At 36.5% G+C, this 72089-nt stretch overlaps 1 protein-coding gene and 2 long non-coding RNA genes across 3 annotated transcripts; all 3 read left to right on the top strand.

Annotated features, from left to right (window-relative positions):
* Positions 1 to 15515: 15515 nt before the first annotated feature.
* HTR1F (5-hydroxytryptamine receptor 1F) lies at positions 15516 to 18480 on the top strand. The gene is made up of 2 exons (XM_077117616.1): positions 15516 to 15606; positions 16365 to 18480. Exon 2 carries the CDS (start codon positions 16407 to 16409, stop codon positions 17505 to 17507), a length of 1101 nt encoding a protein of 366 aa, XP_076973731.1. The 5' UTR covers positions 15516 to 15606; positions 16365 to 16406; the 3' UTR covers positions 17508 to 18480.
* Positions 18481 to 25162: 6682 nt separating this feature from the next.
* On the top strand, positions 25163 to 35436 carry LOC143647942 (uncharacterized). The gene is made up of 3 exons (XR_013158266.1): positions 25163 to 25388; positions 26066 to 26164; positions 35372 to 35436. It is a non-coding gene; the product is annotated as an uncharacterized LOC143647942 (long non-coding RNA).
* A 15576-nt stretch (positions 35437 to 51012) lies between these two features.
* On the top strand, positions 51013 to 69981 carry LOC143647941 (uncharacterized). The gene is made up of 3 exons (XR_013158265.1): positions 51013 to 51408; positions 53779 to 53818; positions 69811 to 69981. It is a non-coding gene; the product is annotated as an uncharacterized LOC143647941 (long non-coding RNA).
* The last annotated feature ends 2108 nt before the right edge of the window (positions 69982 to 72089 follow it).

Raw genomic sequence — 72089 nt, 5'->3', positions numbered from 1 at the left:
GAAAAGAACTAAATTTTGCAAGTAAAAAAAAAATTTAGAGAAAATATAAGCTAGGACTTGTTAGACTGGAAAACAAAACTATTTCACCTTACTGGTCTGTCCAGATGGCAGAAAATATTCTCAAAGTAAAAATGGGGGGAAAATCAAATCAAAGATATGGCTATAACACCCCTTATTAAAATTTCAGAAAGATTTAAGTAGATACTGTAAATCCTCTCAGCTAGACAAAGAGACTTTGAAGAATCTTAATGGTGTTGTTCTATAACCTTATTATTCTGTGCAAAGTAAGTTTGTCTTGACAACTACTATGCATGTGGCATTTGGAGCATGTTATGACTTCTAATCAAACTCATCAAGAAACACAAAGTGCATAAAAGAATTACACTAACATGAATAAAATGGGAAAGAGACAGCTCAAAATGAAAAGACTTTCTATAAGTAGAAAGCAGGCTGCAATGTCTACTAAGATATTCATCTAGCCTATTTAGAGAAAATAGACTATTTTTTCCAGCTTTATATATATATATATATATATATATAAATCTATATATATATATATAGAAAAGACAGGGCCTCTCCAAGGGCAGAGTCAGAAGCCTAGAGGGGGAATTCAAGAGTTACAGAGTACAGTGGATTAGGGAACCAAGTTTGGAAGAAGTGGACCCTAACCCTTGCAACATTAAGTTTGGAAGAAGAAGTTGGCTCTAACCCTTGCAACAGTTTTCAGACTAGTGGTCTCTATGTGCCTCCTGTTTCCTTCTTTTTGAATAGGAGTGTCTGCAGCAATTATCTTGTCCTTGGCTCACCATCACATATTGGAGATGGGGGAATAGATAATTTGTTTTTTTAGTTCCCAGATCATTGCACCAGATGATCTTCATCTGTTTCCCGAACTGATGCAAAACACGAGATTATGGCCTTGGAGACTGATGCCATGAGTGACTGAAATATGGGGAGACTGGAATGGGGTTGAGTCTATTTTGAATATAAGACACAGGTGAATCATTGAAGCCAGAGGACAGACTATGTCAAATTGTCATATCAATTGCTCTTAGTAGATCAAGGGTCTCAGTATCCACATCCAGCCCCCTCCTACAAGGACTCTGTCCTTTATCATGTGACTTGCTTCAGCCAAAATATGTGACCATTTAGAGCTGGGAACTCCAGAAAAACATCTTCTTAGACTTAATCCATGCCTATGGGTGTGAACTGTTACAAATAGGACCTTTCAATGAGGTAACTTCAGTTGATGTGTGGCCCAGTTAAATCAGATTGAGCCTTAATCTTATTGTGGAAAGCCTATAGGAAAGGTCACAGAGAAAAAAAAAAAAGAGGGAACAGCCAGAAGATGAAAGCTGATGGAACCCAAAAGAGAAAGAAAAGGCCAAGAGAGGCTAGATATGATAGACATATGACAGAAAATTCAGCAACCAAAGTTCTCCAGCAGCCAGTCCCAGAATGCCAATCTTTTGGGGAAAAGCATTGCAATGAGGATGTTCTAGGAGAAAGCATTCTTCTAGCTTCATAACCACTAGCCAATAAATTCCCATTGTTTAAGCCAATGTATTGTATGGTATTTGCTTTAATAGCCAGGAAGCTGAGACAGGATATCATCAAACATGACACAACAGAGGTCTGATAATGCTTGCTAATAGGAATGGGTGCCTCCTAAGAAGTCAGAAACTGCCTTTGTCTTATGAAATACAGTCTAAGCTCATTGATGATGAAAGTTCATGTGGAGAGAGGGGCCCAGCTGTGCCAGCCTTTTCAGCTAAAGCCAGTTTCCATGTAACACATATGAGACAGACCTGAGCTCATATTCCATTGTTCACCTGGCCTCCCTAAGCTCCCACTCTGACTTGTGGACCAGAGTGGTGTTTTGGGTCCCTTGGAATTAATGTCACTTCTGAACCAGTGTCTAATAATCCCCCACACATCTGATCATTTCCTTTTCCCCAGTGCACAGTTACTCTGGTAAAAGGCCGTCAGTCTCCTTGGTGAAGGCTTGGAGGAAGATTAATAGTATAAATTTGTGGCAGTTGTATCAGGTTCTTCCCTGAAGGGACCTGGCCTCCCCTTCATTCAAGGGGCTGTGGATCTGTAAACTGTCTCATGTCTGGAAATTTATTAAGGGGCCATGACTCTGTGCTTTGTAATTCAGGTTTGACTTCTGTTCTGACTCCATGTAATCCACTGGATGGATGTAGCTTCATTAGTGAGTCCAGGTGAAACCATCAGAAGAGACCACCCACCCAACTTGGAGAATCATAAGAAATATATCAATTTTATTTGAAGCTACTAAATTTTTATTTTTTTTAATGCAACAATAGATAATGGATGCACCTAGAAAGAAATACTTGGGATATCATAACTTGGGATATCATTAAAAACTGAAAAGAGAAAGTTTGTCATAACAGGAATGGGCTACCATGGCAACTAAAGAGCAGAGAAAGGTGTGAGTGTAACAGAAATGAGTGAAACTCAGAAATCAGTTAGGCTGCAGAAATCAATTCTAGCACAGGCAGCCAGTCTAAGCCAGTGTTTCTCAGAGTACAGTCTGTGGAATCCTGAGGGTCCCTAAAACCATTCCAGAAATTCCATGAGGTCAAAACCATGTTCATAATAGTTTCTTTTTCACTTTGTTGACGTGTATGATGGTGCAAAATAAATGGTGATTAAAACTGCTGGATTATTAAGACAAAGGAAGACAATAGTATAAATTTCTATTATTAATCATGGTACGTCACACACTTGTGGTACAAAACAAATGCCAGTTTCATGTTAAATTGTTCCTGATGAAGTAGCAAAAATTAGTCATTTGAAAAAGCTCAATCCTTGAGTACACATCTTTTTAATATTTATAACTAAATGGCAAGTATGCATAAGTCCCTGCTGTATACCAAAGTATGAAATTGTCTTGAGGGAAAATACACGTGCAATTGATGGGTAAACTAGCTTCTCCTTTCATCAAAGGCCATTTTTACTTAAAATCATGGCATACAATCAAAATCATGGTTAAGCAGATTTGGGTATTTGGCTGATATTTTCTTGAAATAAATGAGTGAGCCTATCACTTCAAGGAAAACAATTGATTTTTTGGGTTGTAAATGATAAAATTTGAGCTTTCAAGCTAAGGTTAGAATTTGGAAAAATTTGAATGCATTACTTGGTTCCTGATAGCTTCCCAATACTTAAAGACTTTTCTGATATGAGTAGCAGTGTATTAATGAATAATGAATTAATGAAAGTGAGTTTTTGATATTGTATATTGAAAGGAAGTAACATTTTGAAGATCTCCATAACTCAAGAGCTAATGTTTTCTAAATGGCCAATGTTAGAAAGCTACAAAACTATTCATGGGCAAAAGAACCATTCAAAGTGCAAGATAGAGCATTGGGTTTCATATAATATGGTGTGAAATTGATAAGGTTTTAGATTCCATACTATAACTGAATTTTAAGAAGAAAAGTCATCATTAACTGAAAAGGCTGTTATTTTTTCATTTACTTCAACCAAAACAGCATATTGCAACAGATTGACTGCAGAAGAAATAAGGGCAAATCACTGTCTTTTATTAAGACAATCATTGAAGAAATTTGCAAAAAATGTAAAACAATGTCACTTTTAGCCCTGTTTTATTTTAAAAAATAGTTTTTTCATAAAAATGCTATTTATGTTTATTTGTATTGGTTATATTGCTGTTTTTTTAAATGAATTAGTAATTACTTTATGAATTTCTCAATTTTAATTTTTAATACTTGAAAGATTATTAAGTATAGCTCATAAAAGCAAAAGTTATTTTGGATCTTCATTACATTTTATCCAAATAAAACGGGTGAAAACTATTGGTCTGAAAAGTGTGTTTAAAGGATCTCACATGCCAAACCCTGTGGTTCAGATAAGCTTTGTTATCCTCAAAGCTCAGATACTAAGGAAGTCATAGTGGGGAGAACTTCTAGGAGAGGAATTTTGGACAAGCAGTCAAATTTCAATTATGACAAGCCTACCATTAGCTAGAGATAAGGAAAACAGGAGTCAACCACCTGGGAAAGCAGACCAGCAATAACGAGAGGAAATATCAGAACCATGAGTAAACAGGTTGGTAGTCAGTGTAACCTAGAAAATGTGGGTTAGACAGAAGCCCAATTCTGTGGACTGGGTATAAATGGTGTAAGAGGAGGTTTATCAGTCCTCTGATTAATAAATCAGGTAGATATTGTCACTTATTTCACACCCACTAGAAGTGGGGCTGGAAATACTGCTGTGTGTCATTCTGTGGGTAAAAATGGCCAGATATTTGGGCAAGCCTGGGACTGGAGGACCTTTAGATTGGGCTTCCAGGAACTCCTCCTGTATTTATGGCTCCTCTTTTGCTTTCTCTTCTCTACACTGAAATTTACCAGTAACTTCAAAAGGGAAAAAAGTGCTTCATGTTTCTATTTTTCTGCTCACTCATCACATCTCTTCACCTTTGACTTTAAATCATGATGGGCTATATAATGAGATCTCTTCCAGAATTCATTACTAATTGTATTAGTTAGCGTTCTCTAGAGAAACAGAATCAACAGGGAACACTTGCAAATATAAAATTTATGAAAGTGTCTCACATGACCGTAGGAATGCAGAGTCCAAAATCCACAGGGCAGGCTGCGAAGCTGATGACTCCAATGGATGGCCTGGATGAACTCCACAGGAGAGGCTCACCAGCCAAAGCAGGAATGCAACCTGTCTCCTCTGAGTCCTCCTTAAAAGGCTTCCCATGATTGGATTTAGCATCACTAATTGCAGAAGACACTCCCCTTTGACTGATTACAAATGGAATCAGCTGTGGATGTAGCTGACGTGATCATGACCTAATCCTATGAAATGTCCTCATTGCAACAGACAGGCCAGTGCTTGCCCAATCAGATGAACAGGTACCACAACTTGGCCAAGTTGACACCTGTCCCTAACCATGACAGTCCACCCCTTGTCAACTTGACACATATATATATATATCACCTTAGACCATACTTAATTTCCAAATGAAAACAAATAAGCACACGTTTTTTCTTTTACCTGACAATACTCAACTGTCCTGCATATAACTGGAAACACATTAAATCTCTCCAGAGTAGGGTGCAAATACTTGGGCAACATTCATTCTTAAACTTGATATCTTACAACTTAAATAGTATAACACAAACAAAACAGCATTACAGTCCTCGTTTCTGTAACTGATCATGTGGTCGAAGTTCATATTTATCACTACCTTCTTCCACTACCCATTCCATGTTCCCTTTCCCCTCAGCAAGCACTTCAGCTGGCCGTGGTTCTTTGCCTGGTGGGGTGACCCAAACCTTCATTCCTGAAGTCTCAGAGCCATTAGTGGTCCTGCCTGGATTGTGTTATTGCAGTTTTCCATTGATTTTAATCACAGGGCATGGTAGTACTAATAGACGCCCCAGGGGATCTCCTATATTCCAAGAAGACTCTTCTTTACCTCCATTATGTAGTTGCAGTCCTACTTCCTTCTGATAGTCAGGGTCACTTACCCCAGACAATAATGTAATCCCCTTCTTGGTGTGTTGATCCAGAGGCATAAGTAGCCCAAAGTGGCCAGGTGGCAATCTTAACTTCCAGTTCAGTGGTATCACTGTTGTTTCTCCTGGAGAAAGCACACCCCGTTTTGGAACTAAAACCTGTAGACCAGCAGAACTCAGGGTAGCAGGGACAGGAAGCAAAAATTTTCCTAGTGGATCACTTGGAGTAATAGTGAGTGGCACCACACCCATTTCCACCCCTTGGTTCCTGGACCCATGGATCCTGGCTATGGGAGAAATAGCACCATACAGCGGACGCTGATTCAGAGCATACACAGCTTCCTGGAGAACATTACCCCAGCCTTTCAAGTTTTTGCCACCTAGTTGGCACCGTAATTGAGTTTTCAAAAGGCCATTTCACCGTTCTATCAATCCAGCTGCTTCTGGATGATGGGGAACATGGTAAGACCAGAGAATTCCATGAGCATGTGCCCATTCCTGCACGTCATTTGCTGTGAAGTGTGTTCCTTGATCCGAAGCAATGCTATGTGGAATACCATGACGATGGATAAGGCATTCTGTAAGCCCACGGATAGTAGTTTTCGCAGAAGCATTGCGTGCAGGGAAAGCAAACCCATATCCAGAGTATGTGTCTATTCCAGTTAGAACAAATCGCTGCCCCTTCTGTAAAGGGAGTGGTCCAATGTAATCAACCTGCCACCATGTAGCTGGCTGGTCACCTCAGGGAATGGTGCCATATCGGGGGCTGAGTGTGGGTCTCTGCTGCTGGCAGATTGGGCACTCAGCAGTGGCTGTAGCCAGGTCAGCCTTGGTGAGTGGAAGTCCATGTTGCTGAGCCCATGCATAACCTCCATCCCTACCACCATGACCACTTTGTTCATGAGCCCATTGGGCAATAACAGGAGTTGCTGAGGAAAGAGGCTGACTGGTATCCATAGAACGGGTCATCTTATCCACTTGATTATTAAAATCTTCCTCTGCTGAAGTCACCCTCTGGTGTGCATTCACATGGGACACAAATATCTTCATGTTTTTAGCCCACTCAGAAAGGTCTATCCACATACTTCTTCCCCAGAACTCTTTGTCACCAATTTTCCAATTATGGTCTTTCCAAGTCCCTGACCATCCAGCCAAACCATTAGCAACAGCCCATGAGTCAGTATACAAACGCACCTCTGGCCAGTTTTCCTTCCAAGCAAAATGAACAACCAGGTGCACTGCTCGAAGTTCTGCCCACTGGGAGGATTTCCCCTCACCACTGTCCTTCAAGGACACCCCAGAAAGGGGTTGTAATGCTGCAGCTGTCCACTTTCGGGTGGTACCTGCATATCGTGCTGAACCATCTGTAAACCAGGCCCGAGTTTTCTCTTCCTCAGTCAGTTCACTGTAAGGAACACCCCAAGAGGCCATAGCTCTGGTCTGGGAAAGAGAAGGTAATGTGGCAGCAGGAGTGGAAACCATGGGCATTTGTGCCACTTCTTCATGTAACTTACTTGTGCCTTCAGGACCTGCTCTGGCTCTATCTCGTATATACCTTTTCCACTTTACAATAGAGTGCTGCTGTGCACGCCCAACTTTATGGCTTGGTGGGTCAGACAACTCCCAACTCATGATAGGCAACTCAGGTCTCATGGTAACTTGGTGGCCCATGGTTAAGCGTTCAGTCTCTACTAAGGCCCAATAGCAGGCCAAAAGCTGTTTCTCAAAAGGAGAGTAGTTATCTGCAGCAGATGGTAAGGCTTTGCTCCAAAATCCTAAGGGTCTGCATTGTGATTCTCCTATAGGGGCCTGCCAAAGGCTCCAGACAGCATCTCTATTTGCCACTGACACTTCCAGCACCATTGGATCTGCTGGATCATATGGCCCAAGTGGCAGAGCAGCTTGCACAGCAGCCTGGACCTGTTGCAGAGCCTCCTCTTGTTCAGGTCCCCACTCAAAATTAACAGCTTTTCTGGTCACTCGATAAATGGGCTGGAGTAGCACACCCAAATGAGGAATATGTTGTCGCCAAAATCCAAAAAGACCAACTAGGCGTTGTGCCTCTTTTTTGGATGTGGGAGGGGCCAGATGCAGCAATTTATCCTTCACCTTAGAAGGGATATCTTGACATGCCCCACACCACTGGACACCTAAAAATTTTACTGAGGTGGAAGGCCCCTGTATTTTTGTTGGATTTATCTCCCATCATCTGACACGCAAATGCCTTACCAGTAAATCTAGAGTAGTTGCTACTTCTTGCTCACTAGGTCCAATCAACATGATATTATCAATATAATGGACCAGTGTGATGTCTTGTGGGAGGGAGAAACGATCAAGGTCTTTGCGAACAAGATTATGACATAGGGCTGGAGAGTTAATATACCCCTGAGGTAGGACAGTGAAAGTATATTGCTGACCTTGCCAGCTGAAAGCAAACTGTTTCTGGTGGTCCTTACTAATAGCTATTGAGAAAAAAGCATTTGCCAGATCAATAGTTGCATACCAGGTACCAGGGGATGTATTGAGTTGCTCAAGCAATACTACATCTGGAACAGCAGCTGCAATTGGAGTTACCACCTGGTTGAGTTTACGATAATCCACTGTCATTCTCCAAGACCCATCTGTTTTCTGCACAGGCCAAATAGGAGAGTTGAATGGGGATGTGGTGGGAATCACCACCCCTGCATCTTTCAAGTCCTTAAGAGTGGCAGTAATCTCTGCAATCCCTCCAGGAATACGGTATTGCTTTTGATTTACTATTTTGCTTGGTAGGGGCAGTTCTAGTGGCTTCCACTTGGCCTTTCCCACCATAATAGCCCTCACTGCACAAGTTGGAGAACCAACGTGGGGATTCTACCAGTTGCTCAGTGTGTCTATGCCAATTATACATTCCGGAACTGGGGAAATAACTACAGGATGGGTCCGGGGGCCCACTGGACCCACTGTGAGATGGACCTGAGCTAAAACTCCATTGATCACCTGGCCTCCATAAGCCCCCACTCTGACTGGTGGTCCAGAGTGACGTTTTGGGTCCCCTGGAATTAATGTCACTTCTGAACCAGTGTCTAATAATCCCCGAAATATCTGATCATTTCCTTTTTCCCAATGCACAGTTACCCTGGTAAAAGGCCGTCGGTCTCCTTGGGGAAGACTTAGAGGAAAATTAACAGTATAAATTTGTGGCAGTGTAACAGGTTTCTCCCCCATAGGGACCTGGCCTTCCCTTCATTCAAGGGGCTCAGGGTCTGTAAACTGTTTCAAGTCTGGAAATTGGTTAAGGGGCCGTGACTCTGTTTTTTTGTAATTCAGGTTAGACTTCTGTTCCCTTGACCTAGAAGTCTTTTGTTTATACAGCTCCAACAAGAATTTAGTAGACTGCCCTTCTATTGTATTTCTAGGCAACCCATGATTTACTAGTCAATGCCACAAATCTCTGCGTGTCATATAATTTTGATGCCTCCTTTGAGTTTGTTGTCTATTATAATACCCACGTCTACCCTGTCTTTGGTGATTAAGTGCTGCCACCTGGCTTCTGCCAACTCGGGATCCTGTCATCCCCATTGTGTTTAAGGATTCCAGCTCAGTGACAGCAGTTCCTACAGTAATATCTGACCTACAGAGAAGTGCAACCACAGAGCTCTTGAGGGATGATGGTGCTAGTCTCACAAATTTATTTCTCACTGTTCTGGTAAAAGGTGCATCCTCTGGACATTCCTGGGGTGTAAGAGCAGGCTTTGCATGATAAATCCACTCTAACATCCCAATCTCTCTAAGCCTCTGGATCCCCTCATCTACATTATACCAGGGCAGTTCTGGCATTTCAACCTCAGGTAATGTTGACCACCTTTTGATCCATGTTTCAACCAACCACCCAAACAAGCTGTTAACACCTTTTCTAACTGCTCTAGCTATAACATTGAATGCAGAATCTCTGCTTAGTGGGCCCATATCAATAAATTCAGCCTGATCCAGCCTTATATTACTCCCACCATTATCCCACACTCTTAAAATCCATTGCCACACATATTCCCCTGATTTCTGTCTATATAAATTGGAAAACTCACACAGTTCTTTTGGAGTATAACGTACCTCCTCATGTGTAATACTGTGTACCTCAGCTTTAGGGGCCTGTTGGGACTTTAGTCTAGTTATAGGTCTAGAAGAAATGAGGGGTGGTGGGGGTGGGTCATGAAAAGAATTAGAAATATCTTCCAAGCCATTTGCTTCAGGGTTTTCATTTGCAGTTTCATCTGGTGAAACAGGATTAATCACTCCAGGGCTAATCCCTTCAGGAGGAGGTTGGGTGGCCAATTCCTCAAGGCAGGCTGGAGGTGGGGCAGCTATGTCCTCAGGGCAGACTATTACAGGGTTATCTAAAGAAGGCTCAGCATGGTCTAGGGTTTCAACCTCACCCCCAACATCATTATCAATCCATATGTCACCATCCCATTTTTCAGGGTCCCACTCCTTTCCAATCAATGCCCTCACTTTAACGGCAGACACCATGCAAGACTGAGATTTCAGTTTACGTTGTAAAGTTGCTACTCTAACAATAAGATTCTGAGTCTGATTTTCAGAGATCTCAAGTCTACGGCTACAGGAAATAAAATTTTCCTTCAGGATACTCATAGAAACCTCTACATCTTTCAGACGGCACTTAAGCTTCTTGTTTGAAGCCTTAAGCCCATCCCTTTCACCCCTTAATGTAGCCAGTGTATCTAACAACAGCCAACCAACATCTCTATAACTCTTATTTCTACAAAACTCTGTAAAGGTGTCAAAAACATTATCCCCCAGAGTCTGGCTTCGTACAAGCGAAGCATTAGGAGAATCGAATGATGATATTTTGACTATCTCCTTTGCCAACTCAGTCCATGGATTGGGAGTGTCATTCTGATTACGGGAATCAGAGTCCTTAGTGTCTCTGAGCCCAGTCAGAGTAGAAAACCATTCATAAAAACCCATTTTTAAGATTCTGTTCCTTAAGAACCACTCCTGGTACCAAGATGTATTAGTTAGGATTCTCTAGAGAAACAGAATCAACAGGGAACACTTGCAAATATAAAATTTATGAAAGTGTCTCACATGACCGTAGGAATGCAGAGTCCAAAATCCACAGGGCAGGCTGCGAAGCTAATGACTCCAATGGATGGCCTGGATGAACTCCACAGGAGAGGCTCACCAGCCAAAGCAGGAATGCAACCTGTCTCCTCTGAGTCCTCCTTAAAAGGCTTCCCATGATTGGATTTAGCATCACTAATTGCAGAAGACACTCCCCTTTGATTGATTACAAATGGAATCAGCTGTGGATGTAGCTGACGTGATCATGACCTAATCCTATGAAATGTCCTCATTGCAACAGACAGGCCAGCGCTTGCCCAATCAGATGAACAGGTACCACAACTGTTCAACATATACCAAGTTGACACCTGTCCCTAACCATGACACTAATATAAGAAGATAATCCACAGATGGGCATGAGACTAGGTCAGACAGTTGGGAGGCACAGACAGATCACCTAAATTGGGCATGGTATGCTTAATAAAGCAAAATATGATGGGATAGGGGTGGATATCCAAATTCAAGAAGGTAATTGAGTTGACATATCTGAGCTGTCTAAAACAAAACCAAATTCAAAAGATCTAGAGCCTGATCCTTGCATTTTACCTGAGCCCATATTACACTTGTTCCTAAACTTCATTAAAAATTCAAAATATTCAACCCTGGCTTGTTTCCTTAGCCTGTTGCACCTCTCCATTCTGATACTGGCCCAGCATCACCACCAACATCTTCCCTTGGCCTTTGACCCCAGTCTGTATCCTGATTCCTGACCCAATCTTGAATCAACTCAATTATGCTTTTCTGTGGGAGCACTGATGGAAAATTAAAAAAAAAAACAAAACTATTTTTGTTACATTATATTCCAATTAATCTTTAAAGGCTCTAATTTCAACTACATCCTTCAGAGTGTTCTGTAATCTTTTTCCATATACCTACTCCCTAAACAACAGTATCACTACCTACAAACCCTACCACGCCACCTGCACATGACACTTGGCTCAAACGCAGATCTTATCCTCATGCTTACCTTCTTTAAAAAATGTGATGGCTTCTGACTGCCTACAAAATAAAAGCTAGTGTCCTTATCATAACAGGCATTGTTTTAGCATTGTCCTTATCATAACATAGCATAGCATCGTCTTCCTCAGTTTTCTTTCATGTCTCCTCTGGCCATGGCCCTAATGTGACTTTGCTATAGTCACATCAGACCATTTGGTTCACATGTCTGAATCTATCCTACATTTTTTACCTCATGCTTTTCCCTCTACATAGAAAAGCTTTCACTGTTTACCACAGTATAATGATTTCTCCCTCATACTGAAAGTATTTCCATTTTATATGCACCTCCATAATGCATTGTTCTATTGTATTCTAATTATGTCTTTAGTTATTTCACTACTATGGCTACCTTCTTAAAAACAAGAATAATATGTTGCATTGTTGTTTTGTTTTATTTATGCGGTATTTTTCTTTTGTATCTTTTATAACTAGCAGGCTAACCATCTGGTTAACAGCATTAAATAGTTCTTAAAGAAATAAGTGGCAGGAAAGGAATATAATAACAGCAAAAGGGAAATCTCAGCATTAGAATGGCAGTTAAATTTTTTGGAAAACACAATGAGCGCATTCCTACTATCACAATGTACACATGTAGAAGTGCTCAGTGTCTTAAATATTCCCCAAGAAGAAATATGCAGTTCATACTATTGGTTATTTTTTTCCATTTGAACATGGATTTTTACTTTATAAAGCAACCTTTATTTTACAGAAGCTTATAGCTTAACCTGAATGAGGACAATGTAATTGGACATTATGTCCTGAATATGAATATTCTTTAGAGTAAAAACACTGTACATTAGCAGAAAAGTAAATGCGTTATATGACTAGATCAGTAAATCGGCAAATATTCACACAGTAAATTCTGGAGAACCTTTTCATTCTCTGCTATTTTCAATAGGACTACATGAATTCATGGGTTTATAGGAACTATGTGAAGAGTGATCCTGATTATTTCTCAGTGAAGACAGTGGAATAGAGAATGCAGTCTATGTTCTAAGAGTAGGAGAAATGGGTGTGACAATAGTCTGTGTTTGGTAGCCTAGAAACAGTCCAAAGCATCATAAGCACATACTGTGGAATTTCAGATATGAAAAAATAGTATGAATCAAGTCAGAGGCCATGTCTGAGGCCATGTCTGAATTAATGAAAGTAGATGATTCTACTAAAATTCTAATTGAAAGTGGAAAGAAAAATAAGACAAAAAAAGGAAAACACCACCAGTGTGATTGACTGCATTTATTTGTTTTCCTTTATTTTCTGTATAAACACAACTATCAGAAGATTAACTCACTTTCTAAATTTAATAATCAGATAAGTTCTTGTAAATTGCAATAGAATTTAGATGGCAAATTTTAATTTTTTTCTTTCAATGTTAAGTACCATTTTGAGTCTATTTTCAATGCTATAATGTGGCACTTAAAGAAATCAGTTGAATTATCAAATAATTCAACTTTTATCAAAAATACAGAATGTATTTTTATTTTGGAAACTCACATAACTATTTCCAGACAGTTTCTCTTGTTTAATCTTCTACTTAAAATGCAATTTCAGGATTATCTTTTGAAAAAGCTGTGTATGAGGCACATTAAAGTGGAAAGTTATTTTTATTTTTAATATGGAAAATTTCAGCACTTCTGAATCAATTCCTATAAAAAACACTAAAGAAATGCCGTTACAAAGGAATTGTTCAATTTGAAAAATAGTATGTTTTTCATTGAATATGTAGTGAAAATTTTATAAGAGAATAGGAGGTAAATGGGAAGAAAGGTAGAAATTAATTATTCTACCATGTGTCTAATACATCTAATTGGTGTGGAAATAAGTCAGCTTGCCTTGGCATTTAGCAGAGACTCAAAAGCAGGCAGAAATGAGAAGGTTTTACAGTGGAAAAAGGAAAAGATTTCAGCCTTGCCTGGAGGCTGTTGGCCTGGGAAAGCTGGAAGTGGGCTAAGGATAAGTGAGGCATCTTATGTGATTGGTCAGGGAAGCATATTTGGCTTTTTTCTGGTTGTTCCTGAACTGGAAGGGGGAGTGGAGCAGAAGTTAGGGAAACTGTCAATTATCAATCAAGTAGTCAAGTCCTGGATATTAGGTGTCAATTGTTACAGGGATTATGATTTGACTTTCTGAGATTTTTGCTACAGATAACAGTGGGTTAGCTTCCTGGACTGCTTGATGATTGATGCAGGTGGTGGGCCACACTGTCCAGGCCTGGTTACTGCTGATAGCGGGTCAGAGTTTCCTGCTTATTGTTCCCTTGTGTATTCAGTCTTTCATTGGTTTTGGAGTAATCCTTTCACCTGTAACCATTGATCCCTAAAAATGTTTCTAGTGCAAATAGCTCAAGACTGTGAGATCCACTGATGTTGAAAGCATACGGTCCTGACTGTCATGAAATAGTGTGTCTATAAGCACACTATTTCCTCTTAGGCCGTGTTCCAATACTGCTTTTAGAAAATATGTCCATATGCAATAACTCTCATAACAGGATGGAAAGAATGGAAATTATATCGGGGGGGGAGAGGAGTATTGGCCTGGTTAGAGAGTTGCACAAAGACAAAAATAAAAAGGCAGAGAAACATCAGAAGAAAATTCCAAGAAATGAGTTAAGAATTGAGAAAGAGATGCCGAGAATGTTACGTGGCCCAGTATCAGAGCTGCTCTTAATAGAGAGAAATGCAGGTGCTATAGCAGTGAAAGAATTGGAGAAGTAGCTGAAGAACAACAGGTTGATTACTTCCAGAAACTTGACTCTCTGGACCAACAATGTCAGCACCACTTGGAGACATGTTAGAAATGAAATGGGTTGGGCCTCCCCAGCAATCTGTATTAACCTCTCACCAGGTGACTCTGAGGAAGCTTAAATTTAAAAACAACTGGATTAGAATTTCTCTGAAGATTTTAACTTCCATTTTGGTGTTGTCTTAGGTACCATCTTATTTTCCTAGAGCTGCTGTAACAAAGTACCACAAACTGTGTGGTTTAAAACAGCAGATCTGGAGAATAAAATCCAAAATCGAGGTGTGAGCAGGGCCACGCTTGCTCTGAGGTCTTGCAGGGTTCTGGCGGTGGCCTACCAGCAATCCATGGCATTCTTTGGCTTGTCGCATAATTAAATCTCTGTCACTGTCTGCCTGTGTCCCACTTTCCTTTCCTCATAAGAGCACAGACATATTAGATTAGGATCTACCACCAGAGGTGGTAGAAGGTTTGAACTATTGAGGGGACACAATACAATCCATTACAGTTGCCCTTTAAAGTAGATTAATGTTGACATAAATGATATGTATATACAACTTCTTCTTTGCAATTACATATAGAAAAACTAATTTTCCAGGAAGTAAGAAGGCGAATTTCTTCTCAAATTGCTAAAGAGCCACCAGCACCCTGACTTCTCTGAGTATCAGAAAATACAAATTAAATTTAGTACTGGCAAGGCAGACACATGTAGAATGGTTAATATGCTGCTGCACTTGGAGGTTTTATAATTTAAATCACATGACATTTTCACCATGTATTATATATATCAAGTATTTTTATATTATTATCAGTTGCAACAAATGAAACATAACCACTTCAAAATAAAGTTAATTCAAATTATATGGAAGTAATAGTGGTACTAATTATAAAGATTCAATGTTCTACCTTCCCTTTGTCTTTTCCTAAGATAGAGGTTGGAGCTGCTAAAAGTTTATAAAAGAGAAAGAGAGGAGGAACACTTACAAAAGCAATAATATATCTTACAAAAACTACTGATCATATTTCATTACAGTCCGCTTGTTTTTCTCTGACTTGTAATTAAGTAATGGCATGCGCTAAAACAAAAGCTCACAGGCCATGTATGTCCGGTCCTTTATCAGACGTGAGGTCACATAGTCCTTATGATAGTGATTTGTGAAGGAGAATAACGTCCATTTCAGGGTGAGGACCATTCTGAGCTCCCCTTATGGGCAAGTTCGTCATGGTAAGTGAGTTATTTGATCATTCATGTTACTGTTACCATGTATACTAATTTGACATCAACTAGTCTTTTTTTTCTTTTAAAGCAAATTCACTACTTACGTCCACAAAGACTACTAAACGCTACTCAGCATTTTCCTAATTTCATGAAATGACCATGGGATATAAGAGGTTTACTAAAAATATATCTTTTTTTTTACCTTAATTTCCTTTTATAACGTCTATATCCTGACACAAAATACATTTAAAGTTTCTTAAGTCTCCATGGGCCCAATGATAATGTTCTCAATGTAACTTTGAATTAAGCACAAAATTATTTATAATTTTTAATATTGCTTTTTATATACTATTTTCTTATGTTATATTATTGTACCATGCATCAATAAAAGCATATGCCATAAATATATATTCCTCAGTGGACAAAATGAAAAGCATAGCTAGGGATAATAAGGGTTTTTTTAAAAAAAGATTTCTATAATGGTGGAGATTTGATTGATTAATAGGCTAGTCTATTAATTAAAAACGTTTCATTTGATTCATATTTTATGAAATGTTTTCAGAATGACTGTTGCTTTTATACTCATTGGATTAAATGAAATTAAATGAAAAGATAAATAATACCTACAATGAGCACTCCATTTTTTTTTATCCATTAAATATTCTGGAAGACATCCACATACTTTTAAAAAAAATTTATTCAGAAAGGGAGAGAACAACCTTTGAAGCCTTGTCTGAACTCTTTTTTCCCCTCCTCTGTTACAGGTATCCACTTTTCAGACACATTAATCTTGTAAACAAAACAAAATGGATTTCTTAAATTCATCTGATCAAAACTTGACCTCAGAAGAACTGTTAAATAGAATGTCATCCAAAATTCTCGTGTCCTTCACCCTCTCTGGGCTGGCACTAATGACAACGACCATCAATTCCCTTGTGATTGCTGCAATTATTGTAACCAGGAAGTTGCACCATCCAGCCAACTATTTAATTTGCTCCCTTGCGGTCACCGATTTCCTGGTAGCTGTCCTAGTGATGCCCTTCAGCATTGTGTATATTGTGAGAGAGAGCTGGATTATGGGACAAGTGGTCTGTGACATCTGGCTGAGTGTTGACATCACCTGCTGCACATGCTCCATCTTGCATCTCTCTGCTATAGCTTTGGATCGGTATCGGGCAATCACAGATGCTGTCGAATACGCCAGGAAAAGGACTCCCAAACATGCTGGCATTATGATTACAATAGTTTGGATTATATCTATTTTTATCTCAATGCCTCCTCTATTCTGGAGGCACCAAGGAAGTAGCCGAGAGGATGAGTGTATCATCAAACATGACCACATTGTTTCCACCATTTACTCAACATTTGGGGCTTTCTACATCCCACTAGCACTGATTCTGATCCTCTATTACAAAATATATAGAGCAGCAAAGACATTATACCACAAGAGACAAGCAAGTAAAATTGCAAAAGAGGAACTGAATGGCCAAATTCTCTTGGACAGAGGTGAGAAAGGCACAAGACTGGTCTCCACATCCTACATACTAGAAAAATCTTTGTCTGATCCATCAACAGACTTTGATAAAATTCACAGCACAGTGAAAAGTCCCAGATCTGAATTCAAGCAGGAGAAATCTTGGAGAAGGCAAAAGATCTCAGGCACGAGGGAACGCAAAGCAGCCACGACTCTGGGATTAATCTTGGGTGCATTTGTAATATGTTGGCTCCCTTTTTTTGTAAAAGAATTGGTTGTTAATGTCTGTGAAAAATGTGAAGTTTCTGAAGAAATGTCGAATTTTTTGACATGGCTTGGTTATCTCAATTCTCTTATAAATCCACTGATCTATACAATCTTTAATGAAGACTTCAAAAAAGCATTCCAAAAACTTGTGCGATGTCGATGTTAGTTTTAAGAAAGTTTATTGTTAAAAAGTTATTTTGGGGGGAAGGTGGAGCAAGTAACGAAATGAATGCTAAGTGATAAAGCATTTAACTTTCTAGAAGGCAATATATCAAAATGATAAAATTATAAGAATATAATTTTTATTTTAAAAGTGACAAATACAAATTTATAGATTAAAGATTTATTTTACCATCATTCTAGAGTACTAGGAATAGCAAATAATTTTATGCAAGTTATAAACAGCATTTTCCCTATGCAATGTAGCAAAGGCCTAATTGGGAAAAATATATACATATAGTATTAATATCAGTGATTTTCCAGGTTTATGTCTTATAACAATTACAATGAGATTTCACATTTGCAACATACCTCCATCCACAATTTCTATATAATTCCAGAGTTTTATTATGTAATTCTGTTTTGTGGAAAAGATATGAATCACCAAAAGAAATCACATTTCTCCTACGTAATTGTTCTGTTCCCCTTAGAGGAGGACAAAAAAGAGACAACTCTTATTTAATTTGAAGTAAGTGCAAAAGTCTAGGATTGATATTGCCTTTGTATTTAGGTAGTAAAGAGTAATCATAAAGTGAATTAGGTATTGCAAAATCATTCTAGAAACTGAACTTGTGTATACTTAAAGATGTTCTGTTTTTTTAATACAAACTCCTAAAAAAATCTTCATAAACATAAAATTATGAATATGAGAAGCCAAAGCTTAGTAGCAATAACTCAAGGTGGGAGGAAGGTGTTATAATTGCCCTATGTTCATTTAGGAATAAAATTGAAGGCACTAAATATTCTAGGCTATATTCCATGATTATTATAGTTTCTAACATCCTTTCAAAAAGACCAAGTATTTTTCATTTATCTTAATGTTAATAAGCTTGTCCGCTAACTAAAACGTCCATGGTGCTTTGCACTTCAGCAACTCCATACCATTGATTTGAACTTTATTTATCTTTCAGTAGAAAGAATGTGATAGGAACTCTTTGAGCTTCCATTGATTTAAAAAAAAAACAACTCAATTTCCAATTGGTAGAAATGAACAGGTGAAGACAGATTACACTAATGAAAGTTTTATATATAACTCCCAATTAGTTCCTCTACTAGTTTAGTGAGCCAAAGTTATTCCACAAGTTTCTCTTTCATATTTGTATAGTAATTTGAAAATAATAGAACCATGCTTCTGAGGAGGTTTCATTCCATTTAAACCAAGGAGATGATAGACCACCTTTTTGGAAGGCCTGTAACCAACCAAGATCATTTGAAAAACAACACATGCCCTATTTTTAAAAGTTGCACACTTATATGTATTGTAAATAACAATAGTGTACTACATCAATTTTTTAGATATCTGTGACACATTACACTCAGTCTAACAAATATTTAGAGTTCTCATTTTATACAAAGCATTGAGCCATGAACTATGGTAGATGCGGGACATAATAAAATACAGTTTCTTCTCCTAAATAGTTTACAATCTAAAAGAAAATTATAATACGGAAGAAAAATAAAAGGTCTAGCATGGAAGTTGTTTATGCAATTATGACAGTTTAACGGAAAATTGATCACAGAATTGAGAAAAATCAGGATATTTTCATAAAGATTGTATCTGAACTGAGTGTCAAATGAGCATCATTTGGGCAACTGATATGGAAGAAACACAATCCATGGGGTAGCAAATCTAGACTATAGCACAAAAATTTTTGGCAGCCTGTTCATGAAATAGCAATGAGTTTGACAGCTGTTTAGAGCATAGAGGAAAAGGAGATGCAAAGAAAAAGTGGGCCTTCTTATGTCTGACTTTGAATGTCAGAAAAAGTAATCTACAGTCAATTTGTTGCTGTCAATAGGTACTCACCAATACTTTTGGCAAAAAAAATAACATGTTTATGGCAGTTCTAAAATAATCTATATCTAATGGATTTTTTTCTGTTAGAAGGCAAATCAAAATCTGGGTAAGAGGTGATGAAGTCTTGAACTTGATTCTGGCAATCAGAACAAAAAGAAAGAAATGGATGAGAGATGGTGAAAAGAATGAAATGGATGAGAGGTAGAGCCTACAAAACATAGCAAATACTTGAATAGCAGGGAGAGGAACAGACATGAATCACTGGATAATGTTCTTAACCAAAATGAAGAACTCAAGAAGAGACATATTGGTGAAATGATGACTTCTGTTTGTGATGTAATAACCACATAAAGACCCTTGAGAGCTCATAGGCACTGCTGACGGGTCTGCTCCAAGGAAAACTGACAGTTAAGTGAGGCTTATATATGGCTCCCAATGACCTCTTTTGTCATCCTCTCTTCTCTGTATTTTACCAATGCTTTTACGACCACCCATTGGCCACCCAAAGCCTACTACAATCTCTATTACTTTCTGGATATTTTTCTTTCTCCTTCTTACTTATCAAAATTTGAGTCCATGACTTATTCATTCAAAGTTTTCTAAAGTTAAAATAACCTGTTAATTTATTTACCCCCACCTCAGAAATGTATATATTATCTTGGGGTGGTGAGACACCTCCCATTCATTCAAAAACAAACACACAAACTTCAAGCAGGATGAAGCTCATCAAAATACATCTTCCTGTTCTGTGTTGGACTATGCTCAGATCTAGGAAAATAATACAATAAGTGATAAGGAAGTTAAATCTCCCCTCAGAGCTTAGAGGAGAATCAAGTTCATTATGTCTGTGTGTTCAAGGCCATTTTTTAATGGATAGTCCACAAAGGATTACATTAATTATCACCTCATCTGTGTGTTTCCCCCACATGCTGAGGGTAGAAATCATGCCATCCCTCAAAAACAAATATAAGTTATTTCTCTTTAATATCTTTATATAATAGTGGTAATGAAGGAGCCAATAATCTTCAATTTGTACTTTCTACTTTCTTTGAAATCTATGAACAAATTACACATAACATAAAATACTTCCTCTTAAGACATAGAATTTATTTTCTCAATGAAAAAATTTCTAAGTTACTAAAACTAAGATTTTTACTGAAAAATACATTTTTCATTTCTGTAATAAATGTCACAATATAATGATTTATATATTTAACTAAGTCAGAAGAAGAAAAATATAAATGTCATATTAAGTAGTTAAATTTCAGGTAATAAGTTATACCTCCTGCTACAATTTTAAATAGATCAGCTCCAGAAAAGTAAGTGGAGGTTTTAATCGTGCTCTGCTTCTTCTAAGTTGTTTCCAATGAAAGATGTGTAAAAGATAAGGACAGATACCAAGAGACAATAGGAAGTAAAACTACTGGATACTCTAAGTTCTGTCCAAAACTCTATTATCAGACAAGTTGTGTTTGAAAATCCACGACTGCTTGTGAAACATGGCCTTCATTATAAGACTGGTTTAAGAATATATATGGCCTAGGTTAACAGTTTTTGTTGTTGTTGTGTTTATTCATTTTGTATTTGCCCTACAAGATCTAATTACAGCATAAACAGCTTTATCCAAATACTGGCAGTTGATGGGTCAATCTTGATTAGGAGCAATTTCCGTTTTGAATCTCTAAAACCAATCTTCTTTTCCCTTTTCTGGTGAGCTTGATTTTCCTCTGTGTGCCCCCAGGGAATGCATTTTCCCTGCATGCAGAGTGGAGAATTGCTTCTTTGGGTCCCACTTCCAAATTCTTGCTTATGCCAGTTCCAAATTTAAAAATTCCTTCAGCAGAGCATAATCTCAAATTCACAGTCTCAGTCTTGTCCATGTCCTTCTGTATCTAAGATTTTTGTGTTAAAGAGAAATCGAGAATTAACTAGGGAATTTGTTGATTTGCTCCCTAAAATACCGTAAAAGTGGAGTTAATGATCAGCTTCTTGCTGAAATGTACTCCTCTCCCGCTAGGAAGAAACCATTTTCTCACGAATTTAAACAAGACTATTTTGGACTTATAGGTCAGAGAATCAGGTTTATTGTATTGCAGTAGGAGGAAAACTTGAAGAGCTTTGCTTTAATATATTCTGAAGTCCTTCAAAAATAATACTGCCCAATTTAAAATGTGTCCACACTGAAGTACTTCATTTCAGAAAGTATGTGTTTTTAATACTTTCCTATTAACTAAAATGATTATATTCAAACCTTTATTTTGCCAGGAACTGTTTCTAAAAGCAAATTAATATTTGACATGAATAAAGTAATTGTTTTCTTATGATATTTTGATAATTTCTCTTGGTCTTTTGAATTAATATGCCATTTCTCATTATTTAAAATGAGGAATTTATTGTTAGTAAAAATATTTTCCAACATTTTAATAAATATTTATTGATGATATAGAATTTCTTCTCTGCACAAAACATAGTAATACTTGAAATCCACCTGGAAGTAAAAAAGTATTTCCAAATTCTTTACATTCTCTGATTAGATGAGAAACCAAAACTTGTTTGAGTATAAAGCATTGTATAATATTACTTTTATATTGCACAATAGCAGTGATATATCTTGTCTAAGCATTCTTTTATTAAAACTTGTATTTTTGGTCTGCGATGCCAGAGGGCCCGGGTTCGATTCCCGGTGCCTGCCCATGTGAAAAAAAAAAAAAGTTTGTATTTTGTCACAGTTCTAGTTTTTACCATAAAAAATTCCCATCTCTGCAAACGAAATAAAATGACTTTACTGGTTTAAGTAGACCAGCAAAGCTTGCTATGTCATTTTTCTGTACTCCTCAACATCCTTTTCTTTATATGCTATTAATATTCCTAAACCTTATGTAATTAATATTATGCCTAAATATTATTACACTCATCACATAATTATATTATATATTATATTGTTAATACTTATCTTACAATATTATTTTATAGTATATGGCTTGATCTACTCTGTTGGGGTTTTCCCCTGCTCCAACCCAATAAATAAGGAAAAATTTACACATGTCCCTCCTCCAAATGTACACACATTGATCATTTTTCTTTATATTAGTTGGCTTTACTAGGATTCTAGGAGATCTGTGACCTATGTAGAGTATATATATATGTGTCTTCTCATTTTGCAAAGCAAGTTTGTGTTAATAAGGACTGAACTGGAAAATTTTTGCTCTCTTTAGTGCAGCACACTGTTGACCTTGAACTTGAGGAAGTTGGAGGAGACTCTTCACCTAGAAGGAGGAGAATTTCAAATTTCAGATTTTTAAAACTTATGTGCCTAAGAATCACCAGAGATATTTGTCACATAGGCAGATTCCAAAGATTCTGAGTCTCTGAGTCCAGAGTAGAGCTCAAGAATTTGAGTCTTCAGCAAGGATCTCAGGTTATTATAATGAAGACGGAGTTTAGATCTTCTCTGGAAAACACTGCTGAAAAGCGCCTAGCTAGTTAAATGTTTTGTGGAGCCATTGTTATAGCAAGTGAATAAAAAAATTCAACACCACTTCACTAATAGACATCCACAGTCAGAATCAAGGAAATTATTTTACTACTACATGAAAAGTGCCTAATGCAAAACTGAGCAGAAGGAGAAGTCACAATCACAATATTGTTGAGTGGATTGTAAAGCATTATTTTTAAAATGTTAAAATTTGTTCTCGGTCAGCATATTATTTAAATTTTCAAAGGAATAGAATAGCATTTTTTCATCCCCTATGAAGCAGCAATTTAGAGTAGAAAACTTTCTAGATTTTAAATCAGAAAAGACCAAATTTGAGTCCTGATTCTGCTAATCATTAACTTGATGCTGAGCAAATTTCTTCATTTATCTTGCTTTCCTCAGATTAGAGTTGAAAGAATAAGGAGATAGAATGAGGTAAAGGAAAAGCTCTTGAAAACTCTAAAAGACTATAAAATGTAAATTAGCATTATTATTGTTCTCGGTAGTTGGTTTGGTATGCGTCAAAGCACACTTGAGCAGGAAACCTGATGTTCTGAGTGTACTGCCTTCTACTGAGTCTGGCAAGAAGACAGTAGTTGATTACCTCTTGCTCCTTTTGGCTCTACCTGGGAAGCTCTATCCTCAGAAGATAAGTAACTAAGTTCCAACAACCCTATCCACAGCTACAGCAATGCCATCCTTGTGGGTACCCAGCTGTCTCTTCCCTTGTGCTATTCTGCCATCCTTATTATTAAAATTCTCAGCATCTCCATTACTAAAAGCTTGGAATCTTCGAAACTTGTTTAGCTTTGCAGAAGAATGCAATGCAATCCTTATATCCTATAAAAATTATAACTATAGTTTTTCCATCATTGATTTCTCTTTTCAATATATTCAGAAATGATCTCCAATATGTTCCAGGATTAGGGATTTATTTTGATCTTTTAAAAAATAAAAGGGAAGCTTTCATTTAAATCAGGAGTTCCAAATAGATTAAAGCAAGACTGGAGGCTTAGTTTTCCACTAAGGACAACACCGCTGATTTATATAAGAAATTAATAGTTGAAGAAAGTAGTCGATAATGGCTCCTTATTGCTTATTGCATTACATTCAGAATCTTTTGCTTGGTCTTTAGGGTCTTACTATTAGTAATAAAAGATACTCCACCTGGAAAGTTTTATGCCTCGCTATCGTCTCTCATCCTAACAAATGTTCTCTTCTCCAATCGGTTTCCTCTGTTTGCTGTCCTCACACTATACCTCACTCACCCTTGTCTCCATTAGTCTTTTGGTGCTTATTCCCTCCCAGCTGAAATGCCCTCCATCTTCTCAATGCCCAAGCAATTTATTCTTCAAAGCACAGATTATATTCCACTCCCTCCCAAGTAGTATTCTGCTTGAAAAATCAGTATCACCCAATACTGTCTTCAATAATTGCTTATTTGACTTAAGTATCCCTAATTTCTTCATGAGTGTTTATCAACTAAAAATAATAACATAGTTACTTAAGAGGATGTGCTTATATTCCTTCCATACAGAAGTCAAATATTTGTGAATACTAATTTACTTCTCTAAGTAACCCTGGTCCATTTTACTCTGTCTAGTGATTAAAATGTAGTTAAACATTTAACTTTACTAATTTATCTTTACATCTTTACTCCTTAATTTAATAAAAATAAATACAAGTGGTTTATTATCAAAAAGGAAACTAAGAAGTAATGTGTATTTTGCTTAAAATAGAAAAACAGTCATTTTTTTCAATGACTAGAGATTATCTTATTGCCAATTAAACACATGAAATACATACAACTTTAATTTTCTGGATAGGTTTATGCATAACAATAAGCTTCCATAAGCTGTTTGGTAATTATACATTATTAACCATATATGCAATATATAAAAATGCTTTAAATTGCCTATTTCTAAAAACAATATTTTGATCGCTATTTAAAAACAGATAAAAATAATAAATATACTTGGTCATATTAAAATTAAGTTATTGACTTCCAAAACATCTAATTGTAAAGTTACTTCCTCTTTAAACTTCTCCCTGGCTCAATCTCCTCCTGTTCCACAATTTGTATGTGGATAGAAAGAGGATAGCATTCTAGAGCAGGAAATACATCTAGTATAAAGTGGAAAAATGCAGTATGGTCTTCAGCTCAAAAGGAACAGCTCTTATTTCCTGGGGAATTATAGAAATCACTCCTTGTATTATCAAATGCTGGAGACCAGCATTTCTTATCACCTTCATTTAGCTCAAGGATCTTAACAGAAGTAGGTCATAATTGGACCCACACCCAACTCATCATTCTATATAATTATGACACAGGCATTATTAGGCTGACCAATTACAGAAATGTCAACTCTTTAAAACTTCCAAAATCTATAGCAAGAATCTGAGGACCACTCCAATCTTGGGAAACACAATATCTTAACTCTACCCAACTGGGCTACCCTTGTTTTCCAAAGGGCTTGCCCATCATAGTTATTACTTTGTCCACAGAATCAGGTTCTAATTGCCCACCCTTAGAAGAAGAGAATTAGGGGTGAACTGTGAGTTCATATTTTTATCTCATGTTTCTGCTTATGCTAGTATTTCAAAATGTGAAAACTGAACTTAGCCATGACTTTTTATATTAAACTTGATTTTCCTTTCTACTGTATCATGCTACTAATCTACAAGCTTGCTCTCTATTATTTTGTCCATACTCATACAAAAATAACTCCAATTATAAATGTGTGACAGGTACATTAGAACCTTCATTCCTTTTTCCTATTCTCATAGTATGTCATATCCAAAACATTTGGAGGCTCAGGTTGGGCAGTGTACTTATGTTGGTATTTTCCATTGAGTAATGTTTGAAATAGAGTTGTATTGTTTGCTACTAAATCTGATTCAAAAATTTAAATATATTTTATTTTTCTAAATCCTCCCATTGATGAAAAATAATATATAGTGGTTATTACCTTTAGTAAAAAGGACATGAAACACTAAGTTTATTTGAAATTAATGTCAATTGTCTGAACTATAGAAAGTGTTCAAACACGAATTTTAATAGTCTATGATATATGAAAATCTGCTCAGTTTTATGCTGTTTTTAAATGAGTAATAAATACATGCTGTAATTTGATATTGCTTAGTCCCCAAAACACAGTAAAATATATAATAAATTATATTCTTCAAATAATGAGTATTGGCTTTAACTTAATGGTTTCAAAATATCCTATAGCATTCTATTGAGAAAACTACAAAGGAAGAAGAAAAAATGCAACAGACATGATCTCAGATGTCCAAGTGTTTTTCAAAGATTTTGTGGAAGCCTGAGAAAGTGAGTACCTATCATTTGACTATAAAATCTACAATAACTTCATCTCTGGTCCTTCAGCTTACTTCACTCAAATTGAAAACTTAACATTCTCATTTTTAAAAATCCATTTAAAAAAAAAGGCAGTTCCTTTTATTTTCCTAAATTAAAAAAAATCAGTTAAAAAATAGTTATCAAATTACTGTCACTAAATAACATTCAAGTGCAAATGGGGAAAGACTATGGACTTTTCTTCATCCCTATTCTGTGTTTTATTCTGAGTTCCAATCTTTCAAGAATAGTTTTAAATGTAATAGCATTGAATTACTTATTAGGTTTTGAGAAACATTTTCTTTCAACTTTGTCCCAAATTAAATTTTGATAGAGAAGAAGTGGAAGGAATTGTTAGTACTTAAGAAGATGAGAAGAAAAGGTTATGATGTTGGCTAAATAAATAAAATATGTTTGCACATATCCCACAGAGAAAAATACATTTTCATTTATTAAGGAAACTATGTTAGAAGGGCATAATAAGAAAACAAACAAGCATTTACACCTATACCCAAATATTTGTGAATGAATAATTGTACTTCCTGGAGAGATCTGAATTTGTTTTTGTTGTTGCTTGTTTTCTCCTCTTTCTTCCCCTCACCCTCCCTCTTCTTCTTTCAATTTATTATTTAACTATGATTTAAATAGTGGATGGATGAGCATTTGACATTTGTGCTTGATTACTGAAGTGTTAAATGGGATAGGGAGCAAAATGTCTATTCCCCTTAAAATCTTTGCATTTGCTAGCAACCCTCCCAGGACTCAGACTGAGCCCACAACTGTAGCTTGCCCTTGGGCTTACTTTTGGGATCAACCCATCAGCTGGGACCATTGTTGCTTGGAGACAGGGAGCTTGCGCAAAGGACCTGGCTTCACATACATTGATCATAGGCTTTGGGCAAAACTAACTTGAGAGCTGGGGGGTTATTACCTACTACTTAGCTTGCTGAAAACTGTTTTGGCACAATGAATCTCTTTGTTGAGTCTTCAGAGCAAATTTCATCTTGTACTTTGTCAGGCTTAACTCAGCTGAATTTAACTTTCTAATACTAGCAAAATTGGACTACCACATTTGCCTGTTCAAAGATACAGATGTCCAGATCATGTATTGATGCTGCTCTTTTTTTTTTCCTAACAGCTTTATTCACATACCATACAACCCATCCTAAGTGTACAGTCATTGGCTCTTGATATAATCACATAGTTATGCATTCATCACTACAGTCAATATGAGATCATTCTCATTTCTCCTGAAGAAAAACATCTCATATCCCTTAAATTCCCCTTCTATTGACATTAAGCTTTGGAATAGTGCTTCTGTTATAATAAATGAAAGAATATTACAATGCTACTGTTGACTATAGACCTTAGTTTAAATTAATTGTATTTTTCCCAAATAACACCCTATTATTAGCACCTTGTAATAATGACTTACATTTGTTCTAGTTCTTGTAAGAACTTTCTTATATTTGTACAATTAACCACCATCATTGTTCACTTTAATTTTCAAAAGTAATACAGTCCCAGTTTTATCCTCTGGCTTTCCTTCTGGTGACCCACATGACTCTAGCCTTCCTCTTTCAACCATACTCACACTTAGCTTTGTTAATTACACTTACAGTATAGTGCTACTATTCCACAGTATTATGCTATTTCTGAACCTTTACAATCAGCCTTATTGAGCATTCTATACTCCTTAAGCATGAGTTGCTCAATCTCTGCCTTCTTTCTATCTCCTGATACCTATGCTCTAGAATTTAACTCTCAAAGGTTGCTCATCATAGTTAGTTTATACTAGTGAGACCATACAATACTTGTCTTTTTGTTTCTGGTTTATTTCACTTAACATAATATCCTCAAATTTCATTCACATTACTGCATGCCTCACAATTTCACTCATTTCTGCAGCCACACAAAATTCCATCATATATATACATTACAGTTTGCCCTTTCACTTATTAGTCAAAGGGCTCTTGGGCCACCTCCATTCACTGGCAGTTATAATAATATCACCATAAACATCAGTGTGCAAATATGAATTTGTGTCCCTGCTTTCAATTCTTCCAAGTACATACTTGTAACGAGATTGCTAGATCATATAGCAATTTTATACTTAGCTATCTGAGGAAATGCCACACTGCTCTCCAGAGGAGTTGCATCATTCTACATTCCATCCAATAGTGAATAGGTACAACTCTTTCTCCATATCATCTCCAGCACTTGTAGTTTTCTGTTTTTCTGTTTCTTTTTTTTAAAACACTTTATTTATACATGATGCATTTCCTCCAAAGTGTGCAATCAATGTCTCCTGGTATAGTCACATAGTCATGCATTTACCACCACAATCTATATGAGAACATTCCTATTTCTTCCAAAAAGAAAGAAGGAAAAATCCCATACCCTTTCCTTATATCCCCCTCTTAATAGAACTTTTTCAAATGTGGGGGGTGAGGGGGAGAAACCCCAGTTTCCTTTTATTGGGAATAGAATTTATAGTATGGATTTCTCTTATTCTTTTTCATGTATGTATTTGGCAAAACAGTAAATAATTAAGAGAAAGTATTTCTTGGAGACATATCAGGGAATGGAATTTGATAAATTTCTTTTCTGAAGAAATTGCCATGGAACTTTTAAGATACTTCAATTTTTAAATGATATGCAATTTAGCTATAGTTGAGTCTTAAATTTGAATTTTGTTTAAGTTGTCCTCCTTGGAAGATTCACTGGAGTTCCTGGATCTAAATCTGGGTGTTTTTTTTTTCTTTTGTCTCTTTCACCATTTCTGGAAAGTACTCAGTCATTTTTAAATGACTGAGTATTTGAAAGTACTCATTCAAATATAACCCCTAGCCCATTCCCTCTTCTCCTTCTAGAATTCCAATTAGAAATATATTAGATCATTTTATTCTGTCTTTCATGTATCTTAATCTCATATTTTCTTTCTGTATCTCTGGACTACTTAATAGTCAAATTTCTCTCTATCTGCATTTAATCACCTGTAAAATCATCCATTGAGTTTTATAATATGAAAAATATATGATGTTTTTCAGTTTTAGAAGTGTTGGATTGTTTATACATACAGTTCTTTATTAATGATTTTATTTCATTTTTTTAAAACATTTAAATATAGTTTATTTTTTTTTTTTCTGTTTTTCTGTTCCTATCACTGGAGACTTTAGAGCCTTGTTTGTTTATACTTATTTTATTCATGGTGCCTTGCTTTCATATATGTTTATTGATTTTTTTTTTTCCTACTTACTTTGAACTGTGAACATTCTCTGAAGCTTGGTAAGAAGGGCGGACGCCTTCCTGGGAGGATTATCCTTTGCTTCTTTCAGACATTTGTGGGTATTATCATTTCTGTTTCAATTTAAATCAAATTATTGACTTGAAGTTTTAGATTTATGTTTCATAACATCAGATAGTGTGAATTCAGGATAGACCCTTAAATAGAATCCAGATTGTAAGCATGAATCTCCAGAAGAAAATTTTTCTACCTCCAATCTGCATTGTTTCAAGTTTCAAAATAGGTATTTTTCTTTTTTCAGTGCCTGATTGCTACAAGGGTTTGTATCAGTCTACTAAAGCTGCTGAATACAATAAGCCAGAGATGGGTTGACTTTTACAATGGGTATTTATTAGCTTACACACCTACAGTTCCAAGGTCATAGAATGTCCAAATTAAGGCTTCAACAGGATGATACCTTCTCTGAAGAAAGGTTACTGGCAACCAGGATACCTCTGTCAGGTGGAAACATGCACATGGCCCCTGGTCTGCTCATCTTTCTCTCCTGGGTTTTGTTGTTTTCAGCTTCTGGCTTCAGTGGCTTTCTCTCAGCTCCTCCAGGGCCTTTTTCTCTGTGAGATTCTCTTAATTTCATCTCTCTTAAAGGACTCCAGTAAAATGATTAAGACCCACCTTGAATGGGCTTGGTCCCATCTCAAAACCTAATCAAAAGTTTCCACCCACTGCTGCAATAATGGGATACTCATATGGAAAAACAATGAAATGTGACCCCACCATACTTTTTTTGTATGCTTACAAAAAAAAAAAAATCCACCCACAATAGGTCTGCACCCCAGGAATGGATTCAAAGAAAATGGCCTTCTCTGGAGTAGTTAATAGCTTTAAACCACCAAAGGGTTTATTTTCTATTTCCTTCTTAAACTGGAAGTATAGCATTTGGAGTTCTCGTTTCATTTAGAATGGGTCTTCTAATATAATTCCTAACTTAAGTAGAGTATGGGCTTTATTTCCTATTCCTGAGCCCTTAAAAAATAATTCCTGAAAGCATCTGAGTCCAACAGATCCCTTAAGGCAAAAAGCCAACTTTGGTGCTTTGGCACTCTCTTGTTCCTGCCTTTAATTCATTTTTGGCCTAAGTAGTATTTACATTATTTTCCAGCACTGGCATGCATTTAAGTTTTTAAAAATACATTTACTCAGTGTGCTGGTTTGAAAGGATGTAGGTACCCTAGAAAAGCCATGTTTTAATCTTAATCCCATTTTGTAAAAGCAGCTGTTTCTTCTAATCCTTATTCAGTATGTATGTTGGAAACTTTAATTAGATTATCTCCATGGAGATAATCACTCAAGAATCTCCATACATCCCCATCCATTGTAGGTGGGTCTTGATTACTTTACTGGAATCCTATAAAAGAGGAAACAGTTTGGCAAAAACTGGAGATTATGAGAGACCAGAGAACACTGCAGCACCATGAAGCAAAGGGTCCACCAGCCTGCAACTTTTGCAGATTAACAAAGAAAATACCTCTGGGGAGCTGGACAGGAAGCTAAACAAATGATGCAGTGTTCCCCATGTACCCTTCCAGCCGAGAGAGAAACCCTGACCATGTTTGCCATGTGCCTTTCCACTTGAGAGAGAAACCCTGAACTTCATCAGCCTTCTTGAATCAAGGAATCTTTCCCTGGATGCCTTAGATTGGACATTTCTATAGACTTGCTTTAATTGGGACTTTTTGTCAGCCTTAGAACTGCAAACTAGCTACTTATTAAATTCCCCTTTTTAAAAGTCATTCCATTTCTGGTATATTGCATTCTGGCAGCTAGCAAACTAGAGCACTCAGCAATTTCAGTTGTTTTCAGCAAAAGAATCAGTTCAGGTACTTAGTTCACTATGTTACCAGTACGGAATTAAAACTGTTTTTTATCGTATTAATTGCATTCATTATAATCATCTTAAGCCTTTATTCAATGTTATTACAATTTAGGTTTTTTGAGAATTAAACTGTTTCATTTCTTTGTAAAAACTTATCAAGAGTAATTTGAACAGTTTGCCCTCTTCTCGTCAAATAAACCATGATATTGAGCAAACATATTTTTTATGCCTTGATGAATTTTCATATTTCTTTCTAAGCTTGGATCAGCTATCACATTTTTATCCTTTGTGCTCTCAATGTTGTGAAATATCTCCAAGATTTCCCTTAGCATGGTGTTTTGGTCAGAGTCACTTCTCCTGAGACATCATCATTCTTTTCATCTCAACTACCTTTCTCATTTATGTTGATAAGCTCACCTTCACTAAGTTCCTCTGGCTGTACATCTGGAGTCTTCAAAGGCAGAAGTGTCAACATTCCCATGGTCAGCCATTACTTCTCTAACACCATTACAATGTCCACCAGACAGAGAGAGAACCAAAAAGATCTCCACTCACTCCATTACAGGTGCCAGGGTTGCTAACAGAAGCACAACTCACACAGCACTGGATGGAACAACAATTTATTTACATAGAGAAGAGACAGAGCAAAGTCAGTTTCACCAGCGGACATCCATTCCCCATAGCCAGCGATGTTCTATGTGTAGCATCTCCGTCTTGTATTTGTGTGCCATAGTGGAATAGCCCTGCTTCTTGTCCACCAGGGATGACTCTACCACTGCGGTGCAAATCAGATGACATAAAACATGCCCACCGGAATAAGACTGTCTCCACTGAGTATTTACATTTGCTCTAAACAAGAGGGGAAGGAATGTACTGGCAGTTCCTACAATCCCTAGGAGATTGTGTTTTAATCTGTCAAGCTGACACATCTGGTCCTGAGCATAGGATGTACTTGTGGGTCCCAAAGAAAGGCAGCAGTTCATGCTGAGACTGTCCCCTACTACACATTCAGTTCACATTTCACATCCAATGTTACCACTTTTTATATCTTGGCTGCTCTTTGATATTTGTTGGCCAATTTCCTCTTTTGATTATTCTTTTTTAAAAAAAATTAAGCTTTTTATTTTGAAATACTTACAAATTTACAGAGCAGTTACAAAAATAATAAAAATCCCATACAGAGAACTTTTAAATACCTCCATCCCCCTAGATACCCAGGTCTACCAATTTTATCATTTTGCCACATTTGCCATATCTATCTATCTATCTATCTATCTATCTATCTATCTATCTATCTATCTATCTATCTACCTACCTACCTACCTATCTCCCCTTCTGTCTATTTATCAGTCCATTTTCTGAACTTGAGTGTAGTTGTACATATCATGCTCCATGAACACTTAAGACTGCCATGTATATTTCCTATGAAAAATGATATTCATTTATGTATCCACTTTAAGTACAGTTATCAAGTTCAAGAAATTTAATATTGATAGAAAATTCAAAATCTGTATTCTACTTTCTTCATATATCTCAAAAATGTCCTTTTAAGCCTTAGTTCCTCCCTTATTAGATATTGTCCAGGATCATCTACTGCCTTTAATTGTCATTGTCTCTTTAGTTGCTCTTTCCATTTTTTTTTATGGGAACATATATAAAACATTCACTTTCCCAGTTTAGCAAGTCCCAAGCAGTGGGATTAATCCTATTCACTGTGTTGCCGTGCCCTCACCACCTTCCATTACTAAAACTTTCCCATTTTTCTAAACAGAATCCATACACCCTTTGTTCATAAATCCTCCATTCCCCATGACCCCTGTCCCTGGAAATTTGTACTCTAAATTCTATTTCTATGTTCTTGCATTTTCTCTGATATTTTCTTCATCGTTACCATTGGGGCTTAAATGTAACATTCTAAGTCTTTAACAACTTTGAATGCTTTGATACCAACATAAACTTCAATAGTATACAAAAACTGTTGACTTATAGCCCTCTGTCTCCTTACCCTTATGTAGTTCTTGTCACAAATGCATGTTTATGTATTATGAGTCTCAAACCATTGAGTTCTCATTTTATTTTGTGCCTTTTCTTTTCTTGATCCTGTGGGAAATAAAAAGTGGAATTACATATCAAAAAGAAAATAATACTGACACATATGTATACCTGTCAAACTTTCATCAGAGATATTTATTTTTTCATGCAGCTTTGATTTATTGTCAATAGTCTTTTACTTTTAACCTATTGAATTCTCTTTAGGATCTTCTATAGGTCTTGTCTGGTGGCAATAAACTCCCTCAGCTTTCATTTATCTGGGAATGTCTTAATCTCTCCATTACTTTTGGAAGATAGTTTTGCTGGACATTGAACTTTTGGTTGGTAGTTTTTTGCTTTCAGTTTTTGAAATATGTCTTCCCACTCCTTCTTGTCTCCATGGTTTCCATAAGACATGGGCACATAATCTTACTGAGGCTTCCTTGTACCTGACATATTGTTTCTCCCTTGCAGCTTTCAGAATTTTCTATCTTTGGTATTGACAGTTTGAGTATAACATTGCTTGGTGTGAGTCTATTTGGGTTTAACCTGTTTAGATTTGGTTGGGTGTCTTTGGATATGTGCATTCCTGTCTCTCATTAAATCTGCTAAGTTTTCAGCCATTCTTTCCTTGAATATGTTCTCTGCCCCTTTCTCTTTTTCTTCTCTTTCTGGAACTCCCACAATGCATATATTGTGGGTATGCATGATGGTGTCCCACAGGTTCATCAGGCTCTGACTTTTCTTCATTCTTTCTTTTTTTCTGTTCCTCAGACTGAGTGACTTCAATTGTGATGCATGGACTATCACTTCCTGGTTCTTTGTATGTTTTGTAATCTTTTATTGAAACCTGGACATATTGATATTTTAATGTGTTATCACTGGGATTTAGACTCTGAGATATCTGTTCCATGAGCTAGTATTGTGACAGAGCTTTTCTTGCATGTCTAGAAAAAAATAGGGCAAGAAAATGCTTTTCCCAATCTGTCCAGATTGAATTGTGGGAGTGTTCTCTTTCAGATCTTATCCATACAATAAGTTTAGAGAATAGGCCAAGGCCAAAGCATTGGGGCTGCCCTAATTCTTTCTGTACATATGCTGATGTGGCCCTGGAAATGCCCTCATTTACATGGATACGAATATCCCTTCTTCTACAACAGTTTCCTTAAGGTGCTGGGCACTGCACTTTATTTCCTACAGTCAGCAGTCCCTTGCCCCAGGCAGTGACTTAACTTTTCTCAAACAGCATTTTGTAGGAGAGCTTGGTGGGCTGATTTCTACTTGCAGGGCAAGTTCTGAGATGATGAGACCCTGAAGCCACCACCAGACAGACTGGGAAAGACATACGTGATCCCAATATATGTACAAAGGTTACTATTTTCCCTCCAGAACCAGGACCAGAGTTCTGCACAGGGAGTGCAGACTGGCTCCACACTGAACCAGTGAGTGATAACAGAGGGGCCAGCCAGGGCCCCATATGATTCTACCATTTTTAAGTAGCCTTTTCCTTGATTCAGCACGCACATTGTTACTGCCATGCTTTAATGTTTTTTGGAGCTTTGAAAAAAAATGTTTATGCTAGTTCTTGCTATTTATTCCTAGCTTCTGTGGGACAACAGAGCCTTGAAGCATCTCATTCCACCATCATGATTGGGAGGGGCTTATAATTTAGGTTTTTCTCTTCATCTTTCTGACATTACAATATATTTATAAGATCTACAATGATGGATTGGTTCTCAGACTTTTTCCTTATTTCTGAAATCATTTTTTAACTTATTTATACTGCTCATGTTGTTTATAGCTCTCCCTTTATCGAAATACTTATTTATAACATAATACAGGGAATCTTCTCCATTTATGTTGTTTTCTTTCATATTCTTATATATTGTGAACTTTAAACCTTTGTCTTCCTCCTTTTTTTCCTTTCTTCCTTACTTCCAAGCTTTCTTCTTTCATTCCTTCCTTTCTTCTCATTTCTCCCATTTTACTCTGCTATACAATTATGAACATTTGTCTTTCCTTCACACAGGAATGGCAGAATTGGAGGCTGAGCAGGCAGTGCAGAGATGGGACAGCTGGACACTGAGCATGGAGGCAAGGAGGACTGAAGCACAACTGTGGAGGAATGTTACACTCTCTGAAGACCTGACATCTGACTTCTTTTCTGAGATCCGTTCATGATTGCTTCTTAGACAGTTTGTCATTCTAAAGTTGCACAGTTCCGTAAAAGATAGTAACCCTGTTGGCCCTTCATATCACTGATGAGCTCCCAAGAATGTAATGGGATTATATTTTGGGGAGTAGGGAGTCTCTCCATTTTTCTCAGGGCTACCTACTCAGTTCCTCAATCAACATATTTTCAAAATTAGATGACATTAGTGAGAATTTTCATTATCTCTCAAGTAATTGTTCCCAATAATCCTGGGAGGTGAAGACAAGGTTAGGATTTAAATAGAGTGTCACAATATTTCCTGTTTTTTTGCTTTGACCACATTTATGGCAATAGTTTGTATCCCCTTATTTGTTTTATTTCTGACAGTAAAATTTGTCCTCTTCCCTTTTTTATTTTTTCATAGTTATTTATTGGATTATTTATTTAGTGTTTTAGTTTCCTAATTGCTAAAACTAAAACCACACAATGGGTTGGCTTAAATAACAGGAATTTATTTACTCATAGATTCGAGTCTAAGAGAAGTCCAAAATCAAGGCATTAGCAGGGCAGTGCTTTCTCCCCCCAAACTGTGCCATTCTGGGCCTGGTTGTGTGTCGTTGGCTTTTCAATCACACATGGCAGTATCTTCTCTTTTCTCTTCTGATCCCGTTGACTTCCAGGTTCTGACTGCTCCCTGTGGCTTCTCTCTCCATCTTACTTTAGCTTTCCTTATAAAGGACTCCTTATTTCAGATTAAAGTCCAGTCTGATTCATTTGGGCTACACTGTAACTGAAGCAATATCTTCAAAAGATTTATAATGGGTCCACACCACCAGAATGTAGACCAAGACCAAAAACATGTCTAAACGGAGGTACTCAATTCAACCCACCACACTTAGGTTTTGGAGAATGATGCTTCACTCACTGTCTTTACTTGTCTTTAGACAAGTAAAACTTATTTACAAAAAGTACAACCCAGCAAACAATATTAACTTTTTATAGATAGCTTCATTTTAGGTAATTAAGTTTCACATTGTGTGTGTGTGTGTATATATATGCATATACATATACACATACACATACAAATACCCATATGTGAAGGATAATATGCATATGGCAAAAGTAATCGTTCTGCTTAAGTAGTCACCACCCATAGAAGAAAACATAATAAGAGTGGGATAGAAGGTAATTCTTTTTGTTGGAGGGTAGATAATTCTGGGTGCCCCAGGCTGATATGATTCCTCACTGAGAGAGCCAGGATCCAAGGTAGTAGTTATTCTGAGCCAGTGATCAGGTCATGTTTGTCAGAAAGAAAAATCTAGGAAGTAGCAGAGGAAATTTTTAAAAAAGTTTTGATGGCTCTCATTTTTCACCAATAGCCAATTCAGTACTCATTTTTATAACAAAATTAACCACCAAAATCTTCCTTATGTCAAGAAAAACTTTCAATGTTGATTTTAAGTTGTGTGAATAAACATTCATGCTTAATGTTGAAGCAGCTTAATGTTTAAGCAGCAGTTGATTATGAATAAAACATGAATGTTTATTTTGACTGCTGCAACCAAGCTTGAGGTTTAGAGCAGTTAAAGCACAGGGGTTTGCACTACTATTTGCTGCCGTCTGCAGGCTCATCTAAAACTCACGATAGATTTCTGGGGGAAAAATTATTAACAATGTTGAAACAAGGATTCTCATGAAATCTCAAATTATTTTTATTTCCGTTGACCAAATGACTAGGAACTACTAAGTGGATGGGTGATTAAGAAATGGAGGTTTCTCTTTTCAGGAAATTGGCAAGTAAAGGGAAAGAGAAACATGCTAGCTTGAGGTAGAAGCAAGAAGAAGTGAAGACAGCATAACATTTTATGTATCAGTTTTGTTTTCTTTTTTTTTTGCATGGGCAGGCACTAGAAGTCGAACCTGGGTCTCTGGCATGGCAGGCAAGAACTCTGCCTGCAGAGCCACCGTGGTCCACCGTTAGTTTTGTTTGGATTCTTAAATAATGGAGTGGTTGAAAATAAGAGTTGATCTATGAAGCCTTAATTGATGTGGGTTTTAGTTGAGTTTACTCTTTATGAGTTGATCCTCCTCCATTCAAGGAAATTGCCCTGGAATACATGCTAAATACTGGCTTCAATTTCAGAAGAATTGATTCAGGTATAACAAGAAAAATTAAAAAGGACCTTTGTCTCATTCAATCTTTCCAACAATTAAGCCACAAAGTATGGCAATAGATAATAGAAACTTCCAGAAGGTATTGTGGGATATCTGAAAGTGATTTTGCACCTACTTTTTTCTGGGACCCTGAGCAGCTAAGGGTTCCTAAGGAATTTTCTATTTTAGAAGAATGTGATGACCATTCACTAAAAATAGCTGCATGGGATACAGGGGCAGAAAGAGTTTCGATGCAGCCCCAGTGAACCTCCTGTATCCTGTAGTGGAATGGGAGTTCCCACCAAAGATCCCAGATAGGATGCAGAGGTCCAGGGGTGGTGGGAACCAGCACCCCTCCCGGGGGCTTAGAAATACAAAGAGAAGACCCCACAGCAATCTCATATTGGTTGTAAGCACATCCTCATATTGATGAAAGCATGAAAAGAGAACCTGTGAGGACCAAATAAAATATTGCATTTCAAAGATTACAACTTAGGACAGAGACAGATCAAGAAAGAAAAGTAGATGCCTCTTCCCAGCGCTGGGAAGAAAGTTTGTGGAGGGTAGAATTCTGAATCTGAGTTGAGCATGAAATACAGTAGAGTTTACTTGATGGTCATTGTTTTATCATTCAGAAAAATGGAGACGAAAGATAAAGATTTCATCCAGATGTAAGAAAACAAAGTTAAATTTTTGCAAACCAGTATTTGTGAAAGAAATAAAAAGTAAAAGAAATCTCACAAATGGTAGAGCTTGGCATTTGCCCTTCCTTCACTAGCATTTTACTCTCTGTTCACCCCCGGTGTTCATAATTTCTCCTCTTCTATCCTACCTAACCCCTCCCTCAGTTTGGCTTACTCTCCCTCAATGAAAGGAGGGCATTAGGGGGACAGATTATGTCTCTGTTTTGTTTATCATTTTGACTCCAGTACCTAGAATGCCTCCTGGCATATGTTACATAACTGATATTCACTAAAATGAAATTAAAAAAAAAAAAAAAACAGATGAATTAAGCTCAAATGAGAAACCAGTCACTTGTGAGAAAGAATTAAAGGTAAGATATTGTTTCCCCTCCCTTCTTATTAATGGAATGTGAAATAATTTTTGTGGATACTTAGTAGGTGGCAGTAACTAAGGTACAATTTAGAAATTGTAAGAATTCATCATTCATCAGCAAAAAGACTGAACTTTAAATGTTATAATTTCTTTTTCCTTTTGACCATTTTTCCATCCCAATCCTCCTCACTTGGCATCACTCAAAGGAGTGGGAAAGAGGTGAAAGCTCCAGAGATGCATTTGTTAAACAAAAGAATAGGAGGAAAAGTTTCAAATTAATTTAAGGTAAGAGCTTAGTATTTCAAGCAAATAGCTGTTATTTGCTGCCCCTTACTGGTGAGATTAAAAAATTAACTCATTCTAAAAGTAAAATCCTTGACACTGAAATCTTATTTTATAGAAAATAGCCCCTTTACCCCAACAGGAATTGCACAAATGGAATTACAGATCGCAAAAACTGAACACCAAATGGGCAGAGTGACTAACAAAGACTTTTCTGCCTTCACTTTGGATAATTGGAGAGAAAAAGTTAAGTAAAAGAAGTACTAAAATAAGCCCCATTTAAGTAAGGTGCCCTTCTTTTTATGTTATTGTGGTCACAGATTCACATGTATATACGTCACACAGATGTGGCCACTGCGGGAAAATATGTTGTGATACAGTAGCCACTCCAGCGCATTTTTTAAACTAACTTCTTACCACCTTGGTGCAAGACTTTGCTGTTGAACATCCAGGTTCTTTCGACACATAAATTGCATGTTGTAAAAATTATTTAAAATTTTTTGTGACTTGATCTAATTCTTTGAGTGTCACAAACACTCCAGTTGTGTCTGATAGCATGAATTAAAAGTTGATTTAGGGCTTGTCTCCTACTACTTGCTCAGAGAGAAACTTGCTAGCTTATTCTGTGGCTATTACATCATTCCAAAATCTGACTGCCTGTTGTAATCACCAAAAAAAATCTTATAAAAGAAGCTTTGTGATAACTCCAGAGGTTGTAGTTTAAGAATCACCGGTTAGGATAAGTTAACAGACATGCCAACAAAGTTCACAATAGCAAGTATGCTGGTTTGAATCTGTTATGTACCCATAAGACGCCATGTTCTCTTAATCCATCCCTGCGGGGGTAGGCCTATTGTGGGTGGGACTTTTTGGTTCAATTTTCATGGTGATGTGACTCAGGCCATTTAAGGTGGGTCTTAATTCTCCTACTGGAGTCTTTTATGAGAGGATAAAAGATGAAATTGAGAGAAAGAAAATGCTCCAGGAGAAGCCAGAAGGACCCACAGAAGCTGAGACAGCCAATTGGAAACCAGAATCCAGGACAGAAGGACCACGAAACTTGCCATGTGCCTTTCCATGTGACAGAGGGAACCTGGATGCCAGGAGCCTTTCCTCAGAGAAGGTATCTCCCTCTCGACACCTTAATTGACATATTTTCATGGTCTTAGAACTGTAGATTTGTAACCTAATAAATCCCTTCTGCAAAAGCCAATCCATTTCTGGTATATTCCATTCTAGCAGCTTTAGCAAACCAAAACAGCAGGTAAAATCTATATCACTGGTTCTCAAAAATTTTGGTCTCAGGATCCCTTTACATATTTAAAAATATTGAAGACCTCAAGTAACTATTGACGATGTGCTTTATATCTAATAATACTTACCATATTGGAAATAAAAACTGAGAATATTTTAAAATATTTATTCATTCCTTCTTTTTTTAAATCACAGTAATAAACCCATTACATATGCATAAATAACATAATTTGTAAAAAAAAAAATATTTTCCAAGAAAAATACAGAGCAGACCAATTGTTTAACATTTCTGTGAATCTTTTACTATCCAGCTTGATGGAAGATAGAGGGATTCTTAAATCTGCTTCCATATACCATCTGTTGAAATATCATGTTTTGGTTTAAATATATGAAGAAAATTTTAATTTAAATACTATAGTTGTAAAAGGGAGGAGAACACATAATTGTAGATGATCTATGATATCACACCAAAACTCATGAAAGAAAACTTTTTTAAAATTAGTGCAATATGGAATCTGAAAACAAAAAATAAAAAACTTCTTTTTTTTTTTTGCATGGGCATGTACCAGGAATCAAGCCCAGGTCTCGGGTATGGCAGGCGAGAGCTTTGCTTACTGAGCCACCGTGGCCCACCCACCAATAAACTTTTCATATACTGCCACATTAAAATTTATTGGTCTATCTTGCACTTTAGTAGTTTTTTTTTTCACAAATGCATGATTTTTAACATCATGCCTATGAATTTTGAAAATATTGGTTTATGGGGTTATGCAACTTTTCCAAATATTGACACATTTCATTATACAATATCCCCAAAATTATACTATATTTGTTGGCATCATCACCAATCTCATCAATAAAGTTTGGGAAGCTATTAGGCTTACAGCTGCAGATACAAAGTTTCCATAATTCTAATTTTTGCTTGAAAACTAGAAATTTTCATTAGCAAAAATACTGACAGTTACTTTCTTTGGAGTGACAAGTGTGCTTTATTCATTTTTTCAGAAAATATCTGCCAAATGTCCAAGTTTAAATAAACATGATTTGTCTGCCAGTCACTATTTCAAGTAAAAATGACATTCTATGAAAAAAAGCAGCCAGTTCATATTGCAAATCAAACATGAGCCCAAGTATTTTCCTTCATGATAGACATCATAAACTTCCTTATTCAACAAAACTGTTTTATGAGCACTTCCCATGTAATCACGAAGAGTGTTAGATGGAAGCTGGACTGAACTGCTGGGAAAATGCTTTGGTGGATGCATCAGAATCAACCACAGTGTTCTGAGGGCTTCCAGAACTGTGAGGGCTGGGTCTCTGAATGCAAAGCCAGCAATTCTGCTCTAGTCTCTGTTACTGGTTAATGAGGCCATGAATTCCAACTAATAACGTGCCTCTCCCTTGAGTTCCAGGTTGGCAAGCATGGAGAACTTTAATTTGAGCATGAAAGAGCCATGGATTTACCAAGGAGGTAATCTGGAACTGTAGGTTCATAACCTAATGTCTGGTTTCCATTGGTATACCTTCAAAACACAGGGCAGGTCCTGGAGCTGTGTTGAAATGTAGCCCAAGGCAGCCTACAAAGAGAGGATTTGATTTTTGGTTAATGAGCAACCAAGGTTACGGATAAGAAAACAATGCAGAAAAACTGGTCTAAAATGCAAGGCAAGGTTGAAAATGGAAAGTGAACATTGAAGTTAGAAGTCAGGAAAGGGGAGAAAAGGCAAAAGGAGAGAGCAATAGAAGAATCAGTATGTGCAAAAGCTTAAGAAAAAAAAAGTCCTCAACAGCATAAGAGTTGTGGCAATCCCCTCTATGTGGTACCTGGTATATAGTATGTGGTATGAGACATAGGAGTCAAAGAAGATAGCTCCCTAAAAGAATTGTGCAGGGCTGAAGTGGACAGGTAAGCAGGGGTGGGGGTGGGGACTACCTGAAACCAAAAGGAAATAGGATCAGAGAAAGTGGGCCTGGAGAAGGAGTTAACAGTCAGATGGCAACTGCAGTATTATTATAGGTAAACATATTGCTCTGCCCGATCCAAGAAAGAGAGGAGCAATTATTTGTCCTCTCTACTGTAAACTAGTGGAAAGAATAATGCTAGCTCACCTTCCTCATTTTCAGTCATTGCACTCACACTTCATCCCCCTGAAAATAGTATAGGTTATCAGTGACTTCCTATCTGAAAAATACAATAGACTTATTCTAATTCTTATTTTGCTACATCATTTCTTTCAAGCCCCTGTTCAAAAGTCTCCTAAGAGAGAACTTCTCTAACCGCCTTAACTAAAATAGTACTCACTAACCTGACATGATCTTTTTTTCACTCTTATTATAAAAAAATTCAAAGATACAAAAATGGAAATAGCTCCAATAATTACCAAACTCATGGGCAAACTAGTTTTATTTATATCTGCACCCACTTGTCCCTCCTGTACTATTTTGGTGAAAACTTCAGACATCATGTATTTTCATCCCTAAATATTTCATATGTATCCCTAGAAGATAAGGACACTTTTTGTTAAATATAACCACAATACCACTATCAAACCTGAAAACAAGACAAGTCCTTAATATAACAAATATTCTATCAGTGTTCACATTTTCAATTGACTTATGAATGTCAGTTTTTTCCTAGTTTCAAACAGCATTTTAAAAAGATACAAAATTGTGATTTGTTGATAAATTTCTTAATTCTACTTTAATCCATAGGGTCCTTCTCTGTTGGTTTTAGTTTGCTAAAGCTACTGAAATGCATTATGCAAGAAATAGGCTGGCTTTTAACAATGGGAATGTATTAGTTTATGAGCTTACAGTTCTGAAGTCATGAAGATGCTCAGTGAAGACATCTTACGTCTTCTTCCTGAAGACCCACTGCTGGTGACCCTGGATTCCTCTGTCACATGGCAAGGTGCATGGAGGCGTCTGTTGGTATCTCCCTTCTCTTCAGGGTTTCATTGCTACCAAATTCTGGCTTCAGTGGCTTCCTGTGTTTCTGTGGCTTTCTCTCTCAGCTTCTGTATCTTTTTCTCTGTGTCTTTCTCTGAATTTCATCCTCTCATAAAAGACTTCAGTAAGAGGATTAAGATCCACCCTGAATGAGGTGGGTCACATCTCAACTTAAGATCATACTCACCAAAAGATGCTGTTTACAATGGGTCCACACCCAAGGGAATGGATTGGCTTTAAGAACATGACTTCTGGGGTACATACAGTGTCAAACCATTGCACTGTCTTTTGCCCCTCTTTCCCCCTTGCTATCCATTTGTTGAAAAAAAAACAAGATAATTTTCTCCACAGGCTGGATTTTGCTGATGGTATCCCCATAATTACATCTACTACGTTCCATGGTCCTCTGTATTTCCTGTGCAGTGGTGGCTGTGTACATGAGGTTTCATTTTCTTTGTGGAACTGCTTCATAGATGGTATGGTATTCTCCCAAAAGAAACTGTAATATCTGCTTTTATGATGTAAGTGGACACTGATTATCGTTGGCTAGATCTATTAATGTGTTAGGGATTGCAAAATAGTAAATTCCAATTCTAATATTACGTCTTAATTTATTAACTGATGGTTTCAGTTTGTTAACAGGGCTGGAATACAATATACCAGAAATGGTTGGCTTTGACAATGGGGATTTATTGGCTTATAAATTTACAGTTTAAAGGCTATGAAAATGTCCAGATTGAGGCACCAACCAGAGGATACCTTCATTCAAGAAAGGCCGATGGTGTCTGGGTTCCTCTGCCACAGGGGAAGGCGCATGGCAACATCTACTGGCCCTCTCTCTTGGATTCTGGTTTCAAACAGCTCTCTCAGCTCCTATTTATGATGGTTTTCTCTCTAAGTGTTCTAGTTTGCTAGCTGCCAGAATGCAACACACCAGAGACAGATTGGCTTTTAATAAAAGGGGATTTATTTTGTTAGTTCTTCAGAGGAAAGGCAGCTAACTTTCCACTGAGCTTTTCTTTCTTACGTGAAAGGCACATGATGGTCTCTGCTGGCCTTCTCTCCAGGCCCCTGGGTTCCAACAACTTTTCCCGGGGTGACTTCTCTCTGCATCTCCAAAGGCCTGGGCTGAGCTGCAAGTGTTGAGATGAGGAATGCCGAGCTGCTTAGGCTGTGCTACCTTGAGCTGTCTCATTTAAGCACCAGCCAAGTAAGTCAAACATCACTCATTGCAGCAGACACGCCTCCTAGCCGACTGCAGATGGAATTGGCAACAGATGAGGATCACGTACCATTGGCTTATGTCCACAGCAACAAGACTAGGTATGCTCACTGGCCAAGTTGACGACGGAATCTAACTAACACACTAAGCATCTGTGGGTCCTCACTTAACTTCTCTGGGGAAGACTCTGAATTTCATCTCTTAGTTTAGCATCTCCAAATGTCTGTGGTTTGGTTTCATCTCTGTACTCTGTCAGGTCTGAGTCCTCTCTCTCTTCGTGAGTTCTTTTAAGGACTCCAGTAAACTAATTAAGACCCACCTTGAATGGGTAGTGTCAACTCCATGGAAATAATCTAATCAAAAAGTCCCACCCACAGTATGTACCCACAAGATTAGATTAAAAGAGCATGACTTTTCTGGGGTATATAACAGTTTCAAACCGCACACTGATATAATTGTATAAAGAGAAATGTCCCCTCATCGACTGTTCATTACCCAGTAATGCAGTTCTTATAAGAAAGGCAGGATAAATGCTTGATTTATTCCCTTTTTAAAATCAAGTTTCAAAATAATGAGTGAATTTACTAGCATCCTGCAACAATTTACAGATAACATTGTTCTTTGTTTCAGTAATCTACTTATTAACCTGCCTCCACCCACCCATCCACTTCTTCTAGTCAAGATGGAATAACAATGACTCAATTTACTGTTCTGCCTAAAATACCAAAGAATATACAAAATATTTGAAACAAAGGTCTGCAAAGCACTAGACAGCAGGCTACAAAGGACATTTACCTCTGAGAGATGACAAATAAACAAAGTAAGCCCTATGAATGCCCCAGCATACTGACTTGAGAGCATTTACAGGCCATGGCACAGAAGAGGACAAACTGAGTTTGAACTCCCTGAATTGAGGAAAGGCAGCCAAGAGTCCTGAAGATTGAAGTAGCTAGAGTTCACAGCACAGACTATCAGATAGGAGATAGCTGCTCATAGAGAGAATTCTGGAGATATTTAGGGGTAACTTCTTCCCAAGTATTCAGCTGGGTACTGATCAGCATATTCATGTGAGGAAACTACCTAAGATTGGAGGAGAAAACATCTGAATGGGTTACAGACAACAGTGCCTGGAACTCACAGAGAGTTAGGAATAGATTTTGCCCCAACTAGCCAGTTTGAAAATCTCCATGATTCATAAGCCATCAGGGATAGGATACTAAAGAGTCTTGCTTGACAGTAGACACCAATCAGCACTAGGCAAAGCACTGAGCTGGTCTTACCTAAGAAATCTTAAAAGCAAGACCCACAGGGTGGTGCAATGGTAGTTCAGTGGCAGAATTCTTGCCTGCCATGCCAGAGACCTATGATTGGTTCCTGAAGCCTGCTAATGCCAAAAAAAGAAGCAAGAAAGACCCACGATGTCAAAATGCTTTCAGATAACTGTAGCCCACATAAAAAGCTCAAGAATATGTATAGGAATGCAAAATATCCAATATCCAACAAAGTAGATTTTATATTGTGTGGCATCCAATAAAAAATATCAGACATGGAAAGAAGCAAGAAAATATGATTCATTATGAGGAAATAAATCAGTCATTTGAAACTGACCCAGAACAGACATGGATGTTAGAGTTGGGAAGCCATAACTTTTTAAAAAGTCATTATAACTTCATTCCTTGCATTCAAAAAGTGAAATAGAGTCACAAAAGTTATTAAAAACACCCAAGTTGAAACCTTAGAAATTAGTGTAATTACAGTGTGTGAGATGATAATATTTTGAATGGGATGAATGGCAGATAGATATTGCAAAATAAAAAATTAGTAAACTTGAAGATACAGCTGTAGAATCTATCCAAAATAAAATATGAAGAGAACAGAGAACTTTTTTTTAATGAACAAACCTACAACCTGTGGCTCATCTAAAGTCTATGAAGGAGGGGAGAGAGAAAGGGAAAGAGAAATAATGGCTGACATTTTTTCTAATCTGTTGAAAAATATAAAGTCAAAGATCCAAGAATTTCAACAAACCCCAAGCACAAGAATCATGAAGAGAATTTCACCAAGACCCATCATAATCAAATTACTCAAAACTAGTGTAATCTGAAAACACAGCTAGAGAAAAAAAGACACATTAGATACACGGAAAGAAATATTTGGATAAAAGTAAAGTTCTTGTGAGAAATGATGCTAGCCAGAAGACAGTGGAACAACAAATTCAAAGTACAGAAATAAAAATTAAAAATAAAAAAAACTTGTCAGTGTAGAATTCTTTACTCAGCAAAAACTCTTCCAAAAATTAAGATTAAATAAAAATATTTTCCAAAATTCCAAAACTTAGAAAGATCACCAGCATACCCACAGTATAACAAGCATTAAAGGAAATCCTTCCTTTGGAAGGGAACAGTGGAAATATGCTCAACAAACTCCAAACAGGATAAACCCAAATAGAGCCACACTGTGACATAGCATAATCGAACTTTCAAATGTCAAATGGCTATGAGTCAGAGTTTGTCAATGACAGCAATTTGTGCAAAATTTGAAAGTTTTATGTAGAAGCAATAGTCATCATTCTTGAGAGTTTGTTGAAACCAGAGCCAGTGGCTTCACAGACCTCTCCATGACCTCTTGCTTTATAGTCACAATAGTTAGATGAACAGCATCTTCTAGAATTCTTGCTTTTCAATAAAAAAAAATTCTTGCTTAGTTATTAATAATAGATCCTATCAATATCTGACATTAAATCATATAGGTATTTTCTCAGTTTGTCTCCTCCATTAGAACATATGTCATATGAAAGCAAGGACATTGTTTTCTTTACCATTATATCTCTAGTGTCTAAAAAGTACCTGGCATATCAGTGGCACTCAGAAGTTTGTTAAAAGTATAAATGAAATATTTATTCCTAGTTCATATCTCTTTCCCTAATTTTAGACTCATATTTGGACACCACTTAGAGTTGTACAGGTTGTGCGTTGTACAAACTAAGAGACAACATTCATGGTGCTTTTCTGTGAAAATAGCACCCCGTGTTTTTGTACAACCAGAGTAACAATTCAGAGTAGCCCTGTCACCTAATAGACATCTCTAACCAAATGTTCAACAGGCATTTCAAACTCAATATATAAAAATCTGAACTCATTATCATTGTTTAATAGCTCCATTCCCCTCCTCTAAAATTCCCTACCTTAGTTAATTTCTCTAGTAACCCCCTCTACCCCAACCCAGCCAAAAAATCACATAGATAGAAACATGGGAGTCTTAGTCAATCCTTCCCTTTCCTTCAGCACATAGATTACGTTAGCATTTATCTTGTTGATAGGACTCTTATCCATCCCTTTCTCTCTATTTCTTATTATTATTTCCCAAGTTTAAAACCTCACCCTTTCTTATTTATTCTGTCAACTTCCAGTTTCATCCAAGTGCAACCATCCCTCCATAAAAACTATTACAGTCATCTTTCAAAACCCAAAGTAGCCCCAGGTTTTCTCTTGCTTATATCACGTTAGTGGCTTCCTATTGTCTGTGGAATCAAGCTCCTCAGCAAGACATACAACTTCATTTCTTCATTTCTCTCCAATTTCATTTCTTAGTCTATTCCAAATGCTTATATTTAATTTAATAGTCAAATTGAAGACCCTGACCAAACTGTATTTATCATTTTAAACTCAGCTTGTGATCCTTCTTTCATGAAACCTCTTTTGATTTCCTCCTCTCCAGAAAAAGCACATTAAATTTTGTTCTCCTTCTATATCTTTGCTTGCCTTGAATTTAATTATTTTACTCTGAGGTTCTTACTTTCATTTTGGTCTTCTCCTCCAAAATTGTTACCTCTTTGTGAGGAAGGGCTTAGTGTTGTCACCTCCCCTCCCCACTCCTCTCCCTCCTCCCTTATCTTATAGCCTAGCACTGTTCTGGAATAAATATTGTAGAAATTTAATAAATGATTGTAGAAAGATGAGTGGATTCAGAAATATCTGAGAAATGTTTTCTGAGAAATGTTTTCTATTTCATTAGAATGTTGTATTGAAACAATAAAGAAACTATTATAACTGAAACACAAACTATTCATGTTTCCACACAAGTTCTTATTAAAGGTTTATTAACACCTTTAATGTCTCCTTTCAGTGTTCTAATAATGAGCCTGAAAAAACACTGAGGTCATGCACCAACACCTTAGCTTTCACTTTCCCCAGAATGTTACTGTGTGGCTGATAATCACCCTTGGATTTTCACCATGCATTTGGGGAAAAAGGAGGGAGGAGAGTTAGAGTTAGAACATGTGGATGGAAATAGAGGGAAGCTAACTAGCCAAAAGCAGAAATTAGATTGGAGGCTTTATCTATCATATTTGAGTAAGCTTCCTGGTTAAGCTTTCCTGGCTGCCACAGCAAAACCTATGCAATGGATTGACTCAAACAATGGGAATTTACTGTTCACTTGAGGCTAGGAGAAGACCAAAATCAAAGCATCCTCAGGGCTATGCTTTCTCCCAGAAGGCTGTGGCTCTCTGGGGTTGCCTGCTAGTGATCACCAGTAATTGACTTTCCTGTCACGTGGCAATGCACCTCGTGGCCTTTCCTGGATTCTCTCTTCAATTCTGGGTTCCATCCATAGTCAGAGTCTGGCTGCTTCCTCAGGCTTTCTCTCTCTTTGTGACCCTACTGTAATCCTACAGTAATAGGATTAGCACCCATCCTGATTCAGCTGGGCCACACCGTAACTGAAGTAACCATTTCAAATGGTCCTATTTGTAAGAGTTCATACTCATAGTTCAAGAACATGTTTTTCTGGGGTTCATAGCTCTAAACCATCACACTTACCAAATTCAAGCCAATTATACTGTGGCTGTAAATGATTATTTATGTAAGTGTAGGAAATAAGATCTAGCCTCATCCAAAATATTGATAACTCCTAGATAGAAAAGATCATTTAACTAACACCTATATTCATTGTTTAAAGGTGAGGAAAACACAAAGCATATTTCTTTCTTATTTTTATTATTTTTTTTTCGCATGGGCAGGCACCGGGAATTGAACCCGGGTCTCCAGCATGGCAGGCGAGAACTCTAAAAGCATATTTCTTTTAAAAAAAAAAAAGAAGCAGCAGCAAATTTTAGGCACTAAGAAATGTAATCATTAGTAAAAACTGAAGCTAATTTCTGAAATGTATTCATTTGCTAATTCTGATTTACAACTTTTAATAAGCTTGATCAACAAACATGTTAATCATTTGACTATTAAGTAATATATAGTATTGAAATACATATTTAAAACAATGTTATGGCACAGTACACTTAAGGAAATTCATATGAATCTAAGAAGATGATTTTAACTACACACAAAAAATCAGGCAGATAGGAAAATGCATGATGTTTTTCTTCTAGGGAAAGAAACACATTTAAATCCATGAAGAAAAAGAGGCTAGACTCTCTTGGAATACATATGGTGAGAATGTACTATACTGAGACAGAAATAAGTATGGCTTTGAGCAAAAATTGGCCGCAATGCAGCTGTTACATGATACCTAGCAGCTTTGTGGTTTTTGTGGACACCAGAAAAATAAGTCATGAACTCAGAAAAATATCATCACAATGATCCACTTTACATAAGTACCATGGTGCCAAGCAATTAATGCCAACGACAGAATGAAAAAGGCAATATGCAGAATAGTACATTATAATTGAGATGAAAATAATCACATTCACACCACTACAAATCACATGTTTTTCATAAAATGTCTCAAATTTTTTCATATTGGCAATCAAGTAGCTATAATTGGAGAAAGACTTCAGACTGATTACAGAAATATAATCTTTTGATGATAAACTTTGGTGATTTGAATTGACTGGGATGGGGAAGTAGCTAGAAATTATCTGATGTTTCAGTGAATCCAGATATATAACATAGCCACAGCCAAACTAAAAATATACAGCTAGAAAGATCTTTTAAGCTATACTAAATCAATATGCTTCAATATTTAAAAAATATTTAAAGTATATGTACAAAAAGTGCTTCTAAAATGCATGAGGTTTTTAAAAACAATTCTTATCTTTGTATTTTAAACACACACTCCAGTCTTTTTTTTTGTGAATTTGCTTGCACAATCTATAAAGATATTCTGAATTATCAGTGTCTGAATTAAATTTTAGTGTTTTATAAAGTAGCAAAACACTGAAGATAGAAAATGCTAACTCTAAATTCGTCAGAAACCACTCTAGGTTTTTAAAGTCAAGAAAGTAAACATAAATGACCTCATCACTATTGCCAAACCTAAATCCAAGTTATGTTCTACTGTATTTGATAAATCGGGTAAACGAGTGGCAAGCATTTATTTTTTAATGCAATAAATATAAAATATTTCATGTCAAGCCATGGAACACTATAATAAAAAAACTATCTATAATAAAAATATATCTATTTTTGATACCACAAAATTCACTTTACTGTGAGCCCTGGTGAGACAGGAAATAAAAAAGGTAGAGGATGTTAGATAACTATAGAACAGCTCCCATGGCAGCATATTGAAAGTGAATGGATTGCAAGTCTTCTGGACTGGGTTTTCTACTTAATTAACACACATATTTTTATTTTTTTCCCATCAGTCAGGGTCTTCACATAAGAAGACACCAAGATGGAGCTAGAAATTCAAAGATAAAGTGGAGAAAACACCTGTGCAAGATAAAAAGGCGCGGGAACAAGAGCAGGCTAAGAAAGCGTACAGTCTACAATGCAAGTCTGACACCTGTGAAAGTGAAGGGGGAAAGTAAAAGAGATTAGGGAAGGACCTCAGACCATGGTACAGATCTGAAAAAATCTCAGACAGCCCAACAGGGAGCTTTGGTGCAAATATTGCCCACAGAAGGTTTTGAATTGAATACAAATCGCTGTGCTCTAGTTCCCTTGCCATGTTTAGTCATCTAGAACTTCTGCTGTGCTTAGTCTCCAGAGAGCTGCCAAAAGAGAGCCAAGACCTTGTTTTGAGCACTGCAGATATGGAGGTACTGCAGCTGGAAACCATCAGCTCTCTCTTTCCTTAGCTGCCATATTTCCCATTCAAATTATAATGGTTCACAAAGCTTTCTTTTGCCTTTAATCATAAATAGATAGTTTTGAATGCTAAATGCAAATGTACTGTTTTCACAATATGTTAAGTGGACTATTTGCTTTTTTTGATTATTGTGTAAATAAGATATGCACAAGGAAAAATATTCTAAAAATTCCAAGGAGAATCAATGAGACCACCTACAATAGGACAAGAATTAAAATGACATTAGGCTTCTTAACAGCAACAGCAGAAACAAGGAACCAATGGAGCAATTTTTTTAAGTAATAAAAGAACTTGGAATTATAACTGTATATCTAAGTAATTGTTTAAATGTGACGGTTCTCACACACACAAAGCCTCTGAAGTTTAATCACACATAGACCATTATTAAAACACTTTTGGAAGAAGTATTCCAGAAGGGAGAGAAATGAATAATTAATAACATTTATAATTGTTTATATAAGCACTGCAAAAGAAAAGGAAAAAGCGAAAAGCAATAAAAAGAAAAAATATATTAATAAGAATTCTGAGATAAACTAATAGAAATCCCAAATTTTGGCAGGTGGGAGAAAGACAGTGGGAGATGAGAGAAGTCTAAGATATTCATCTTCTTTGAAGGAAATGTATAGATATTTTGGACTAGATTTCCCCAGACTCAGACCCTGAGCCAAGGGTTTGAGTGCAAATATATTTACTTGGGTGGTGACTCTAGGAATGGAGAAGTGAGACAGGGAAGGAAAGAAAAGCAATACAGGACATGTTAGTGAGCACGTTAACACTTCAGGGATTAAATTCCACGGGGGGCTTCTGGGAGAGATCAACAAAACCTAGAGCTGCTTTCTTTGGAAAAACAAATATGATCCTCGATTCAGAAACTCTTCTCTTGGTAATATGTCCAGAGACATTTTTTCACAGTTCCTTAAAGGAACACATTGAAGACAGTTTATCTCAGCATTGTTTGGGAAAGTGAGTCTTGAGGGCACATTAGCTATCTGTGACTGAGATGATGGATAGAGAAATATGTGATGATACATTTTAGATAATGCTATAAAGTAGTCAGAAATAATGTACGAGATGTAACCAAAACCAGATGGATAGGTCCTGAAAACACACTAAGCAAAAAAAAAAAAAGTAGTGTAATATCATTTGTGTAAATTGAAAACACATGAATACAAAGTTGATAAATCAGGTTTTCATGATTTCCAAAATCTTCTAAGGCACAAAACACATTAGTATGCAGTCTGCGGGGAGGGAGCAAATATAAATGACAATAGGACATGAAGGGAAATATAATTAAATCATATGAGGCAAAAATTGAGCAAGAGAAGCTAATGACAGTTAGCATCAACCAAAAACTGAGACTTGACAACTGTTTGCTCTTGACATAAAAAGTGCTGTATTACTATTAACTATTAATTACATGACATTGAAATTGTATTTTATATAATAGAAGGATTGCATTCTGTCACAAATAAACAGATGTTATGGATACCTCTCTTGGTCAAAGGATCATAAAGTACTAAGGCTAGGGGAGGTCTTAAGATAATTTGTGAAAACCTTTTGCTAAAAGAATCATTTGTGTTAAAAATATAAGTTACATGATTTGGTACACTGGAATTAAAGTTGGTACACAATATATTTTTTAAACCTTTTTATATTATGTGAAATATTTTGAGATTTGCCTTCAAATTCAAGTTTTCCTTGGGCTTTATGTTTCTCTGAGCAAAGTTTGGCCATATTATTCTCAGTTTTTAAGGAATTCAAATATTTAGCTAAATTGAAACTTCATAGAATATGACATTCCAAATGATTTAATTAAAATAATAAAGAAAAATTCAATGGTGTGATTCGTAAAGAGAAAATACAGAAACATCTTGTACTTAATTGATATCTAAACAAAATGTATCTTTTCTCATATATCAAATGCTATAGGCAGATATTTTTAGATTTCTGAATTCTCAGCATATAATCATGTATGTACCCTCCAATAAGAAACAGTTTTCTAGTAAACAGCAGAAAATCTAAAAATAGGTTCTTAGCAGAATAAAGCACTCCTAAGCAGCATCAGAATCAATTTTATCAATATAAAATTTTTGAAAATATCACATCTAAATGGGGAAATTGGAAATTCTGGGAAAATATATGGTTAACCAATTATCAAAATATTCTAAAAAGAATGAATTTCATTATCTAACACTAAAATCCTAGTTTTATGTCCCATATTTTTAATGTTTCAATTCCCTTTTTAACTTTAAAGTATTGTAGTAACTTTTAAAGTAGATGTACTTTAAGGCTTTTTCTTTCTTTCTCTTTTTTTGCATAGGCAGGCACCGGGAATCGAACCCAGGTCTCCAGCATGGCAGGTGAGAATTCTGCCTACTGAGCCACTTTGAGATATTTTAGATCAGTATCTAAATATGCTGTAATAACTATAAAGATCCTTAACAGAGTCAAATAATGACAGCTAGCTTTGGACATCTGTAGAACCCTGTAAACTAACCATTCATGTACCTTCCATTGTTTTTGTTTGTTTGTTTTTTTGTTTTTTGCATGGGCAGTCACTGGGAACTGAACCCAGGTCTCTGGCATAACAGGTGAGAATTCTGCCACTGAGCCACCATAGCACCACCTCATCTTCCATTGTTTTTATGTCAATAGCTTTACTCTGAGCCAAACACAGTTTTGTACAAAAATAGACATGTTTAAGTTTGATGATCAACTTTCAGAGTGCAGATAGAATAAAATTTTCCTTTAGATACAATTAATTGTTCCAAAGAAATCTTGGTCAAAAGATCATAAAGTACTAAGTCTAGAGGAGGCCTTAAGATAATTTGTGAAAACCTTTTGCTAAAAGAATCATTTGTGTTAAAAATATAATTTACATGATATGGTACACTGGGATTAAAGTTGGTATGCATTATATTTTTTTAACTTTTTTATTGTATAGTATAACATATATAAAAAGCAAAGAAATAAAAAGGCAATAGTTTTCAAAGCACTCTTCAACAAGTAGGTACTCAATATTTTTTAATAAAGTGCCAACATGTATTATCACAGAGAATTATTTCCTTTTAAATATCCTTCATAGACTCTGTCTGGAGAAATAACAGGAAAGTTCAAGAGGCAGAGGTTAGGACGGTGTTGATAGGGCTGAGTGAGAGATTTTTCTATGCTTTTTCCTTTTCTCTTCCTTTCTCATGCTACTAATGTTGCCTCTATTTGGCCTCTGGCTGAATATGTGCCTGGAAAAGTTGCGGTCTTTGAGGGAACATACTACTTGATTTTTAGGTTTGTTGTAGATCAGATTTAAATATGCATGTGTGTGCATTCATGTTATAGGAAGACGACTGAGATAAGATTATATTTTTATTAGTTTCACTTTCAGTTTCTCACGGTCCTATCGTCTGTTCTGTTTGACAACATGTGCTGCATTGCGGGCTTTGACTGTTTAATTTACCTTCCTTTAAACCTCTTTAAAAAAGAACCAGCCTCCTATGCCAAGTATTTTACAACATGCCATTCTGAGGCTCATGCTAATTCTGCATATTTAATTCACTTAGGTTTTTGTTGTCTGTGATTTATTTAACAATATTTTTCTTGTTCTCAAATTTTCTCCGACTGTGATTTTGAGAACATGATTTGTCTCCTGCCACTCTTGGTGCTTGTGGAGACTCTCTCCTGCTGAGTTCCACAGCAGTCACTGATGTCCCTTAATAACTTCCCTGGGTTTTGTGTTCTATTCTTATAGTTGCTGTGGACGTGTAAACGAATCCTTACAATGCATCAGGTATTGAAGTATATGGTTTTACATGTCTGATTTAACTTTCAAATTTTTCCTTGATCTGTAAGCTCCTCAAGGGCAGAAGCTATAATTTACCCATCTTTACATCTTCAATATCCAGATTGGAACCTGGAATATGGCAGGCACTCAATAATTGTTCTTAAAGTGAACAGAAGAGAAGCAGATTTAGAACTCCACCTGAGAGAAATTTATTGTAATGCTCAAATTATATTAATTGTCAGGTTGTTTTTATAGCAGATACCATATATAGATATACTTGCTACCAACCTCACAACAAAGTAAAAATTATTATAATGATTTCCTTAAAAAAAGCAAAATACTTCTCAGAGAGCTTTTGTAACTTGCCTGAATTGAACTGCAATTAGTATAAATAGTAAAACTTAATTCCATTTCAAAACTCTCAGCTTTTTAACCTAAACATAGGCCCCCATCTCTGGATCAGAGAAATGCCAAAGTCTATGGGGCCATTTTTATTCCTCCACACAACCCAATTAATTTTCAGTAGTTCTTGCTTGAGAGTGACATATATACTAATCTCAAAGGAAAAAACCATTTTTCCTCGTTGTTCTTAGATTACTACTTCTATAGCCTTATCACAGTCTATTTTGTGTTATGGCTATCACTCCCTGGTTCCTAAGTGCTTCCTGCCTCTAAGATCACTTTAGTCTACTGGGACTACTGACCCTTAACTGCTTACAAGACAACTTCTTGTGGAAAACAAAACACATTTTCCTGCCCTAGGAACATGGTAACAAGTCCATCCATGTCTTAGATGTCTAGGGAGAGAAAACATCTCTCTTAAAGAACCTATGAAAAGCAAATCAACTTCAGATTCTTTTAGCAAATATAACTGACTTCCTCTAGATTTGTTCACCCGGAATTGAGGACACAGATGAGAACTAGTATTCAACTAGAAAAAAATTATAATTACAAGGTTTGAGATTTATGCATTTGAATAACTGAAATTCAGTCACAGAAATAACTTTCACCCCAAGGAAACTGAAAATCTCCTTCATTCAAGTAGAAAACAGCATATCAGGTATATGTGGAAACACATGACACAGTCTATGTAGGTCCTAAAGATTTCTTTCTTTTTTTAAAAAATATTTTTATTGATAATTCTTAACATACAATCAATTCATACATAATATACAATCAACAGCTCACAATACTAACACATAGTTGTGTACTCATCACCATGATCAGTTTTTTGAACATTTGCATCACTCCAGATAAAGAAAAAAGGTAAAACTTATACCCCTGCCCCTAATTGACCACTAGTATTTCCATCTACCCAATTTATTTTAACCTTTGTCTCCCCTATTATTTGCTTATTTTTTATCCGTATTTTTTATTCATCTGTCCATACCCTAGATAAAAGGAGCACAAGACATAAGGTTTTCACAATCACATAGACTCATTATAAAAGCTCTATTGTTATACAATCATCTTCAGGAATCAAGGCTACTGGAACACAGCTCAACAGTTTCAGGTACTTTCCTCTAGCCACTCCAGCACACCAAAAACTAAAAAGGGATATCTGTATAATGTGTAAGAATAACCTCCAGGATAACTTCTCAACTCTGTTTGAAATCTCTCAGTCACTGAAACTTTGTCTCATTTCTCTCTTCCCCTCTTTTGGTCAAGAAGGCTTTCTCAGTCCCTTCATGTCTGGTCCTGGCTCATCCGGGAATTTCTGTCCTATTTTGCCAGGGAGATTTACACCCCTGGGAATCATATCCCGTGTGTGTGTGTGTGTGTGTGTGTGTGTGTGTGTGTGTGTGTGTGTGTGTGTGTGAGGGCGGTGCATTCCCTTGCCACACTGGCTTAGAGAGGCCACATCTGAGCAACAAAAGAAGTTCTCTGGGGGGTGACTTTTAGGCCTAATTTTAAGTAGGCTTAGCCTGTCCTTTGCAGGAATAAATTTTATAGGAGCAAACCCTAATCAAGGGTTTGGCCTATTGATTTGTTGTCTCCACTGTTTGCGAGAATATCAGAAATTCTCCAAATGGGAAAGTTGAATATTTCCTCCTTTCCCCCTAGTACCCAAGGAGACATTGTGAATACTTCTTTATTCACTGCCCAAATTACTCTGGGGTATTGGGGCACCATGCTAACCTGGACAAACCAACAAAGTATCACGCCTTATTCAAAATTCCATGTCCTTATGGTGTTCAACTAAACTGACCAAGTGAAATTAGGAAATGCACTACCCAAAATACAAATTTTGCACCAAATAAACATTTTTTTCTTGGTCTCACTCAGAAGTTGAAGTTTTAAAATATGCACGATATCATCCTTTACCCTGTATTCTGATTTACCTTAGTCCTATACAGATCAGTTTTATTCATATCTCTACTCAAAGTCAGATTCCTTTCCCAACTTTCTAAACAGTTCCTGTACTGTTTCAACTTTCTAAACAGTTTGGGTACTGCTGACTTTCATAGCTTCAGAGCTCTAATTCTGAGTCTCAGGTGTCACATAAATTCCCAAAGTTTCTCAGAATAACCAGGTTATAAACAAACAGCTCAGTATCTCAGAAATTAGAAATAACAGTTATAACTCGCGAATATATATGTGACGGCTGTAAGAGCTTGCAATCTAGGACCCTTTTCTATAGGCCCCAACCTAATAACCCACGCTTTCAACTTCAGTTCATCAAGTGGTTTTTTTTTTAAGGGTCTTGAAATATTTTTTTCCTTAAAATTTTTTAAAAATTTTTATTATAAACAAACAAACATACAAACATTCTTGACATGGTTACAATCAATGGCTCACAGTATCATCACATAGTTGTGTATTCATCACCATGATCATTTTTTGAACATTTACATCTCTCTAGAAAAAGAAATAAAAAAGAAAAAACTTGTAAATGCCATACCCCTTACCGCTCCCTCTCAGTGGCCACTAGTATTTCAATCTACTTAATTTATTTTAGCATTTGTTCCCCCTATTTTTTATTTTTATCCATATTTTTTACTCATTTGTCCCTACTGCAGATAAAAGGAGCTTCAGACACAAGGTTTTCACAATCACATAGTTATACTGCAAAAGTTGTATCATTATACAATCATCTTTAAGAAATATGGCTACTGGAACACAGCTCTACAGTTTCAGGTACTTCCCTCTAGCCTCTCCATTACACCATAAACTAAAAAGGGAATATCAATATAAGGCATAAGAATAAGCTCCAGGATAACTTCTTGACTCTATTTGAAATCTCTTAGCCACCGACACTATACTTTGTCTCATTTCTCTCTTCCCTTTTTTGGTCAAAAAGCTTTTCTCAATCTCTTGATGCCGAGTCCCAGCTCATCCTAGGATTTCTGTCCTGGGAGTCATGTTCCACTTAGAGGAGGGGAGAGCAATGAGTTCACTTGCTGAGTCAGCTGAAAGAGAGAGAGGGGCTACATCTGAGCATAAAAGAGGTTCTCTGGGGGTGATTCTTTGGCCTAATTTTAAGTAGGGTTTGCTCCCCAAGTTTTTATATATAGTTAGTCCATGAGTGAGGCATGATAATATGTCTCTTTGTTTCTGACATTTCATTCAACATTCAGTCCTTAAGTTTCATTGTTTGGCCAGTAAAGATAGCTACTACTTTTTTAAAATGTTAATCAGAGTATGGGAAAAATGGATATTTCTGACAGTGCTGAAAAATAAAAAATTCATTCACCTCACAAAGTTGCTGCCTCACAACTTTGTTTCTTCTTCTGGCTGGTCAATAGTTCATTGTATGTACACACCATAGCTCCCCCTTCTGTTCCTCAGTTGTTATAGCCTTAGGCCGTCTGTATCTATTGTGGATTGCAAACACTACTGCCATAGACACCAGTGTGCAAATGTCCCTTCATGTCCCCACACTCATTTCTCCAGGTAGATATTGAGCAGCTGGGTTTCAGGATCATACGGCAACCCCACCCCTAGCCTCCTGCCCTCCAAGGGGCTTCACCTCTCAGTTTCCCTACCGACTGTAAATAGCTACATATCTTTCTCTGCATTTTCTCTAACCCTTACTTCTCCCTGTTCATTTTTAAACAGTTTTATAAAGATTTATTTCTTAATTAATGTGGCCAATTGACTTTGGGGCCTCTCACACATACAAAAGCAGGACATATAGAACACAATGTCTTTGTAATGGATTTGATAGGTTCCCATTTCCCACAGGTCAGCTATTTCCCTAGGAACACTAACTCCATCATGGGTTAAAAACTAGATTATGCACATACAGAAAAATAAAAACCACCAGTGAAACCTGAAAACACCTAAGGATGGATTTATTTGTAATTTATGCATTCATTTAATACAAAAATATAATGCGAAAATCTTTTCATGTAACTAAATTCTCTTCATGCAGCTTTTTGTAAGACTTGTATATTATTCCATTCTATGGCTGTTTTATAAAACTGTACTAGTGATTAACCATTTAAATCAATTTCAAGTTTTTGCTGATAAAAATTATGCCGGTATGAATGTTCTAGCAGTAAATTTGTTGCATACAATTAAACTACATTTTCATGATAGAATCAAAAGTGAAGTCTCTGGACAAAAAGTTATATGTGTTTTAAGGTTTTTACTACATATTCCCAAATTGTGCCCAGAATGTACCAATTTTTATTTTTCAGCACTGTCAGAAATATCCATTTTTCCCATACTCTGATTAACATTTTAAAAAAGTAGTAGTTATCTTTACTGGCCAAACAATGTTATCTTGCTGACAATTAAATTTTCATTTATTTTATTATATTGAATTTATATTATAGTGAAATTATATTAAATTGAATTTTTTGTCACCATTTTGTCCCCATTAAAGCTTCTTGAGAGACAGAACCAAGTCTTGCATCACTCAGGTGTAGAGCAAAGAGTGTCTCTCACAACATCCAGACCAGACTTTATACTGTTTTTTTTTTAATAAATGCAAATGACATCAGAAAAAAGTAGACCAGAAACTTAATAGTGAGCCCACACATATATATAATAGAAAAATTCATGCTTAAATAATACACAGAAGAAATTCTTTCTTCTCATTTGTAAAATAATATAACTTTATTTGGGACTACCTGGCAAAAAGTCTGTCTGAGGTAGTAAACATCCTTAATTTTGGAATTTTTAAAAATGTGATTTTAATGCAGTATATGATTATGCTCCACAACTTGAAGTGAGAGCTTTCAAATCCTTTCCATATCTATTTATGAGCCTGCTGTAATGAACAAATGAGAGGCATATATAGCTAAACCCTTCCCTTACCTGTATTAAATTCACTGCTAAATCCTCAGAAAAAGTTTATTCTCTTAAGTAATATGATGAACTCTGTTGATTATTCAATTGCTGAAGAAAGAGTAAGTCTAATCATGTGCAATATAATAAAACAGTTATTTTAAAGATTATCATTCAAACCAGGAAAATACTAGGCATGAGTGTGTGGAATGAATGGGACACTATCTCTGTTATGATACTACCACCCAGATGGAGGAAAGAAAAAGTTCACTGTCCAGAAGCCCCTCTAGCAGAAAATATTTCTTAATGAAAAGGGAGTATCACAACTTGCTGTTTACCTCTGTGGAAACATGACTCCGTTTCTGTATTTTGCCCTTTCCCTAAAGCCTGGGATTCAGCCAGCAAGCTGTGAAAGAGAATAGAAGATGCATGAAAGAGGTTTATGAGCCAGGCCGAAGTGGAACATTTATCTTCGGCTCATATTACATTGGCCAGAACTCTCCATTACCTGGAAAAGGAGACTGTGGAATGCAGTCCAGCTGTTTGCAGTTTTGCTGAGCAAGTGGTCATTCTGTGCCATATCATCTTCTAGGCTTTTGCCTTTTCTATTTATCTTACATGTTCTTTCTAGTGTTTTGCTTTACCCAAGTGTCACATATTATTTACTTGATATTTTTGCATTCACTTTTTATTCTTCAAAAAATTTATTTAAAAATGGAGCTATCAAAAGTATAATTGAAAAAAAAATCAAACTAAAATATCCATGAATAAATCTTAACCGTGAAAATAAATACATGAAAAACAAAACAATGTTATAAATTCTAATGTAATATTGGTGCCTAAAGAATTTTCTAAACGGAGGGCTGCTTTTCTTTGATAAAAATGGAAATTAGCAAAGTATGGAAAGAGGGAATTGTACAATTTAGGGTACAGGGTTTAACTGCCTAAGTTTGAACACTTGCTTTCTAGCTTACCAGCTATGTTTCTGTGTACAGTTTGCTTAATCCCATGAGCCAAAGGAGACATGATTATAGTACCTATTTCATAGAGTTAGTATGATTAAATAATAATGGAAATTAATCTAGTGCCTAAAACGGCACTTGGCATTTAGCAAATACTCAATACACATATTAACGTTCACTATTCTCAATAGAAAGATATATGTATAACTAATAGCAAACAGATATTGAATTGAGAGAGTTGAAATATGTCATATTCTGGGAAGTACTGATTCATAAGAAAATAAAGTTTCTTTTGCTTTAAAATATAATTGTGAGGGATTATATTGATGGATTTCCTGAAATTGAACTTTGGTACATTCTTAGGATAAAAATTGTTTAATCATTATTTCAAATGTTTAAATATATTCATGGATTATAAAGTCAATTTGCGATGTTTTATTTTAGATAGATTGATAGAGAGGTAGATAGTGAGATAGATATAAGATTGCATTATAGTTTTCTTTTTTGCGCTAGCCTTTTCTGATTTTATCCGATTTACACAGATTTTATCCTTTCCGGTGCTTTATAAATAATATCAGTATTATGTGCTTGTTAGAGGCTTAGGGAACCCATCCATAAAATTAATCTCGTTTAGGTGTCTTTTTTTTTTTTTAACTTTTTTTATTGTACAGTATAACATATATTCAAAGTGAAGAAATAAAAAAGCAATAGTTTTCAAAGTGCTCTGCTCCAGAATACAGGAGGCTAGAGGGTTTAAATATTTTTTTTATCATCACAATTGACTTTTCTTCCCTGTTTTTTTTTTTTGTGAAAAATAACATATATACAAAAAAGCTATAAATTTCAAAGCACAGCACCACAATTAGTTGTAGAACATATTTCAGACTTTGACGTGGGTTACAATTTCAGGTTTTTACTTCTAGCTGCTCTAAAATACTGGAGACCAAAAGAGATATCAATTTAATGATTCATCATTCATGTTCATTTGTTAAATCCTATCTTCTATGTATAACTCCACCATCACCTTTGATCTTTCATCCCTCTCTTTAGGAGTTTTTGGGCTATGGCAATTCTAAATTTTTGATATTGAAAGGGTTTGTCACTAATATGGGGTAGGGAGATGGAACTATCTGATGTTCTGGAGAGGATAGGTGTCATTTTTAAGGGTACATTTTTGACCAAAGAGTCAATCTCTCATATATGGTTATTAATTTCAGGCTTTTATATATTTTGTAGCTAAGTCAGATATTTATTTTCTGGGAAATCACTCAATTCATTGGAATTTCTAATGTATTTAATACAAAACAAGTTTATACAATATTGTTATTTATCTTTGAATTTCATAATAATTTATGGCTATGTCTCATTTCTCATTCTAAATGTTTAATATTGTCTTATCTGCCCCTCCCCCCATGTACTTTGCAAAAGCTTGGTTATTGTATTAGAGTCAGCTTTTAATGTTATTAATTGTTGTTTTTGCTTTATATTTGTTTTCTGTTTCAATAATTCTTCATTTTATTTTTAAATTCTTTATTTCTAAATATTCTGGGAATGTTTTATTCTTTTTCTAGATTCTTAAGTTAAAATTTTATTTATTTTCAAACTTCTTAGTTTCCTAATCAATTTATTTAAGGTTAGTTATATGGTTTCACCTGAGTACTACATTGGTATTATTTCAATTACTTCAATATGCAGTTTCACTTCACTGTTTGTTTCTAAATAGTCCATGATTTCAGGTTCGATGTCATCTTTATCTAGTATTTACTTAGAAGGTTGTTTTAAATTTTTGAAATTAACGTATTTTTGGACTTCCCCCTCTCATTATGCTTTAAGCTTATTACTTTGGTGATCAAAGAATATGACCTATATACCTTCTCCTTTTTGCAATATAGTGAGATTATCTACTGTAAGTTTTGTAAATGTTTTACACAGGGGGATTTGAATGGATAATATTAATTCACTATATCTTCAGTAAAATATAGATATTCAGATAAGTAGTCATGAAGCTAACTACCTAGATAGAAAATTTAAGCAAGCTTGTAAACTACGTTATTCAAATCTTTCTATCTCCTTACGAATTTTTTATTTCATCTGTCCATTCATGAAAGAAGTTCAATGAAGTCTATAAATGTGGCTTTGTTAATTCCTTTTGTATTTTAATTTTTGCTGTATGTGTACACTGGCTGGCTGAGCACTGAAAGTGTTGAAATGGTCATATCTCTTCTGGTGAATTGTGTATATTAAATATATGGGAAGTTTTCTTTGTCCCTTTTATAATCATAAATTCTATTTGGCCTTAATTATAATGTTGTCATAATTGCTCTTGTTTTCTTAGTATTTGGTTATATGTCATTTTTATACTTTCTGTGCAACTTTTTAGTACAATTCTTTTAAATCACACAGAGTTTTTTAAATCTAATATTCTTTTAATAGAAGATTATGTATTATAATGACTGGCATATTTGGAATTATTCTTGCCACTCATATGTTATCTTTTTACACTACCTTCTTCTTGCTGTATTCCTTTCTTGTTTTGTTTGATTGGTTGAATTTTCTTTGTTCTAAACTTCTTTCTTCTTAATGGGTTTGGAAGTTAAACATCCAGTTCCTATTTCTTTCATTTATACATAAATTTGTATTTTTAGCATTTATAGTTAATCCTAGCGACATGTAAAGTCACACTTTTAGCAATATGTAGAGTTAATTTTAGCCCACTTTTAAATTTTATTTACTTTGGTTTTCCCCAAACCCTTCAACCCAATCTCTAACATGTTATCAGGAATTTAATAATACTTTCCCACTGTTTTTAAACGTTATGCATCAACAATATTAAGACAACTGTGTATATTTGTGTGCTGCTCTTTCATATATAACAGTTCTGTTTTCTTGTATTCATTCGAAATATTTTCATTATGTATCCACATGTAATTATTTCAGGGAGGTTCTAAGGGTGATAAGTCTTGAAGCTTTTGCAGGTTCGAATATTTATTCATTTTGATTTCATATTTAAATTCTAATTTGGATAATTATTTAAGTGTGCTTTCAAAATAATTTATACTCAGCACTTGGAAGGTGTTGCTCAATTGACGTCTAGCACCCATGCAGCGCTGTTCAGCTGTAGGAGGCATTTTTGGGCCCAGGGAACACAGTGCCAGGACAGGACAAGCACTTGGTGCCCCCTGGAGTCTGCAGTACATCAGTTCCTATATGAATAGTATTTTTTCTGTCTGGAAGATTTTAGTAACTTCTCTGAGTCCTAAGTTTCTGAAATTTCACTGCTATTTGTCTAAGGCAAGGTTTTTCGTTGTCTTAGCATTTGGAGCACTCTTTTAATCCTTATATTTGTGGCTTGGGGAGGTTACAGAAAATGTCCTTCCTTTACATGTTTGATTATTTATCCACTTTAATTTTTCTTTTTCTGGATATTTTATTCATAAACAATATATACTCCTAAATTATTTCATGTTTCTAACTATCCCTTTGTCTTGTGTTCTACAGCTTGGAAAAGTCCCATAATCTCATTTTACAAATCAGTTATTTGGTATTGATTGTCCATTATTAAATTTTATTATTTTTTTAGTTTCTAGGAACTACATTTTCCTCTCACTGCAATCTTTTCATTGCAGCCTCTTATTGTTTTGTAGATACAGCATCCTCTTGTATCATCTTCTCTGAATATATTCAATCCATTTTTTTAAAAATTTTTTTTATTAATCAAAAAAAAGAAAAGAAATTAACACAACATTTAGAAATCATTCCATTCTACACATGCACTCAGTAATTCTTAGTATCATCACATAGATGTATGATCATCATTTCTTAGTACATTTGCATCGATTTAGGAAAAGAACTAGCAAAACAGCAGAAAAAGATATAGAATGTTAATATAGAGAAGAGAATTAAAATAATAATACTAATAAAAAATATATATATAAAGGAAAAAGAAAAAAAAACAAAAACAAAAGATACAAACAAACAAACAAACAAACAAAAAACTATATTTCAGGTGCAGCTTCATTCAGTGTTCCAACATAGTTACATTACACTTAGGTATTATTGTGCTGTCCATTTTTGAGTTTTTGTATCTAGTCCTGTTGCACAATCTGTATCCCTTCAGCTCCAATTACCCATTATCTTACCCTGTTTCTAACTCCTGCTGGTCTCTGTTACCAATGATATATTCCAAGCTGATTCTCGAATGTCGGTTCACATCAGTGGGACCTTACAGTATTTGACCTTTAGTTTTTGGCTAGACTCACTCAGCATAATGTTCTCTAGGTCCATCCATGTTATTACATGCTTCATAAGTTTAGTCTGTCTTAAAGCTGCATAATATTCCATCGTAGGTATACGCCACAGTTTGTTTAGCCACTCGTCTGTTGATAGACATTTTGGCTGTTTCCATCTCTTTGCAATTGTAGATAATGCTGCTATAAACACTGGTGTGCAAATGTCCATCTGTGTCTTTGTCCTTAAGTCCTTTGAGTAGATACCTAGCGGTGGTATTGCTGGGTCGTAATCCATTCTGCCATTCTATGTCTTGATTGGGAAATTCAGTCCATTAACTTTTAGTGTTATTACTGTTTGGATAATATTTTCCTCTACTATTTTGGCTTTTGTATTATATATATCATATCTGATTTTCCTTCTTTCTACACTCTTCTCCATACCTCTCTCTTCTGTCTTTTCGCATCTGACTCTAGTGCTCCCTTTAGTATTTCTTGCAGAGCTGGTCTCTTGGTCACAAATTCTCTCAGTGACTTTTTGTCTATAAATGTTTTAATTTCTCCTTCATTTTTGAAGGACAATTTTGCTGGATATAGGAGTCTTGGTTGGCAGTTTTTCTCTTTTAGTAATTTAAATATATCATCCCACTGTCTTCTAGCTTCCATGGTTTCTGCTGAGAAATCTACACATAGTCTTATTGGGTTTCCCTTGTATGTGACAGATTGTTTTTCTCTTGCTGCTTTCAAGATCCTCTCTTTCTCTTTGACCTCTGACATTCTAACTAGTAAGTGTCTTGGAGAACGCCTATTTGGGTCTAATCTCTTTGGGGTGCGCTGCACTTCTTGGATCTGCAAATTTAGGTCTTTCATAAGAGTTGGGAAATTTTCAGTGATAATTTCTTCCATTAGTTTTTCTCCTCCTTTTCCCTTCTCTTCTCCTTCTGGGACACCCACAACACGTATATTTGTGCGCTTCATATTGTCATTCAGTTCCCTGATTCCCTGCTCAAGTTTTTCCATTCTTTTCCCTATAGTTTCTGTTTCTTTTTGGAATTCAGATGTTCCATCCTCCAGTTCACTAATTGTAGCTTCTGTCTCTTTAGATCTACCATTGTAGGTATCCATTGTTTTTTCCATTTTTTCTTCTTTGTCCTTCACTCCCATAAGTTCTGTGATTTGTTTTTTCAGATTTTCTATTTCTTCTTTTTGTTCAGCCCATGTCTTCTTCATGTCCTCCCTCAATTTATTGATTTGGTTTTTGAAGAGTTTTTCCATTTCTGTTCGTGTATTCAGCATTAATTGTCTCAGCTCCTGTATCTCATTTGAACTATTGGTTTGTTCCTTTGACTGGGCCATATCTTCAATTTTCCGAGCATCATCCATTATTTTCTGCTGGTGTCTGGGCATTTGATCAGATTTCCCTGGGTGTGGGACCCGGCTGGTTGAAAGGTTTTTCTGTAAAATCTCTGGGCTCTGTTTTTCTTTTCCTGCCCAGTAGGTGGCGCTCGTGGCGCTCGTCTGTCTGCGGGGCCCACCAGTAAAAGATGCTGTGGCTCCTTTAACTTGCCAATCTGAATCTCGCAGTCGGCCTGGGAAACCGCGCGTGGAGGGGGGGTCGCCAGCCGCCGAGGCTTGGGGGAGTGCCAGTCCAAATTGCCCAGCTGGCCCGAGACGCCAAGCGTGGCGGGAGGGCCCCGCTATCCAACGTTCCCAGTCAGACCGGGGAGCCACGTGCGTGGAGGGGACCCCAGTCGCCAGCCGCCCCGGCCGGGAAAACGCGCGCCCCTCGGGTATCTCACCGCAGCGGCTTTTCCCTGCCCATTCAGCTGTTCCAGAATGGGGTACGCTGTCTTTTTGGTCTCTGTCGTGGCTCCGGGAGCTGTTTCGTATTGTTTCTGTTTCTTTAGTTGCTTTTCTGGAGGAGGAACTAAGACTCACGCGTCTTACTAAGCCGCCATCTTCTCCGGAAGTCCCTCAATCCATTTTTCAAGTGTCTTTTTTGGTTCCTTGGATCATCTGAAGGGTCATTTTGGTCCATCTTGTTAATGCCTTTGGTTTTGTCAAATATCTAAATTTTTGATGGGTGCACTAAGTTGATGTATTAAGGTGGATTTCCTGGGCTTCTTTTGCACCGTATGGGTCTTTTCCCTATAAACTATGAGTGAAATAGTACCTGACAGTATATGTGGGTGAGCAGCATGTCTCCCCATCTGCCAGAAGAAAGAAGGCTTTACTTGGGTAGAAAGGCAATTTACTGTATCTATGCAGAGAGGTTTGCATATTTTCTTTCATTAATTGTTATCTAGACTTGTTTCTTAGGCCTATCCATATAATAAGAGCCCTAGTAAAGATAAGCAGTTAACTTTTATTATGGTGCAGTCTTGGGTTTTATATCAAAGTCAAAAGATAGTGCTACCCTCAGGTTAGTATGTATAGGAAATATGGCAAACACTGGTTGGCTTCATTTCCCATTTATTGTGATGATTACTTAGAGACAACTTCTTGCTTTTCATGTTGTTCCCTTTGGATTTGCTGATTCCCTGGATCTGCTCTGAGTTCTGAAGTGGTCTTCTTCATCATGCATTTTGAGCTTTTAATTCTCACTCCTTGATCAACCTAATACATTGTACTTTCATCATCTTAACATTCCTCCAAATGTCTTATCTCTTTGTGGAACTCTTCTCATTTTATAACGCCACTATGAATTTCCTCTTGGCTTGTTTTTTTAACATGGGCAGGCACCAGGAATCGAACCTGGGTCCTCTGGCATTGCAGGCAAGCATTCCTGCCTGCTGAGCCACCGTGGCCTGCCATCCTCTTGATTTTATGAGATTTAGGGCGTAAAAGAAGCAGATACATGCACTTAGCCTGCCATGTATATTTAGTTCCTGGATTTGTTGTATATGGAGACGAGAGCAAAAGTATTCTGATTAAAAATGGTGAGTTAGCCCCATGTATTTATATCTGTTCTCTCACAAAATTTCACTAACATACACACCCATGATTAACAAAAAATACATACATATACACACATGTATGCATATACATACATGGATGTACATATACATTTATATATACATACATAAATATAATACAAAGACAAATGAATTGAGAATGAACACAGTGTATGGGAAATTTCCCCAAATTTAAAAATATAGGGAATAGGTGACTGACTGGAATGGAGAAAGTACAGGAGTAAGTCTGTTCACCCTACAGAATCTCTCAGGGGCCCACCACTTGACGGCTGCAAAGAGAAGAGATGCAGGGTTCTCCTGGCCCACTTCCCTGCATTACATAGGCAGGAAACTATTTCCCCACCATTTCACCACACCCCCTGTGGAGCAAGAAAGCAGAAGGTTATTCTCAGGATAATTTGAACCAGAAAACCTCCAGGTTCAGGAACATCAGTGAACAGAGGGCTAACGCGAGTCAAGGGGCTAACAACATGGGAATTACATGAATTATTACATACTGAATCATAAGCTCCCTTATTCATTCTGGTCTCAGAATTCCAGTAAATGAGCATAATACACATACCCTTGTCACTCCTCTCCCTGTGAGGCTGAAGAAATGGAAAGCCCTTTGATAAAATATTTCCAAATACTGATTTTTGGGGTTCTTTGAAGACTGGGTTTTGCTTCTTACTACTGGACCCGTTGCCAAGCTCCACTTAGGTACACAGGGATTTCAATCAGCTATTTAGTTGATTAAATATAAAGTATCACTATATGTTTATGTTATGTTTCCAATATGAAAGAGACAGACTGATCCAAGTTATCAGGAATAGACAGGCCTGGAGGAAACAGATAATGCAGATGAGGAGTCCAGCTCCTGGCCAAAATTTTACATGTGATTGGTTGTTCAGGCCTGACCATGGGCAATTATAAAGCTGACAGGCTTAATGGGGGAAAGTACCCTTCCTGTTGTTAAGGCTTTGTGCGCTGCCAATGCTTGGCAGTTTCAGAAGGGATTTGCAGCTGAGGACTCAGGCGTCCCTAGCTGGGTTGTGTTCATGTTCTTGACCATCCAGGCACTTGTAGAGTCTCCCTATAAGTGACTCAAAACCGGCACCTCTGCTGAGATTTCCAGACTGGGGTGGAAGACAGGGAGGCTCAATGACACTTTTCTGTGTTCTGCTTTTCCACATTTAGTCCCACCTCTTCATCCCATATCCTGGAATCATAAAAATGCAGGAGTCTATCGTTTGGGACTCAGAAGTGAGATATCCCCACATCTTCTGTTCCATCTGACCTTTGCTGGACACTGTTCCATGGAAGAAAATGGAACAAGAGGAGCCGGTATTTTCTCCAGGTTAGCTTCTTACTTATACCATCACAAGTGATTAAAGGCTTGACTGTTACTTTCATTTGACTTGTTGTCTTCATTGTCTACTTTTGACACCTGACAACACAGCTCATCTTTCTCAGTTCAGTTCAGCTCTTGACAGTAATGGTAGGGAGTAGAAGAAAGTTCCTAAAAAATTTATAATTAATAGTCACAGAGAGATAGAAAATATCACAATCACAAACCTCAAACAGGATGCTAGGATATTCAGAAAACAAGAAAGAACTCTTAGAAATAAAAAACAGAACAAACTAAATAAAGAAGAACATATTATCAAATAAATAATATAAAACTTCATTGTATCTTAGGGAACAAGACTGAGAAAAGTACTAGATTTAAAAGAATACTAGATACTGAAAGACAGTGGTGTGATGCCTTAAAAATTCAGAAAGAAAATTATTTTCAACCTAGACTTTCATAGCCAGATTTTCAATTAATTGTGAGGATATAATGAATTCATTTCAGCCCTGCAAAAGCTCAAAAAAATATATACCTTCAGTGCATCCTTTCTTAGGAAGTGTTTGGAGGATGTGCTTAAGGGAATCCTAAAATAAAGGATGTGGGATACAGGCAAGGAAGTATCCAGCCAGAAGTGCAGCAAAGCAAAGAGAAATCTCAGAATAACTTTATATTGAACCTAGAGAATAACAAGTTCAGATTGGAGCAGGAAAGAGGGCTGAGGAGGGAGGAATCCAGAAAAAGAAATAGAATTGTTTGACATATTTAAGCATTTAGAAAGATTAATTCTAGGTATTTGTCATATTATTTGGTGCATTCTAAAAAAACAGAAAATGAAACAAATGAAAAAAGAGGCAAAATGATTAACTTTAATAAAATATGAAACATTGTTTGATAAAGGAATCAATCATAGTACACTATTCTGTTCAGTGGTGAAAAATCCTTTATATGAACATAAAAATGAAAACACTTTTTATTGAGTTTTTTTTTTAAAGCAAGCTGGTAGAAAATTTATTAAGAACGCATGCGATAAAACGTATGGGCACTCTCACAAAGAGCTGAGAAGCAAGAGGCCTGACACTGTGGGCCCATCTGCTTTTTTTTTCTTTTTGTATGCTATATGGTGGGGGTCACATTTCATTCTTTTTCCATGTTAGTATCCCCTTATTGCACACCATTTGTTGAATTTATGTTTGGTTGGTTTTTCACTTGTTTGTTTTGCTTGTTTGTTGGATTGTTGGGAAGTGCATGGGCCGGGAATCAAATCTGGCTCTTTCGCATGGCACGTGAGAATTCTACCACTGAACTACCCTCACACCCCCAGCCTATCTGCTTTTATAGATTTTTGTTCTTTTTATAAATTTATTAACCATTTTACTACCCTCCCCTTTTCCCTCATCTGTGGTTGCTTGAGTGTAGATGACTCACTCAGGTGGGGGTTGTTTGGCTCCTCGGTGCTGTTTATTGCTGTTCTTCCCAGAGATATCTTTCTCCTTGAGGTCTGACCACTTGCCCTTTGCTTATACAGCCACTGCTTTAATTCTTATACTACCTAATTTCCCTCCTCAGAGATTTCTAGCTTCCTTAATCTTAAGGGAATTTGGGCCGATGGTCAATCTTCTGTAATTGGTTCAAGCTCTGTGTGGGCGGCAGGTCTTATTGTGGGAGCATAGAAGTTCCTGGCTATGCTATTGAGGGTGGCTGGTTGAGCATGGAACGTAGCCTCTGGCAAGGAGAAGTTTGTTGTGAAAGGCTTCTAATCTGCCATGTTGAGTGTCACTCAAGGCTCCCCTAGGTTGATGGTCAGATGCGAAGTCAGCGGAGCCATAAGCAGTCTCAGGCATCCTCAATCTTCTTCATTTGCCATGAACAGGGCTTGAGGAACTGGCCTGCCTCACCCCCGCGCTTTGGGAGTTGGTGCAGTTGCTGGGCCCAATGCCCATGCTGCTGGCACTTGGGATGAGCCCCTGGTGGGTTCCAAAGTCAAGAGTTGTCTTGAAGCCTCTGACCCACAGTTGAAGCAAGTCCCTTGAGGCTTGGAGCCATGATTTATGTGACCTCAGGGGGATAGGGCATTTAAAATTTTATTTTATTTTTTTTGGATAGGGCATTTCTGACAGCAACTGCA

This window comes from Tamandua tetradactyla, chromosome 10, assembly GCF_023851605.1.
Source record: "Tamandua tetradactyla isolate mTamTet1 chromosome 10, mTamTet1.pri, whole genome shotgun sequence".
Lineage (NCBI taxonomy): Eukaryota > Metazoa > Chordata > Mammalia > Pilosa > Myrmecophagidae > Tamandua > Tamandua tetradactyla.
This window is presented reverse-complemented; position numbering and strand designations above follow the sequence as displayed.

What these genes read in the sequence shown, in the direction of transcription:
- HTR1F (XM_077117616.1), top strand. Translation starts at nt 16,407, where the DNA reads ATGGATTTCTTAAATTCATCTGATCAAAACTTGACCTCAGAAGAACTG.